The sequence below is a fragment of the Capricornis sumatraensis genome, chromosome 21 (assembly GCF_032405125.1).
Source record: "Capricornis sumatraensis isolate serow.1 chromosome 21, serow.2, whole genome shotgun sequence".
Classification (NCBI taxonomy): domain Eukaryota; kingdom Metazoa; phylum Chordata; class Mammalia; order Artiodactyla; family Bovidae; genus Capricornis; species Capricornis sumatraensis.
Window position 1 is genome coordinate 44,674,909 of NC_091089.1, and position 70,998 is coordinate 44,745,906.

A 70,998-nucleotide genomic window follows, 5' to 3' on the forward strand; every position below is an offset into this window, starting at 1 on the left:
TTTACAGCACACTCGTTTGTTTCACGTTCCTGTCCCCGACTACCCTGGCGATCCGTTAAGGACTGGTCAGCAACTCTGCTGTTGGCATTTTTTTCTCCTTCAGCTCAGTTTACTACAGGCTATCTTAAATGCTGCAGATGGAATTCTCTGCCAACATGTCAACGTGACAACTGTTTTGCTTTGGGCTCATCGTTATCAATCAAAACTGAGGATGAGACAGAGCAACAAACACTGTAGATTCTGACTTTTATTTCCAGTTTGATAACGCTTGCCTCATCAGGTCCCCAACGACGCGTCCTCGACAGAGGTGTGTTTCTTCAAGGGCTTTTGCATCCCAGAAGAGAATTCGGGAAGCCGGAGAGCTTGGACTGGAGAACCACAGCTGTACCGACGGAGGGATGGATAGAATTAGGGAGGGAGCATACTAACAGATCCTGGCATGCTTTCCTCTGGGAAGCTTCTATACTTCTAACCGAGGAACCTCGGGGCAGTCTCCAAAAGTTGTTTTTCTTTTTTCAGGGCATATGAGACATCCTTTGGGAACCAAAATGAGTGCTGGCACGCGTCACCCCAGCCTCCAACCGACCCTTCTTCCCGCCCGCGCTCAGCCGCTACTACAATTCCCAGCAAGCACCACGCAGGGCCGCAGGGGGACCGGTCCGACTGGAGACCCCGCCCCGCGCGTAGCATGCTGGGAGTTGTAGTCCACGGACCGGTTCGCTCCTACTTCTGCTATTTGTCATTCCCGCTTGGGAGATGGCGATGGGCTACCATAGCGGGTTTTCCAGTCTAGTCTCGTAACTGCAGCTAAACGTGACAGAGGATTGCGCCCTCCCGCTCTGCGGTGCGCGCCGCGTCAAGTGCCAGGGAGCTGAGCTCCGCCCCGTCCACGCCCGCTCCCTTGACAGCTGGGCTAGGCTCAGAGCGCGGCGGGCCAGGGACGCGCAGGCGCAGGAGCCGGTCGCGCCTGGCGGCGTGGAGGGCGGGCCGGGCGCGAGAAATCGCGGCCGCCGGGGCGCGCACGTAGGCACGCAGAGGCGTCACGTGGGGCGCCGAAGATCGCAGTGCGCGTGGCCGCGGCGGCTGGTGTGGGGTTGAGTCAGTTGTGAGACCCGGGGCTGCGGACCGGCGAGCGGCCCAGCTAGTCGCCGACAGAGCGGCGGGTGTCGGGTTCGGGAGCCGAGCGCTGGCCCTGCGTCGAGCCGGGCCGACCCGCGCCGCCGCCGCCGCCGCCGCCCCCCGCCCGCAGCCAGCGACCCGCCGCGGGCGCGCCCCCGCTCTGCGCTGTCTCCGATGGCGTCCGCCTCCGGGACCATGGCGAAGCACGAGCAGATCCTGGTCCTCGACCCGCCCACAGACCTCAAATTCAAAGGTGGGCAGGGGCGGCCTGCGGGAGCGGCGGGCTGGGGGTGGCGGCCGCGCCCGGTGGGCCCCCTCCCCCGCCGCCCGCGCCCGGCCCGGCCCGGCCCCGCCCGCGCGGGCGCGCGCGCCCCTCCCGCATCCCGCCGCCATCTTGCGGCCCGCGGGCGCCTCGCTGCGGCGGCGGCCTCGTCCTTGGCCCGCGGGGCCGGGGCGGGGTCCGGGCGTGGGCGGCTGGCCGGGGACTCGGGGCAGGCTGGGCGGTCGTCGGTCTGGCGCGGGCGCGGGCCGGGCTTTGCGTCAGCGGGCCGGAGGCGGCTGGACGTCCTCCGCGCCGGGCGCCACCTGCGCGGGGCGTCACCTGCGCGGGGACCCGGGGGCCGCGGGAGCGACTCGGGCAGTTCTGCTGGGGATGCTGCGGGCGCGGGGAGCTTGCGGAGCCCGTGACGTCCTTCATTCCCGGGGCCCCAAGAGCACAGGGGCTTGGGACTGTGAGGCCGCTCCAGTGCTTTAGAGAATCAAACCGAAAGAAATGGAGTGCGAAAGAAAACACCTTGGTTTCCGTAGGACACGTTTTAAATAGTTTTAGGAGCTTTAAGATGTTGTATTTTGCCGCTGTGAGAGTAGTGTTGTATAAAGCCTGTATTTTGCAAGGTCTTCAGTTCATTTGCGAGTTTCTTTGAATGGAAATGTCAGTGAGCCGCGTGTTAGGTGAGAATTCGGTTTTTTAGACGACTCCACGAAATACTTAGAGAGGCTACTTAAGTGCATTTTATTGTAGCAAGTTTATGGGCCTAACGTGAGTTTACAAAGTTTTCGCTGAAAGGGGGAAATAAAAGACTTAGGGGAATCATGAATACCAAAGTTCAGGTAATACCTAACTCTAGCTGTTATCTGAGAATGGAAGAATTTAATGTAAACCTTTATGGTAGGTAGTTCTTCTGAGAATTTAAGTGTTTTGCACTTATTTTGGGGGAGGCTGATTTTACAGAGGAAGTTTTCTCCTTGTTAATCCGTGTGTGTTGCCATTAGGGACTTGGACGCCGTTAAAAACTAGTTTTAGGTCAAGAAGTATTTATAAGTCGGGCAGTTTCTTCTTAGAGAAGTCAGTATGAAGTCATACTTCAGTATGTTTCAATGACATGCTTCCTGGCTCAGTCGTCTCTGTCTGCTGATTCCATGGACTGTAGCCCGCCAGGCTCGTCTGTCCATGGGATTCTCGAGGCAGGAATACTGCCGTGGGTTGTCATTTCCTTCTCCAGGGGATCTTCCCCACCCAGGAATCGAAATCTCCGTTTCTTAAGTCTCCTGAATTGCGGGTGAACTTTTTACCGGCGAAATCTTCCTTGAATTCTTTACCGTTTCAGTAGTAAGAGGCTAATAATAGCAAAGAGGCAAGTTAAAGGAACAACCAAAACCCCGACCCAAAGACTTGCCAGATGCTTATTTTAGGTATTGAAGAATTACTAGCTATGATTACAGAACGGATTCTTGTGTTATGGATGAAAGTAATTCACAAGGCCTATTAAAGTTTGGACATTAGTTGACTTTTTTAAAAAAGGATTTCATGGAAAAGTTTATAGGGACACATAGTCAGCTGGGCCATTTACTTAGCAAACACTATTGAAAGCTTTGTACCATCTCTATATTTGATGAAGAGTATTCAACAATGAATAATTTATTCAGCAAACATCAGCTTATATTTGGGGATTCAGTGCTAAGCAAGGTGGAGAAAAGACCCACAGTTAGTTTGTAGTTTAAGGAGTAAAACATGTTTTTTCTTAGTGCTTGACTCCCAGACGGAAGAGGCACTCACATGTGGTAACAGAGGCAAAACAAGTATGAGGAAAGAAGCCCCTTCTTCCTTCCTCCCCACTTGTTTTCGGAGGAGTTGCTCAGTGGTAAAGTCCTGTATGGCTCTGTGACCCCCATGGGCTGTACTGTAACACATCGGGCTCCACCGTCCTGCACTGTCTCCCGGAATTTGCTCATTGTTGGGTGATGCTATTTAACCATCTCATCCTCTGCCACCCCCTTCTTTTTGCCTTCAGTTTTTCCCAACATCAGGATCTTTTCCAATGAGTTGGCTCTTCGCATCAGGTGGCCAAAGTATTGGAGCTTCAGCATCAACATCAGTCCTTCCAGTGGCTATTCAGGGTTGATTTTCTTTATGATTGACCGTTTGATCTGCTTGAAGTCCAAGGGACTCTGAAGAGTCTTATCCAACATCTTTATTGGTTTGCTTTCAAATGGGGAAGTGGGAGGGCAGGTCATGGGAATGGTTTGCTCCTTTCCTGACGTGAGAAAAGGTTGGCTTGTGCTTAGGCACCCACGGTGTGCTGTGTGCCTCTGTAAGAGTAGGGGATGGGAAGGATTGGGATAGCAGAGGGTAGGATGAATTGGGAGGCTACATTTGGTGCCATTTGATTCCTTCCTTCTTAAAAGTTATTCTTTTAGTCAGAGGTAAATAAGTTATTGATGGAAACCTCTCTGTATTCCAAAGACCAGTTCAGCATTAAGTGAGGAGACTCATTTGGAATCAGCAATTCTCTTCATGCTGATTTGATGATGGTGTGAAAAAAATCTTTAAACTCTACTTTAAATCATCTGTAGTTTTTAGTTAAGTGGAAGTCTGTTAAAGGATATTTTTACAAAATGTCATCTTCTGGTAGATTTATTTGAATTATTTTAACTTTACATTTGATTAAGATAGTTTCTCCAAGAATGAGTCATTTAATCATTCTGAGATTGTATGGTGCATTTTTCTGTTACATGCATAATAAAGTCATCTTGCTATGAATTATTGGCACTTTGCACTATTTTGGAGAAGCAAATAACTGTTTAATACATTTCCTACATTAATATTTTATTCTAGTTTGTTTTATACAATTGTTTATATGAAAGTACTTTTATAATGTCATGAACTCTGAAGTAGTTTTTTGTTGCATTAGTAAAGAAAAAGATGTAGATATTTTAAAATTCTGTTTTTTGAGCTTTGGCAGTAATTTGACCTAGAATTCAGGTGTGAAATTTGGTATTACATGTGAGACTTTTTTGGGGTGGCGGTCTTTAAAGTGTTTATTTACTCTTGTAAAAATTTTTCCTTTGTATTATACAACATTTTATTTTTCCAGCCTGTTCATTTTGGAGGAAAGTTTGGAGAAGAAAGTTTAGAAAGTGCTGAAATAACTTGTGAATATATTCTTTCTGGCCATGATCAGAGAAAGGAAAATAGACGAAAATCATTGTGTTGAAGGTGGCCCATAGTAATAGCATCAGTAAAGAAAACTAAGCGCTCTGAGCGACCAGGGACCAGTGATGTTCAGACAAAGCATCTTTGGATAGCAGCACATCAGGAAAAAGAGATCCAAGAGAGGATGGAGACTGCGACTCCTCCTGGTGGGTACGTGGCACAGTTGTAGGTGTTTCAGCTCACTCACATTTCACAGCGGCTACATCAGACCCCTGGCGTGATTCCCCACACCCTGGACATGGATGTCATATCTTCCTTAGCAGTTTTCAGGGAGCTCTCGACTGCCCTCTGGGTGAGAGTGTAACTCTTAGTGTGGCATACACGCCCTCTGGGATGTGCTGTCCCCTCTTGTAACACCTGTTCGTCGGCACACGTCCACACTTCCCTGAGAAGGCAGAGCCCTTCTCATGTCCAAGCTTGTTGGTTCTGCTGGTTTTGCTAGTTAAGGTAGAGATGCTCATGACTCAGACCCTGTTCCAACAGGTATTTTCTCTGTCACATTTTCAACCACTGGCTTCTTCCTTTAAACATACGAACACATACACCTAAGTCTTTCCTTTTAAAAACAAGCAAACCAGCAAAATATTGTACTTCCTTGACAGCCAGCTCCCCATGCTCTCGCGTCTCCTGGGCTTTGTTTCCTTTGCGCTCAGGCTTCTTGGAAAAGCAGTTGGAGTGCCGGGTCTCTTCTGATGGCCCCTGTGGTGGCCACGGTGCTCTCTCTCTCCCTGGCCCTGCCTTTGGCCCTTGCCAGGGTTGACAGCTCACTTTTTAGTAACGCGATTCTTCTGACTCCTGTGACACAGTTGTTCTCCCGCCTTCGTCTTGCCTGCATCATTTGTGACCTCCTTTTTCTTAAATGCTCATGTTTTTGAGATTCTGATTTGGTTTCAATTTTATCTCACTCTGAACTTCCCTTGTTCAGTCTTCCTTGTTTTGAGGGCTTCTCTGTCTCCTTCATGCTCTTTTCACACATTGCTACACACCCAAATCTGTGTTGAGTTCAGAGTTAAAATCAGCTTTGGGGGATTCCTAGTGGTACAGTGGTTAAGACTCTGTGCTTTGACTGCAGGGGGCATGGGTTTGATCCCAGGTTGGGAAATTCCTCATGTTGCCAGTGGAGGCGGGGATCCGCTTTGGAGTACATACTGATTGGGTGCATGCATGCTAAGTTGGTTCAGTCATGTCCGACTCTTTGTGACCCCATGGACTGTGGCCCACCGCACTCCTGTCCATGGAATTCTCCAGGCAAGAACGCTGGAGTGGGTCCCCCTGTCCCCTTCAGGGGGACCTCCCCACCCAGGGGTCGAGCCTATGCCTCTTTTCTGTCTCCCTCATTGGCAGGTGGGTTCTGTACCACATACTTATTACTTCTTGACTGTCCTGGATTTGAATGTTGCTCAGGTGGCTCCCTTGGAGAAGTCAGTGGCACCTCACTCCAGTACTCTTGCCTGGAAAATCCCATGGACGGAGGAGCCTGGAAGGCTGCAGTCCATGGGGTCGCTAAGAGTGGGATGCGACTTAACAACTTCACCTTCACATATTGGAGAAGGAAATGGCAGTCCACTCCAGTGTTCTTGCCTGGAGAATCCCAGGGACGGGGGAGCCTGGTGGGCTGCCGTCTCTGGGGTTGCACAGAGTTGGACACGACTGAAGCGACTTAGTAGCAGCAGCAGCAGCAGGTGGCTCCCTGGTAGCTCACCTGGTAAAGAAACTACCTGCAACGCAGGAGACTCTGGTTCGATTCCTGGTTTGGCACGGTCCCCTGGAGAAGGGATAGGCTACCCACTCCAGTGTTCTTGCTTGGAGAATCCCCATGGATAGAGGAACTTGGCGGGCAATGGCCCATGAGGTCGCAAAGAGTCAGACACGACTGAGTGACTAAGCACAGCACAAGTGGTGGCTCAGTGGTAAAGAATCCGCCTTCAGTGAGGGGGACCTGGGTTCGATCCCTGGGTTGCAGGCCCCCTGGAAAAGGAAATGGCAACCGCTCTAGTATTCTTGCCTGGGAAATCCATGGACAGAGGAGCCTGGAGGGCTGCAGTCCATGGGGTCACAATGAATAGGACTCGACTCAGACATGCACAGACATCTCAAACTCTGCGTATCCTGAACTGTGCTTTTTATGTGCACGCCTGCTCCTCTTCCTATGTTATTAATTTCTTTTTTGTGGCATCTTGATTACTTATTCCAGAAATGCTATGCACATCTAATGATTAAAATCTGTATTTTTGCATTCAAAAGATAACTTTTGAATCTCTCCTGTTAAATGCAGCTCAGTTTCTCAATTCATTCAGCTGTATAAGAGTTGAGTTTCTACTATATGTGATACACGTTGGATAAGTGTTGGAACTACAGTTTTGAGTAAAAGAATCTTTATTTTTAAGAGGTGATTGTCATGGGAGCAGTAGAAGCTAATCAGATCATCAGAAGACAAATTAGCTTTGAAGTCTGTGGTGCTGTGAGAACGTGGAATAGGGGTCTTTGATGTGGTCAAGGAAGGCTGCCACAGGTTGACTAAGATTCCAAGAGTGAGTGGAAGTTACCTGGGTGAAGAGAAAAGGAGCACTCTCCTGGAGCGGCAGGTGCAAGCGTTCTGAGGCAGGAGGGTGTGGTGTTCGACGTGTTAAATAACCTCTGCTGTGTTTACAAGGCTGCGGGGTCAGTACCCCAGTCGCTGGGTCAGCCAGGGTGCATGGGTGTTGGCTCAGTAGCTCTGTTTTTACCCTGACCCACTGTTGGTCTTCAGTGGGGAGAAGGCAGAGGTGTGGACGTAGTGGGCTGACACCACGTTGGTGTTGACGGGAGTGTTGTAATCTGGTCATAGTGTGGACTTGTGCTGGAGGGAGCTAGAGATGACCCAGGCTGTGGCTGCCGTCCACGCAGGTGCTGACTGCTGGAGGGGCAGTGGTGGGGATGGTGAGAAGTTTGACGGGGTCTGTTGGGTGTGTGCACGGGGGGAGAGTGTCCGGACAGCGCTGCGATCTCTGGCTGCACAGCTGGAGAGGGCAGCTGGCAGATGCTGGCCGAATTCAGGGGTGTTGGAGAGCACCTGCGGGAAGGTCCTGACCTCATCAGATAGGGTAGCTGCCTTTAGGTCCTCCAGCTGGACTTACGGAGGGAACCCAGGGGCATTTGGGGGTCCATGAGCCTGACTTGGGAGGGATCTGGACTTGGCTTGTTTCTTTGCTTCAGGTGATTCTCTTTCCTCTACCGGTCAGCAGGCTGGTCTCCTTTCTTCTTGTGTCCCACTTCCTCCAGCCTGTCGTCCTCACGGATGCTGAAAGAACTGCCCTTTGAAAAGTGCACACCTGATCCCATTGCTTCCCTGGTTGAAGAACCTGCAGCATCTTCCTGTTATGCACTTACTGGAGCCCAGATCCAGCCTGCCTCTTCAGTTCACCTCTGCTGTAGCTTTGCTTGCATGCAGCGGTTTCACCAGATGCTGTCAGTGCTGCGGACCTCTGCATGCTCTTTTCCGAATGTCGTCCCCTCCTGTCCGGAGGGCTGTCTCCCCTGCAGGAGCCCTACCTCCAGTGTCGTCTCTGGCTCTCCAGGCCCTGGGCCACTGCTGTTTTCTTGACCCTGTCCTCATTGCTGCTCACTGGCAATTACCGCACTCACCACATGGCACAGTACTGATGTTTACATACTTTTCTCTCACAAGCTGTTTGTGAAGCGCTTGAGGATATGCCCATTTATTTTTATATCCGTGATAACAAGATCTGGCCTGGGGTGATTGCCCAGTCAGTGTTGATGGCATTAATAAGACTCAGACCATCCCTCTGTCCTGTAATTGTCGTCGTTTTAGCCTTGCATCTTTCAGCAGATGCTTCATCTGCCTTTGCAGGTAGTGTTTTCAGAGCTTTGTAGTTCCAGAAAAGGGTATTTTGTTAAGAGCTGACTACTGTGCTTCACTTTTTTCATTTGTGAAGTGAGAAGCAGGGGTGGGTGATTTCTCGGTGGTGGTCTGACTGTAAAGGTTTGTGAATGCATAGGATGGTTGCGTGCAAAACGGAAACACAATTCTTGTATGAAATGGAAGAACGTAAGAATTGGGAGACCTTGATGAGGTTCTTCTGAGTTTGGTATTTTGTGATTGTTAGTATTGGTAATTTTGTTGTTGTTTTCTGTATTGTAATAGTTACCTGTTACTTTTCCTTTCAATAAAGTTTTCCTTAACCATGTGAGGCAAGTCTGTTAGCAAGGACCCCTTTATCATTGCTTTCAGAGGTGCTTGCTAACTCTTTTTCTTGTTGCTTCTGTTATTTTTACTGACCCTGCAGTGAACTCCTGTCTTTTAGAGGATATAGTAGTTAATATAGCATGGATCTTGCTTTCCATAATAAAAAATTGGCTTAAAAGAAAATAATATTTGCCAGTTTATTAAACTTTACAGACCACAAAATGTAATACTGTGTGAGCACTAAAGATACTTCTTGATTAAGAAAAATTAAAGGTAAAGGGAGGGTTAGTTATTTTTGCAAATGCTTGTTTACTGGGTTTATTATGCTTAAAGTATGACTCAGATTACTCTAAAATTCCTTATGAAAACTTGCAAAACATTCATAAAAAACTTTCTATATACTTAATGAACCTCTGTACTCTTTAGTAGCTTCATATAATCTTAAGTTTAATGATTATTAGTATTTTACTGTTTTGGAGAGAGTAGGATTACTGCAGTATTATAAACAAATTCTGGCTATCATAACATCTCAAGCCTGAATATTTGAGCTTACATTTCTAATAAAAAAAGAGGCTTTTTCTTTACATAATCATGACACCATTGTCACTTAATAAAACCAAAAGTAATTCTTCAGTAATCTGATGTCTGGTCTGTTGAAATCTCCCCATAGTGCTAATTTTTGGTTGCTGGGTGTCAGGTTGTCCTAATCTTTGGCAGTGCCTTGTCCACCTGCTTTTTATCACACCATTCACTTGTTGAAAAGACCCCGTCGTTGTCCAGTGGAGTGTCCCAGACTTGTGGTATTTCTGGTATGTATTTCCTGTAAGTTTGGAGTTGGATTTAAGGGCTTGAAGATTCAGGTTTCAGTATTTTTTTGGTGCAGATACTTCATAGATGGAATTGTATCACATCAGGTGATGATGGCTGCTTGTCCCCCTTCTAGTGATGCCGAGTTGATTGGTGATGACAACCTTATCCCGCCCTTGAGAAGTTGCATAAATATGAGTGCATTTATGGTAATATGTGTGAGGAAAAAGATCAGAAAGAAAAGGACGTTAGCAGTCCTCAGATCTACTTTAGGATGCTTTTGTTTTTACTTTTCTGTGTTTTTCAAGATTTCTGCATAAACATTCAGTGCTTTTCATAGTAAGAGAAAAAATTATTTTGTTATTAGACTTGATACTTTGAGAGATTATATCCAAAGTTTCAGTTGTCCTACAATGAGGTGACTATGTAAGGTCAATGGAAAACAAATCTGTAACCATCCAGTAACAGTTAAAATTAAGGCATATGAAGACAAGTAGAAAACCATGTTTGTTTGAAAGTGAATCTATTTTATAAATTATAGCTATCCTGTGACAGCTGACAAATTGAGCTCCTACTGCCAGCATCAGTTGGTGGTCCCTGGTGAGAAGCATGGTAGATTGTTGAGGGTGTTTATTTCTCAGAGAATCGGCCCTACCCGCAGACTGTATTTAAGAGCAGTGTGGACGCTCACAGGAGCCCTCCCTCTATGTCCAGACTACTGAACTCATTGGTCTTGTGGTGGGCATCTCCCCCAGGCTGGACCGTGTATGTATGGATGGCTGACAGTCAATATTTTGATGTCTCCTCTTTAAACTTCAGACTTTTGAGGTCACAGAGGCTAGGAGACAGTGGCTGGAGAGGGCCCTGTGCATGCAGAAGAAGCTAGCTGAGAGGAAGGGGAGAGCAGATGACACAGAGCTTGTGGATCCAGGTGGCAGTTTCTCTTGGAAGTAGCCTTTTGTGAGGCCAGCTGTACTTCATTTCCTGTGCCATAGATTGAGTGCATCTTTAGAATCAACTCTTGATATGATTGTATTCTTCCTAGTAAAACTCCTTGCTTAAATAAAATTAGACTACAAAACTTCTGAGAATATGTTCAACTTGATGACTGTGACATGTTTCACTTTACAAAAATAATCTCCACCAACGTCTTAAATTTTTATAGCTGCCATCTTTGATGCTGTGTTGTTAATATGCTATAGTTTGCTTAGCTGCTTTTCTCTGGCATTTGGGATGTTCACTGTGGTAGAGTTACTGCCAACATTTGGTACTGTTTTCAAAATTCATGTTTAAATTAATGAGATGTTTAGTTATTTGTATTTCAACTTTTAAAGGATATGATTGAATTCAGTTGCCATTTAAAAAAATAGATATGTTAAAGAATTGTTAATATGAGAGGACTTTAAAGTACTAGTTTGCAGTATAATTCGACAAGTTTCTTATGGGCTACATTTTGACAGCCTTTTATTTTGTAGTTCTATGTTTCATATATATGTATTTATACACATATATTTGTTTTGGTGCTTGGACAGTCTGACATAAATTGGAGTGACTGGTACACCTTTGAAGGTATAGAGTACCTTTGCGTCACAGTGTGTGTTTTCTGTTTGTTTTTCTCCATAAACAGATTTTACTTTTATAGCTTATAGGGGAAGATGAATTCCTTGGTTTTGTTTTCTGAGTACGGTTCATACTGCCAAACATCTCAATAACCACATCTTCCAAAGATAGCTTTTTTTGTATCATCTCAGTACCCCCACCCTGACTTTAAAAATAAAAGCTTTTATGAATAAGCTAATATGAATTCATGTTTAAAAATCCCTTCTGATTGTAAAATCAGTGCTTAATGTCAAAAGTTGAGAAAGTATAGAACAGTATAAAGCAAATTCTCAATCCTACCACATAATAACACCTGTTGCTGCTGCTGCTAAGTCGCTTCAGTTGTGTCCGACTCTGTGCGACCCCATAGACTGCAGCCCACCAGGCTTCCCCGTCCCTGGGATTCTCCAGGCAAGAACACTGGAGTGGGTTGCCATTTCCTTCTCCAGTATGTGAAGTCGCTCAGTCGCATCCCACTCTTAGCGACCCCATGGACTGCAGCCTTCCAGGCTCCTCCGTCCATGGGATTTTCCAGGCAAGAGTACTGGAGTGGGGTGCCATTGCCTTCTCCATAAAATTTATAGTATTGTGATAATTTTTTTAATAACTGTTTTGCTTCTAGTCTAACAAGAGCTTTAGATTTATAAGTGGTGCTAAAAAAACATTTATTTCAAGTTCTCCCCAAAGTATCCATTTCTCTTTTATTCTTTCCCATCCTGCCTACCTAGGTTTTAAAAAGTAGTCTAAACTCTTAAGATATGAAGCACTTATTTCTGTTTTAATGAAGGTGTTCACTTAAGCAGCCTCCACATTTAATATTTAATTGCAAGCATTAAATTTTATGTGTGGGTACATATGATTTTTCTTTATAATGTTGCACAGTGGAAGAACATAAAATTTATATAAAAATGTTACAAGTCAGATTGTTTTATTTCTTTGTGAAGACAGTGCAGTTGTGTATTCTCCCCCATTCGTTTTCAGTACGGTGTCACAAAGATTGTTTAGGTCAGAGTGAGCAGTCTCTGTGTCAGAAGGTTAGAAAGAGTACTCCTAAAATGTTTAGTAGCTTTATGCTGAATGTCAGTAAGGCTGTGATCATCTGAGATTGGATTATCTGCCTTGCTTCCCTGGAGTAGTAGGTGTTTTCTGATTAAGGCAGTAAAGTTGTTCCTAAATGTCATGTAGTTTTAGGACTGAGAGGAGTTTAGGAATTGGAGCTGGTTTTGTCTGCTGAGCTGGAGTAGGGGGTTAGGCTGTGCTAGAGAAGTGACAGGATTTGCTCAAGGGCACTCCCCCCATCCCCCGCCGCCCCACCTCCCACAGGGAGGATGAGAGTCAGTGCTTTGACTTCATGGTGCCCATGCTTCTTCACTGGCAGGTGATGGGTGAGTGCTTGACTGTGTGCTCAGAACACTGCTACGTTAACTGACAGCGCTGCCAGCTAAAGAAAGGACATGGTTCCTGCCTGCTGGTCACTTGTAACCCTGACTCCAAGCCCCTAGAAATGACCACACACTATTACCTTAAAGTGGATTTTGGAGATTTTTCATGATGAATTCTGAAGTTTTTTTTGCTGATTATGTAATATGTATAAACAAGGGCTGTGACGCAGTTTAAGAAATCAAAGACTTTCTTAAGTAGTTCAGTTGAGTCACGCAGTCATGTCTGACTCTTTGCAACCCTGTGGACTGCAGCACTCCAGGCTTCCCTGTCCATCACCAACTCCTGGAGTTTACTCAGACTCCTGTTCATTGAGTCGGTGATGCCATCCAACCACCTCATCCTCTGTCGTCCCCTTCTGCTCCTCAGGGTCTTTTCCAGTGAGTCGGTTCTTCCCATCAGGTGGCCCAAAGTACTGGAGTTTCAGCTTCAACATCAGTCCTTCCAGTGAACACCCAGGACTGATCTCCTTTAGGATGGACTGGTTGGATCTCCTTGCAGTCCAAGGGACTCTCTGAAGAGTCTACTCCAACACCACAGTTCAAAAGCATCAATTCTTCGGCGCTCAGCTTTCTTTATAGTCCAACTCTCATATCCATACATGACTGCTGGAAAAACTGTAGCTTTGCCTAGACAGAACTTTGTTGGCAAAGTAATGTCTCTGCTTTTAAATATGCTATTTAGGTTGGTCATAGCTTTTCTTCAAGGAGCAAGGGTCTTTTGATTTCATGGCTGCAGTCACCATCTGCAGTGATTTTGGAGCCCAAGAAAATAAAGTCTCTCACTGTTTCTACTGTTACCCCATCTATTTGCCATGAAGTGATGGGACCGGATGCCATGATCTTAGTTTTCTGAGTGTTGAGTTTTAAGCCAACTTTTTCATTCTCTTCTTTCACTTTCATCAAGAGGCTCTTTAGCGCTTCACTTTCTGCCGTAAGGGTGGTGTGTTTAAATAAAACAGTGAAATTTGGCTTTTGTATTAATCTCGCGTCCATATTTTGTAATAATGAAACCTTATGAAAAGATATGCCTTAGTATCTTAATAACTACAAACCATCTTGAATTGATTCATTTTGTTTCCTGAAGTGGTCCTCTGTTTGTTTTTACACTAATGCTTGTATGATGACATTCATTCAGTACCTGCTGTGCCAGGGATTGTCCTAGCAGCTGAGGGCAAGCTGCACATGAGACCGGTCTTCACAGAGCTCGCATTCTCTCTGGTCTGAGATTTCAGTATGTTTTCGGGAAAATGGAGTAAAGGTAAATATAGTTAGGTAGCTTAATGTTTTAGGGCATTCTTTGGTGTAAAAGAGAAAAACTGTTTTCTTGGTGTTTGAAACTTATTTCTGGAAATGTTTTTCCTGTGGAACAAAGGGAAATACAGTAACCATTAAAAATCTTTTTCCTGTATTACTGATTTGACTTCAGTTTCATGCCTTAATGCTGCAGAAGTCAACCTAGAATGGCTTATGAATTAGGAAATAAATACAGCCAGGTAGTTCACATAGACTATGTAGAGAATTTATGAGAATTCAGGCCCTGGAGACAGACCTGCTTTGACTTCCCACTTTCACGGTTCTGTGCTTGTCTGACCTTGGACAAGTGTTCTCATGTCTGAGTCACAGTTGTCTCATCTGTAAAATGAGAATAATAAGTAATAAAAGTATCAGCCTTGTGGCTTGTTATTAGGGTTAGATGACATAATTCATGCAGAGTTCTTGATACTTGGTGAATGTCCAGTAAAGGCTAGACTGTGAAAGCTGCTGTGATCACTTCAGGACGTTGAGTCTGCTTCAGTGTTCTGGGTGCTGTGGAAGGCATGGGACTCCTGGGTTTAGAGACCAGGGTGTGTGATGGTCAGGGCACTACAGGCAGCATCTTCATAGCTGTGTTGGTTTCCTTTGCCCCTTCATTCCGTGGGGTGACACAGGGCTTCAGTGTAGGCAGGTGCTGCCCATGTGGTGGATTTGTCATAGCTGAGAAACTTTGAGCCTAGGGTGCTGAATCTTTCATGATGGGCTGCACAGAAACCTGCCTGACCTTTTTCCAGAGGAAGACCTGAGCTTTATCACCCTGGATAGTAGAGAAGCCTGCTCTCTCCGGGAGGAGGTACTGTCTTCCGGGGCTGTTGACTCTGCTGTAGATCCTTGGAAAGACCGACTGTGTGAAAGCCCCCAGGGCCTGCACTGGCCAAGCTGTAGAAATGCCAGGACCCATGGAGACGGGTCTGCCAGCAGGCCTCCGAGTCCCTGGTCTAAAGGACGCCACAGCCTTCGCGGGGCACCGTTCATGCACACAGCCGTTTATTCTGGAGCCGCATCCCAGAGACCTTTTCTGTTTCTGTAATGCTCCATGCTGTGTTCAGGACCACGTATCCTGAAATAACGTTTGAGTCTCTTCTCAGCAAACAGATACTATTGAACTCAAGTTGGTATACATGATGAGGTGTTCAGTTTTCAGAACCTTGGAATGTAGGAAGATAAGATGGATGGACGCAGACAGCTAGGTAGGTTGCTAGGTCTTATGCAGGTGTCAGTTGTGGAGTCTAGGTGAGGCATATACAGTTCCTATTCACAGTTGAGTTATTTTGATTTCTCTGAAATTCTTCCAAAGGCTGGGAGAAAAGGCAACTAGTCTCTCCGCGCGGCCCCTCCCCCCCCATCAGTTTTCTTTGTAACTAAACAAAGCCTGGTATCTAAAGAAAACTTTTAACAGCAATTTACATAAAAATATGGACAGATGATAACCATTTTAAAGATTTGTTTGGTTAGAGTGGTTCTACTTTTAGCTGTTTTTAGCTTAATTGGGTTCCTTTTAAGATAGGATGGTTTGGAGAACTATTTAAAAGAAAATCATTGCTCTGTATTTTAGATAGCCAGTGTTTCGTGCCTGGAATACATTTTTAGGTAAAGGAGTCAGGCCAGTCTCCCTAAGGACGGCCTTCCAGGTGGGTGGCCCTAAGCTTTTCCTACATTTCTGAAGTCTGAGGGTGCAAGTTTTTCCAGGCTTTTAAACACTGAGCCCACATTGAAGTATGTTACATTTCTGTCAGTTTGGGGCTGAGGCTAGGGTGCCGGTTTACAGGGAATGGTAACTGGTTAGAGTTAGGGTGGAGTACCTGGTGACCCCAAGTGACCTGGCTGCTTGAGAGGAGAGGAGGGCAGCCTGTGTGATGAAAAGGTAGACTTTTAATAAAATTCATTTTTGTTTTGTTTCTTTTCGGTAAAAGAGTTTAAATGTAATCTGTATTGTGTGGAATTTTGTTTTATGTGAACTATTTTTACGTGTAAACAGTGAAATTTCATCTCTCAAGTAGGGAATACCAGATGGTATCTGTGATTGGTGATTAGTTTACTACCAAGTAATCTTAAATGGACTGTTGTAGTAATTGTGTTTCTAAATGTTAAACTAAGCATTTATGTTGGACACATGGCTGGATTTCTCTCAATTACAGGGATTGTTTTAGAAATCCTCAAAACATGAGTTTATTTCCTATGTAGTTTGCTTCAAATGTTTCACTTTTTCATCAGAAGTGGTTTTCACAGGTTTTTTCAGTTTTTTTTAAGGTTATACCAAGAGTCATCTTTTCTTAAACAACAACAACAACAAACCTTTACTGTTTTTCATAAAAGAAAAACCATGTGCAGTTGATAGAATTATCAGAGTCAATAGCCCTGTAGTCACAGCCCAGGCTCAGAAATGGAACTTGGCTTCAGCAGAGCCCTCCTCCTTTCACTGCACAGCTAACTCCTCTTGTTTAAGGTGACCATTTACATGTTTTTCTAAACAGTTTAAACACCTAAGCATTGCATGAGATATTAGTAAAGCTGGAGAGTATTGATAGAATGCAGTAGTTTTTAACCTTATTTGACACAATATCCCATTTTAACATTTTATATTTTGTAGTGTCCAGTTTTGCATTCTGAGATGAAATTCATGTATGAATTACCCACCAATGTACATAGTTTAAAATCTTAATATATGCCCTAACTATAACATACAGGAGAAGAAACTGGATTTGTAATAAAATAGGCATTTCGATGTGTAAGTGTTGGGCATGACTGTATTGGAACTAGTAGAATATCTATCCTATATAGACTATACTAGCTGTAGTGTATCTGTAATAGGTAGATAGATAGTATATCTACATAGACTGTACTGGAAGACTAGTGAAGTAGCCGGATGCCTGTGACCTCCTTCAACAAGTGAGCTTCGGTTTAAGGGAAGTGAGGCAAGAGTTGCCTGGTGGAGGCTGACTGCTTTTCTCTGACGTCTTGAAATCAGGGTGAGAGCATCCTTATGCAGTGGGTGCGCTCACATGACTGTCACGCACACACGTGTGCTGACTGTCCCAGACGTGTTGCAGGATTCACATGTCCTGAGTGGCATTGCTGTTGGTAGAATAATCTTCTGTATTGGTGAACTCAGGTTTTAGATTTTTGGAGAAAGAGAACAGAGTTTTTGCAATAGATGTATTTTTGGAAATACGTAAGATGGATGGACACAGATGCAGTGTGGCTGTCTGGAGGGGTGTGGGAAGGTTTGGTGGGCCCTTGACTGCACGGGTCTGCCTGGGCGCCGCAGGACACTGCTGTCCTGTTCCTCCCCCCAGCAGCAGCTCCTCCAGACCTCACGTCAGACAGAACACCCACATTTAATTTTGTGAGATTCTCAGAGTTTCTGTGACCTGTGAAGTGTAACATATCTCTGCCTGACGCTGCTTCCAGCTGTAAATCTGGTTCTTATGCTTGTGGTCATTAGTACTTGGTTATTTTGCATTTTAACCCGGAAAATGGCTTTGGACTCTGAACTGTCTGTTGGAAGCAACCCTTATTGAGAAACCTGGGAGGGACACAGTGGTGCAGAAAACCTCAAATTGATTTGTTAGGTGGGTTTATTACAGGTAATTTTACATTTTACTGAGAAGGTTAACCTATTCAGTTAAGAATTTGGTTTTAGTGAAATTTTTTTCTTTTGACATATTATTTTCATCTTTAGAGTTTGCATTTTCATGTCTAGAAAGATCACAATTGGTTAATTTAAGATTTATATTCCTTGATGTGCAATCTAAAATGTGAGTACTGTTTCAGAATTCATATGTTGATGAAAATTGACACATGGTCATTTAAAAAATCAGTTTAAAAAACCAGGTATTTTACCTTATTTTGAATGGTTGGCACTTTCCTCTAAAATTGGGGAGATTTTAGAAATTGAATTTAAAATGACAAGGTTACATAATTATGTTATGAAAATACAGGATTGTTCTAAATTAAGATTCATAAAATTTTAGCTATTTTACTAAGAAACTTCTGAGAAACTTTTAAAAATTATACTTAGCGCTAATGTTAAAATCCTAGTTGAAATAATAACATAAAAATTGACATGTTCTCAGTTACTTGTAGTAACTTGTGGATTTTGAGAATGTTAGGAAATGGGATCTGTCTCTCTAAGATTCATAGTTTTGCCAGTGGATTCACTTGGCAGAATGCACTGCTGGGGGCTTTCCCCTTGCTCCCTGGGTGGGGGTGTGGGGATGGGGTGTCAGCTGCTTGTCAAACGTGCAGGCAGCAGCAGTGCTGGGAGGAGCAGCAAGGATGAGAGGTAATATGCAAATGCAGTGGGGGACTCGACTGTGAAATTGAAGCGGGCTGCCCAAGAAGTTGTAGCTCTTGTGTGTATTGTATATATTTAAAGAAAAGCCCACTTGTTGATTTAAATACCTATTTCATGTTAAAGTTTTTTCTGTAACTGCTTTTCTGCCTTTGTGTTTTCTTCTAATGTTCTCTTATTTCTAGCTCCTCCCTCTCATCCCAGTTCCAAATCTTTGTTAGAAAATATAACTCAAAAACTTTTAAGCACAGATTAGAATTAATTTTTCTCCTTGGATTTGAAGTAAGTGCTTTTCCCTGGCCTTTGATTTGAAGTAAGTGCTTTTCCCTGGCCTTTGATTTGAAGTCTCTCTTTTCCTCTCCTCTTATCAGTTTGGCCTGCTTTCCACCGCCCTCCGCACTGTCCATTCGCCTGTGTGTGTGGTTCCCCTTCAAGCCTTTGTCTTAGATAATTTCCCACTACTCAGCAAAATGGGAGACTTTTGTTTGGCAGAGTTGGGGAATTTTCTCAGTCTGGGATCCTTACTAGAAACATTTTAAAGCATACTAGAAACATTTTAAAGTTCTAAAAGACGTGTTTATTCTGGTTTATTTAATTTCAGCCTTGAAATTTGATTTCAGACTTCTAAAGGTTTTGTTTTTTTTTCTCGTTTAGAGACCACTTAAAATTGCTTTTGGGTTAGTGAGAAGTGTGTGGTTGTTGCTTCTCATGGGGACATGTTTTTTAAGTTTTATCTTCTGTCTCCAATTAACCAGTATTCAGTTTATTGTCTAAATCTGCGTACAGTGTCTTTAGGCTTTTCTTGAACCGAGAACTGTACTGTTTTTCCGCACCCCGCTCTCCCGCTTTTTTAAAAACAAAAAATGGTTTTAGATTTACTTAATTCAGGCAGGACTGCATCGCCGTTTGGTTTCTTTGTTTTGCAGTTTTATGTTTGGGTATTGAACCAAAGTTTAAAAAAACCTTTGTATGTAGAACATTTGACACAGTTATCTTAGTAAACCTGTGATGAACATGAGTGAAAGAAGGAGCGAGTGAGGGGGTCAAAGCTGATGGAGGTGGGGCGGGACCACTTGGTCTGGGCCTGCTGGCTTTAGGTGGAGAGACTTTGCCCTCAGCTTGGTCAGGTAAGCCTGAAGACGGGCTCTGGTTTGCAGAGCACTGGGGGACTGATCTTTTCAGTAATGTGGTAAGCATGTACTGGTAGAATACAGTTTGGGGCTTATTTCGTAAGTTGTGAAACTTTCAGAACACATTTTACTTGATGGAAACAAGAAAAGTTCAAGTAGGGATTTTATGGGTTGGTTAATAACGAAGGAGAGAGCACAGCCCCTTTGTGAGTCCCCACCTGTACACGGACTTCAGTACATACTCTACATAAAGTCGAGGTTATGTTTGTCCAGTTTTGAATTCTGTTTTTATGTGGGTGTGAATCCAATTACATTTTCCCCCGTTTTTGTTTTTTAAATCTTACAGGCCCCTTCACAGATGTAGTCACTACAAACCTTAAGTTGCGAAATCCTTCAGATCGAAAGGTGTGTTTCAAAGTGAAGACGACAGCGCCTCGTCGGTACTGTGTGCGGCCCAACAGTGGGATCATTGACCCCGGGTTGACTGTGACCGTTTCAGGTAGCAAATGTTCATGCTGTCCTCCCTGTGTGCAGACTGCTGTAGAAACTGTCTGCCCCTTCTGGTGGGGTGGAGTGGGGGTGTGTTTGGGGGTGGGGTGGGCTGAAAGCCCTATGCAGTCTAAAATGTTATGCTGTTCTTTATTTCTGCAGCTTACTACCACCACATCCTCCGCCCTTATTATTTGGTCTTTGAAATTTTGTATCATTTTTGGCTTTGCTCATTCTCTCCCATAGATCACTAGCTGTTAGGCTTTACATGCAGCTTCATGCATTGGAGAAGGAAATGGCAGCCCACTCCAGTGTTCTTGCCTGGAGAATCCCAGGGATGGCGGAGCCTGGTGGGCTGCTGTCTGTGGGGTCACACAGAGTCGGACACGACTGAAGCCACTTAGCAGCAGCAGCAGCATGGAGGGATTATTCTCAGTCTTTTGCTTAAGAATGTACAGTGTATATCTTTGGGCAGTAACTTTCAATAGTTGGTGAGGCTTCTGTCTTTACTGTGAATGCCGTGTCTGTTTTGATCCCCTTCTGTGTTTACTTGAAGTCCGCGTGCGCTTGGCTCCTTCCTCACACGGATTACTTGCTCCTGCCGTGCAGCACAGTCAGTGCCCCAGACTGTTCCTTCTTCCCTCATGACACTGGCTCACAGTGGAGGCAGGAAGGTAGTCGAGGGTACAGTTTACCTAATGGCAGCGCCTCTCAGGCCCCACACCAAGACCAGGTACTCCCGTTTTCTGGCCGTGGTTCTCACCTTTGTGAAGGCCTGTTGTAGCAGCACGGGCTTCTCCAGATTAGAGTCTCTGCGGATACAGCCCAGACGTGTGTGTTAAAGCACACAGAGTATGCCTGGGTAATCCTGACAGGTATTATTACTAAGATAGTAAATAATTCTGTGTCAGTGTTCCAGTTTTCAGGCCCACAGAGCCGGCTGGGGGCTGGCTCCTTGAGACGTTTCACGGTGGAACCTGACGTGCGGCAGTTGAGGCCAGACTGCAGTTAGGGTTTGTGGGGCACTGAATCCTCCCTCCGTCACCAGCCCTGGATGCAGAGCCTGGAGGCCCTGCAAAAGGAGTTTTATGGTGTGGCGGCCGGGCAGGCTTGCTGTTGTGTTTGTCCGAGCTGTCAGTTCTTGGGAAGGGTGGCGGGCAGTGAGAAGAGTGAGCAGTGGGCACGTGTGTTCTGGAAGTTGCTCTCTAAGGCCACAAGCCTGCAGCCCAATTGGAAGAAGATAAAATAATTTCTATCCACATGGTTAAAAATGGATTTTGGCACAAGGAGCTGTACCCCTAGGATTCCATGGAACTATTCAGAGTGACTTTCTTGGAGTGTTATAATTCACTGAGCTTTTCCGGTATTAGTGTTTTTTAAGAATGTGTATATACTTCTCAAAGCACTTTCTCCCACATAAGCCCCCCTTGTATTGAGCGTCTGAGTTAACTAAGACCTCCAGACACACTGGTTCCTGTGTCCACATGCATCCTTGACGCCTTTCCTCCACTTGGAGCTTGGCACTCCAGCTTAGTGCAGCACCTCAGTGGGTGAGGGGTTCTCTAATCACACTTTCTCCAGCAGCCCTCCTTGATTGTCTGCATATTCACTCTAGCATGTACTAGATTAAGATTGTCTTTCTCTTGTTATGAGGTCTATCAGCAAGTCAAAGTCACATCTTTGTTTGAAGTTTTCTTTTTATTCAGTTTCTAGTGAATATCCTGGGGTGGTTGTTCAGTGAAAGGTATTCCCGGAGATACATTGTGCGTTATCTGGATAAACACATATTTATCCTGTGCGTTTTCTTTTCTTTTTCCACAATTTTTCTGATTTACGTTTTTATGGCTGCTGGTTCTTTGTTGCTGTGTGGGTATTCTCTAGTTGTGGTGCACAAACTTCTCATTGCAGTGGCTTCTCTTGTGCAGATCACAGGCTTTAGGTACTTGGGCTTAGTAGTTGTGTTTCCTGGGCTCCAGAGCACAGGCTCAGTAGTTGTGGCGCAAGGGCGTATTAGTTGCCCTGTGGCTTGTGGAATCTTCCCGGATCAAGGATTGAACCCACGTCTCCTGCATTGGCAGGCAGATTCTTTGCCACTGAACCACCAGGGACTCCCCCTGTCTTGTGCATTTTCTACTGCTGTATATTTGGCTGTTAAAATTTTTTTTTTTACCATGATGGGAGTTAAGGATCTCTCAGACCTACCTTATAAAGAAGACGTTCTTATATAATTGCTATTTCTTGCATTTGCTTAATTTCATCTGAGTTTTTGAAAATGTTGACATCTGTCTTAGAAATAATCTAAATATTAGCAGGGAAGTTAACTCCACAGTATTGTGTACATATTTTGTGGAATTGCTGATTCATTCTTTATAATCTCTTATTAGATTTATATTGCATAATTTAAACCATACAGAGCCTCTAAAAAACCTCTTGTAAGCCATTGAAAACCATAAATGCTTGGTAAAAATTTTTAAATATGATTAGTAGGACAGTGGAAAAAGTTCAGAAATCATGAGGCTGTATGGTCTCCTTCTACACTTTGTTGTCTTAGACTCATTTAAACACACTGATAAACTCTTGAATAGGTGTTTATTTAAAATCTATTTTAGGAAAAGCTAGTTATATTGAAGCACTAATAAACGGTAGTGAGTTTTAAGTTACCTAGAATTTCTCCTATAAATATTCTAGTTGTCTGATTTTAAGACCTGTTATCACTAAATACTGTGAAAACTAAATTTATAAGTGGTTTTAAATACAAATTTATTAGATTTTGAGTTTATAGGCATTGTAATAGTTAATGTTAGCAAAGTTTTGAAAATTTTCCAAACTTAAGTTTAGAGAGGGCACTTATAGATACTTATTTTTTAAAATAGCCATTTGTTTATTTTGTGGGTTAAGATGTAGCAACTTAAAAACGTAGACAAGGTAAAAATAATTGAAAATCATAAAATTGATTCTGAATCAACTTCAATAATCCAGTGTTACTTGCAACTTTGCTGGTTTTCTTTAAATTTTCAAATTAGAGAGTGAGTGCTGGGAATGGTCAAAAGTCAGTGATATGTCCTTTCTTCTTCAGTAATGCTGCAGCCTTTTGACTACGACCCCAATGAGAAGAGTAAACACAAGTTTATGGTACAGACCATCTTTGCTCCACCAAACATTTCAGACATGGAAGCTGTGGTGAGTAGAAAAATTGAACAGAAATCTTTTGGGGGAATGTTGTTTAAACTTGGGTTTTGTTTAGCTCTTCATTGAGAAACCTACTTTTTAATATTAAAAAAATATGTACATCTCTTTACTATGGATAATCCTAACTCATGTCAAGAATGAAGGAATTTTGAAGTCATATTTGTTAGAGACGGATTAGAAGTCCATTGCTAACAGTGAAGCCCGGTCATCTCTAGGGATGTCAGGTTTTAATGGTGATGACAGTAGCTCTTATAAGGTTCTGTAGAAAGTTCTGTGGCACCTGGAAACCCCCCAACCCCTGCCTCCAGGCAGCTACTCTAACCCTTTAGTCCCTCGAGAGGAAACCTAGTTGTCGCAACTGTATTTCCTCTGTCTCATTGTTTGGTTTCCTTTGTTTTTAGTGGAAAGAAGCAAAACCCGATGAATTAATGGATTCTAAATTGAGATGTGTATTTGAAATGCCTAATGAAAATGATAAATTGGTAAGTAGGAAAATTTAAGAAACTTGGAAGCTGCTCAGCTCTTACACTGAGACTTAACTTCTGCTGCTGGTTTCGGCCTTGGTGGGTGTGTGATGCAGGATACAGCTGTTCCAGATTCGGTGCTCAGGCTTTTTCTAAAAACATGGTGTGGACGTGCTCTTTTTGTGTTACAACATTTTGTTTGTTCAAGAGGAAAAGTACTTTTAGATACTTTTGATTAAAAGTATGATTAAAAAAGAAATAGTTAAAAAAGCTGCATGATGGAGAAGAACCATCTCTTCCTACCAAAATCTTACCACTTAAACCACTTCAAGTTCTTTGTTAGAATAAGATGTGTGTATACATAAACATAATTAAGTTACAGACATAAACTGCCTTTTAGCAGCTATATACCTGCAGTCTGCGGGTAAGATTTTAATTTACATGGACATTTAATTTGCATTTATTCCAGATTTGGCTAATCCCAGGTATTTTGTTCACTATTGTTTGTCAAAATAACTCTGATTTTATCCCTTAGTAAATGATTTTTATGTTGCATTTTGGTTAGTGTGAGGCAAATACAATTTGAGAGAGAGTTTGAAAAATAGCCTTAGAGAAAGGGTTGTGGCCGCTTTCTCTGTTCCTTTTGTGAAATTCAAATTTAAATTTTTTCTGTGGTTTTTAGGAGGACTTGAGGGGTCTTTAGATTTGTGTGCATGTGATTTACCATAAATATGAACACATAGCATGGTTTGGCACAATTGGGTTATAATCTGAATGACTGTTGTCTTTGCTCTGGAAGCTGTTTCCCCTGTTGAAAAGTAAACTTGCAAGTTAAATACATGGGCTCGATTATTGTGTTTCTCTTTGAGGATAAGCTGAAATAAAAAAGTGCCTGAGTGGCAATTAGGTGTTGACCAAATCATTTATTGTGTTTTTAATGCCTTTTTAAGGGGGTTTTGAAATATTTGCCAAAGATAGAGAACGTGAACACATGTTCTTACTGGAGAGCGAGGTTCTGATGGTGTAGTAGCACTGATGAAGTTTTGACACTTTCTGCATAGAGTTCACTTTCTTTTTTGCTGAGGCTGCCAGGAGGCTAAGAGCTTGTGTAGTTCTTACCGGAACCAAGAAAGCACAGTAGCACATTGTCTGGGTTGACTTGTTTTATTTCTAGTTTTATTGAGCTGTAGTTGACATGCTGTATAAGTTTAAGGTGTCAGCATAAAGACTAGTCTTCCATACATTGTGAAATGATTACTGCAGTAAGTTTAGTTAACACCCATTGTCTCATACAGCTACCAAAAAAACACTGTTTTCCCCTGTGATCAGAACTCTTAGGATCTGCTCTCTTAATAGGTGTTGAGTGTACCGCACAGCAGTGTTAACTGTAGTCACCATGCTGTATGTTACATCCCCAGTTCTTGTTTATCTTGTTTATCTGGAAGTGTGTACCTTCTGACCACCTTCATCCAGTCGCTCCTCCCCATACCCGACTCTTCTAGCCACAGACCTGATCTCTGTTTCTGAGAGTTTGGGACTTTGTTGTTGTTTTAAGATTCCATGTATAAGTGAGCTCATCATACAGTATTTGTCTTTCTCTCACTTCGCTTGGTGTAATGCCCCTAAGGTTCATCCATGTTGTCACAAATGGCCGGGTTTCCTTTTTAATGGCTGGGTGACATTCCATTGTATACATGCATTCCAGTCCTTGCATGTACACCACAGCTGCTTCACCTGTTCTCTTGGTGGACACTTAGGTTGTCCCCATGTCTTGTCTGTCGTAGATGATGCTACTGTGTGAATATGGAGCTGCAGATATTTCTTCCACACGGGCTGTCCTTCCCTTCAGATGTGTTCCAAGAAGTAGAGTTCATTGGAATAGGGTTAACTTATTTTAAAAACACATTTGGGTATTTTCTCACTTTTATGAGTTTTATGGTTTTTACAATTGTTTAATAAGCACAGAGCTGTCTTTCAGCTGGGCTTCTCTTATGCTCTGGATTGGAGACCATTTGAGATTATAGTCTGAAAAGGGCCGGGACCCAAGTAGTATTGGAAACCAAACCAGAGATTGAGGGAAATGACATGACTATGATAGATGGGCCCAGCCATCTTCCACCTTACACAGGGAAGGAAGTAGCAGGTGCCCCAGACAGAGGTGTGGCCCAGATTATCCAGCAGAGTGGCTTTGGATCTGCGAAAGGCTTGAGCAGATGCTGCGTGGTGAGCTCAGGACCCTGTACCATGGAGCTAATGCCAAAGTAGTTTGGTCCTAAAAGTTTTTCAGAGTAGGTTGTTAGTAACCTGGAGTGTGTTCAGCAATTTCAAAGTTCTTCAGAGAGTAGCTGATCCTGAGCTTGATATACTGGCTGCAGAAGGATATGCGCTGATTGAACTACTTGGACTTGTAGTATAGTTTTTACTGACCAATTAAATTATAGGGAATACTTGCTAAAGGTAATGATTTTTTAAAAGCGATTGATTATGAAAAACTTGAAATACCTAGAAAAATGAACAGTAAGTTAACCCCTGTGAACCAGCTTTATAAATAATGACCAGTTTGATTTTATCTCATCTCCATCACTTCCCATCTCATTTACTGTTTGAAGTCACATCTCAGACATAATTTCAATCCGTTATTGTTTCAGTATATATTGTTCAAAGCTAAGGATGTTAAGAAAAGTAGAAGAGTGAAGACAACACTGTCATTAGTCTTTGAAAGTTTAATGTATCATTAACATCACACTGCCAAGCAGAGTCACATGTGTCATCTGGACATTTGTAGTTTGTTTGATTTGAAATCAAACATACTGCTCTTGGATGATATGTTTCTTAAGACTCTTAAACTGTAGATTCCCTTGTTTTCCTCTTGAAAATTGTTTAGTAAATCAGGTTTGTCCTGTAGAGCTTCCTGTAGCTTGGGTTTTGTTGGTTGCATCCTTCAGGTGTCATTTAACTTTTCTGCTGTTTTTGGTATTTCCCATAATCGAATCTAGAGACTGGATTAAATTGAGGCTTATTTTTTGCTGGTGAGGGAGAGGGCAGGACTGCTATATAGATGATTATCTGTTCTTTCAGGGAGGCACATAGTGTCTTTTTTGTTTTGAAGCTAGCAGCTGTTGGTGTGTAGACAGTGGTTCCCAGCCAGGGGACATTTGTCTGTGTCTGGAGGCATTTTTGGTTTGTCACAGCCATTGGGGTTGGGGGGAGGTGTCTACAGACAGCTAGTGGATAGAGGCCAGGGACGCTGCTCGCAGAACCATTCCCAGAGCAGATTCTCTAGCCCTAAATGTCAGTAAAGTCAAAAGTGAGAAAGCATGGTTTAGGCCCATTAATTCACTGAAGGTTGCGTAGTGGTGATTCTGCCATTCCTGCTTCATTGTGTTAGAAGTATGTGGCGCTCGTTTGATACTTGCTGATACTGTCAGGGCTGAGTTCTCAGTCTTTCTCTTGGTTAGAAGCACGCACTCACTGTGTCCTGGGGGCGGTACCCGGTAGCTTTGCACCTCCTTCCTTTTCTCCTCTTTGCTGTCTTCTGTGGACTCACAGACTTAAACTCATTTGTGTTTCAGCCCCTCAGAGGTACCATGATGGTACCAGGTGTTCTGTAAAATACTCTTTTGGAAACTGTTGCTGCTTAAACTCATTCTTGTGGTGCTGCTAACCTGCAGGTTCTACAAAAAACCCCTGTGACACAGGGGTCACTGAAGTGGGCGCAGCCTGCCCCAGAACTGCCGTCTGAATTGTTGAGTAGTGACTTCCTGTTGAGTCGTCAGCTTTCCGTTGTGTCAGAATCTTTATAGAAAATGTGAAGCATCAAAGTAACCAAACCTGGAGTGTTTATAATATAAAAAATACAAAGTTTTTGTGTATTTGTTATAATGGATAAGGATGAAACCTTATATATACGTATGGATACACACATGCGGGTGTAAAAATACATTTGAAACACCTCTTTTCTAATACTTTATTCATGTAGTGATAAGACCCTGTTGGTAAGACCCTAATGGAATCTTGCCACTTCCAGTTCAGTGTTAACTACAGACAGTGTTAATGAAACTGCTCTAAGATCATAGTGTCTTTGACATACTGCTTTCTTTCTAACATCCATAGGTACAGTTATGAAATTACTTAATACCCCATTTCTGTATATGTGTCTTCACTTTAGTGAGAACTTTGTTTATTAGGGAATTAGGGCATCGTTGAGTCGTGTTTTGCACAGATAAAGTTTGTCAGTTTACTACAGATAAATTGGTTAGGTGCCATATGAAGCTGAATGCTGCCTACACAAACTGATTAAAGAGGACACTCCCTTTTTCAAGGAAAACGTACTTCTAAACAGTTAGTAGCATGTATTTTTAGAAGTAAAGTGTGAAACATTTTTTAGTATATAGTTACTATTATTGTGTAGTAAATTCCTGTGGTGACATGGTTTGACCTCTCATTTGTTTAGTTTGTTCGTTTATATCTTTTTAAAAGTGTGTTAATTTCAGTAAAATTCAATTTAGTTTTGACCAAGTTGCTGGTGACAGCCTGTGGTTTAATACACAGCTCCGTCCAGATGGCACTCGCACTGTGTTCAGCTGAAGAGAAGCCCGTGCCAGTTAGCGGTCCCTTCCACATTCACTCTGAAGAGTTGCCCATCTGAATTTAGGACCTTTAGTAATCATTTGGAAAGCTTTAGTTAATATCCAAAGCTGATAGATGGTGCAGTAGCTGTCATAGTTGTTTTACTTTGGTCTCAGGGTTGGTGTAGGCAGCAAGTCTCAGCGTTGTGATGTTGACTCAGTGTTTCTTAACGTTTGGTACCCCATCCCCTTCTCACCCCTGCCCACAGCCCCTCACCCACCTCCCTGAGCCACCACGAAGAAGTAGACAGTCAGTGAAGTGTATTAGGAAGGCGCCCAGTGTGACCTGTGTCTGTTTAGGTGTGCTGTTATTTCTTGGTGTTTACTGTTCCTAAAGACAGTTGGAAGAGAATGTGTTATTATATTGTTGATTTCCTTAGGGATTTTAGAACCTTGATGCCAAATATATAACTAAGAAAATGAAGGTTTTGGTTATCTTGTAGGAAAGGTGCTAGTATAGTGGTTGAGTCCATTTTTTTTTTTGTTTGTTTATCGTTTAAGGAAGTCATTTTTGTGATGAAACAGTCATAATGTATTTGAACCATCATTAGAATATGGGCTTCTTTTTGGGAAATAGGTCTCTGATTTGGATCGTACATAGAATGGCCTGGGAGTCGAAGAAACCTTTCATTTTAGAATGAAAAGAGGTCCTGTTACTAACACTTTCTGGGCAGCTCTGCTTTTAGGTACTGAGACTTGTGGCCCCCAGTCCTCTGGGCTCTGAGCATGTTGTTGGTGCGTTTTAGTAAGTTCATGGCAAGCACAGTTCTCTGAGTTATTAACTCTTGTTAGTTACGATTATCTCTGTATTATGAAATCTGACGTCCAGTTAGTGTTCGTGGTTTTTTTAGAATGAGTGTGGTTTCAAATTAACTTGTTAGTAATGGTATTTGATCACTTACTCAACTCTGTTGAAATAAAATTTTTTTTTGTTTTTTTTAGGCCACCAACTCTACTTGACATTTTCCAAATTCTAAAAAAGTATTACATTTCATTTATAAGCCCTCCATTTAACATCTGTTAATGACATTTGCTTTATGATACAATGTTATTTTCAAGGAAAAAATACTTATCGTAATGAAGAGTGAAGGGCAGTCAAGAAAGGGAACCTTAGGGGCCTTTGTATAAAGATTTTCTATGATTACGTGTGCATTATTTTCTGTTGAGATAAAGAACAGATTGACGACAGTGCATTATCAGATAAGATGCAGAGGTCTTATCATAGTTATGTTTAGTGACCTGGATATCAGTAAGTATTATTTGATCTGCTACAGCCTTTTTATACGGTATTATCTTTAAGTGTGTTAAAGGAATTTGAGAAGATAGAGAACTGTGGAGATACAGTGGTGTACTAGAATGTTCTGTGTGTCTGTGTCTTGATCCTGGGAGGTAGGTAGGGGGGTGTGTGTGCATGTTTGTGTTGGTGGGAGGGGTGTCTGTGCTGAATGCAGAAGTGTATAAATTATTGTAATTTTTGAACCCTTGAAAAAATTCATTTAATTTAAACATTATTCAAGTTGAGTGTTTTCCAAGGGAAGAAAATGGAAGTGCTTGTTCTTCAGGTATTGACAAGTATTCATTAGTAACAAAAATTAGGAGCCATGCAGGTAGAAGGTCCTCATTCTAGGACAACATGAGGCTGGCCTAAGGTTAATAAGGTTTATACATTTAGTTTAGTGAACGTAATGCAAGATGGTTGTAGCTAATTCATAGAAAAAAAAACTTCAAAAAGGTAGTTTTTGCTCTAACATAACTATTATTTATTACTATTTCTTATGTGTGACACGTCTTTATAGAATAAGTTGAGTGTTGAGAGCCTAATGATCTCTGTGTTAGTCATCTCCAGTCCCTCGCAGGAGTGGTCAGAGCTCGGTGTGAATCTGAGACTGTGTTTCCCCCGCACCTCAGGGTCTCGCTCCTCCAGGGCCCGCCGTGGCCGTCGCTCCGCTGAGCAGCATCAACAGCACAGGCACAGCATCTACCACTTATAGTGCGAAGAATGAGCCCAGGGGCTTCAGTGTGTTCAAACAGGAGAAGCAGAAGGTTTGTTTCAGGGAGCTGACAGATAGACGGGTCTGCCAGTGTCACTGATCACGGTGACATAGTCACTGAGCACGTGCGAGGTATTTATTGTGAGTGTTTTATGTGCAGTAACTAGAACTGAAAATTTCAGCTGTTTAAAATGACAGCAGAACCACAGTCACTTAAAAACCATGCATACAAATTCTTCGGTTTAAACAGCAAACACAGCACTCAATAACATCCCAGTCGTGAGCAGAACAGTGTAAATGGGAGCATTATTATGAAATGGGCGGCTTTTTCACTGTCACTGAGAGGTTTGGGGAGCATCTTCTGGGAAAAATCTGACGGGGGCAGCAGGTGTCAGTCAAGGGGGAGGAGCTGGTGGATGTCACTCTCCAGGCAGGTGTTTATGTTTATACATAAGAAAGATCAATGAGATTTCTGCCTTACATCTTCTGTCCCATGCAGCTGACAGTCACTGTCTTTAACTGTCTGTGCCCCCTGGGGAGAATGGTAGCAGGAGCCCTACAGATCTGAGGTCACATTTGAGTTTATTAGTGTCTCTGTGTGTGTGCCTGTGTGTATGCTTGTGTGCACCTAACATCCATTGAGTCACTGTCAATGACCTTGACCTCCTGGGGGTGTCCTGGATGCTGTAGGCTGCCTCTCTTTCACACCTCCTGTTCCTGGGGAGCTCTAGCTTTCAGAGAACATGGACACTAAGGCTTCAAAAACCTACTCCTTTCTCTAAAGCCCTGATACTTCTACCAGTTTTGTGATTTTAGTTTAGACTGCAGATGTATTGATACTTTGGTCACTTTATATTCAGATACCGCCTCCTCTCAGCTGAGGTCTTATTTGAGCCTCCTGCGGTTCTCTGGGCTTTGCCCTTTACCCTCTGCACATGCCCTGGACCCCTCACTCCCCCAAGAGCCACGAGTGTTGCCCCGGTGTGTGTTCTTTCCCTCCTCTGTCCATCCCAGGGCTTCAGTGCAGAAACCAAATTTGCCTTTTATCTCACCTTTCCTTTTCTGGCAGCCCCTAAGCCCTTGCTTTTTCTAATTATCCCTAAAGGGAATAATTCAGAGTATTGGAACTGAAATTCTAAAGGAGGCTTTCTAAAAAGTACAGCAGTAAACTCATCTCCTAGGTGGAGGGGCTTGCTGCTGATAGGCTGAATCATGTGGAGCAGGGTAGCGTGGCCTTGACTGCCAAGTCTCTTCCGAGTTGCCGTGTTAGATGTGCGAAGCGTCACTGCTCCTTGACTGCTCGGTGTCACAGCTTGTTGAATGCCTCCAGTTGGTGTCCATGGCTCTTAGAAGAACCTGTCTCCTCTTTGGGGAGCGTCTGAAGCGACTTTGGAGGAGAGACCATGCAGTGGAGCCTGTAGTTAGGTCCCAGCAGCCTTGGGGTCTCCAGCTTGTCCCGCACCAGTGATGCCCCTACTCAACCCTTCTTTAGCCACCCTGAGTTAGGTTCTGTATGCTTCCACTATAAAGTAGTTGATCAGTAAATTGGATTTCCTTGCCCTTGCTGTGTGTGCCAACTGGTTTGCAGGGACCTGAATGCTTGTGAGCACAGGGTGTGTATGCACTCACTTAGTGTGAGTATCTCATGACCTGTTGGGCTCACTTCTGACAAGTGTTAGGGTTCACTATTATCCTGTGCATCCTAGTCTTAACGTGTATGCACCACAGATTGGTCATGACATTTCTTTTCCTTTTCCTTATAAAGGCAATATAACTACATTAAGGAAAATTTTCAATTAAAAGATCTCATTCTGTCACTGTGAGATGCTGTTAGTTGATGTGGTATTTAAAATCCCAGAGTGGGAGCTTCCCATCAGATGTTAATAAGACTGAAATGTTTAAGTAACTTAGGTAAGGCACAGAATAGTATTTAGTGACATCATGTCGTTTAGAATGACACTTAACAGATGTACATATAAATGAATAAAGAAAGATTTAAAAGTTACATGTATGCCGAGTTTATAAAACATGCATATGAAAGAATATTGGAAGATAATATGGGAACAATAGTTATGTTGAATTAATGAGAGAATGGGAGGTAATTTCCTCTCTCATATTCTCAATTTTCTGGAATTTCAAAAATTTGTCCAAAAATAAAAAGCCATTTGGGAAGAATTTGATGAGTCCTCGTGCTAGTTTTGTCTTTGCTTGGTTGACCTTTTGTATCTCCTCTTAATTTCTTAGTCAGTTTTCTGGCACGAGGGTGATACTCTTTCCCCAAACCGGGAGTGTGCCGAGTTGTGGTATTGTGGACTGTTTGTCTTCATGAAGGAAAGAAGGCCGTGTGCCATCCTGGTTCCCAGACGCTGGGCTGCTTCTAGGTGGAAAGTGAGAAGTCACTTGGGAAGCCATGCTGAAGTGAACTCTAGTGACTGTGAAGGAAAGGAAGAGAGAAGCTATTGGTGGAGGGTACCAGCATCTGAAACAGGATTTTTAGCAGACCTGAGGGGCTTGGCTGGGAAGGAAGAGAGGGGAGAAGGAGGCTCGCACGGAAGCAGAGAGGATCATGAAGCAAGCTTCTTGTACCCGGCCCGGCGGGGATGCTTCGGAGAGAGATGGGGATCTGCGTGTTGACTGGGACCTCAGTATAATCAGTGGTGTTCATTGTTACATGGATCTAGACATAGCAATCAGAGCACAACCCCTTCATAGGAAGTACGTCTTGTCCCCATTTGCACTCAGTGTGAATTCCAGAACTGGGATGCTGTGGCAGGTGTTGAGTGTAATTAAATCCTCTGATGAGTACTGTGGAACCTGCCATAAAGTTGATTTTGAAAATGTTTTTGGTAGAATTTTATATCTGAAGCAGTTTATACCTTGCTATCTGAAAAGTTAAATTTTTAGCAAGTAAAATTTTAATTGAAGACAAGACTGGCTGTGCTAGTCCTGTTGGGGTGCTTGAAGGTGGAGAGGAGGTTCGGGTGGACAGGTGTCCAGTTGAGGCTCAGGGCACCTGGGGGCCCGCTGGGTCACATGGGTCAATGCTGGCCGGACTTAAGACATGGGGCTTGTAATTTAAAGTGCCAGAGCACCACGTTGGCTCTGTACTGAATTTCATGACTGACAGCAGGGAGTGTTACTTCATAAACGGGGGGGGGGGGGTCACTCACGTTTGAGCGCAGTTGTCAGGCGGACTCTCGCTGTCTGCTTTTTCCCCATGACATGTGTTTGTGCTCATTATCTCCCCTTCAGGCTCCAGGTCCTCCAGTGACTTTTTCTGTGAACAGAACTTGGGTTCTCTCTCATGCATTTCTCTTAGGTGGTCTGATTTCATTTGAGTGGTTTCGACCGTGTCCCCCTGCCCTCCGGCACCTTGCTTGGGCTGCAGAATCAGCACTGACCGTGAACTTTGTGTGTGGATCCGGGCAGGCATCCCTCAGTGTCCTTGTTGAGTGACCACTGGCTGGGGTGCTGGGTTTAGGGGTGAACGCACAGACGAGTGACTCTTGCTCTCCCAGACTTTGAGGTGTTGTAGGGAAGAATCTTGGAGGATGATGTGAGCTGCATGCTCACTGCTCTGGGGTGGGAGGTGGACGCAGAGCAGGGAACCACGTGTTCGGACCTTGGTGACCACTCATGCTCACTGTTGTCCTGTAGAGCTGGTCACCAGGGACCAGATGTTGGACATTTTAAAAACTTTAATAATGAAATTGAAACCTGTCAGAACTTTCTGTGTAAATAATTTCTTGGACAGGGATGTGGAGTTTTAAGTTTTGTTTAAAACTATTAAGGAGAGTTGTCAGTTGACGAACTCCCCGCCTGCTATCTTTGTGATGCAGAACGACATGGAACCCAGCAAAGCCGTTCCGCTGAACGCTGCGAAGCAGGACGGGCCAGCGCCAAAGCCGCACAGTGTCTCCCTCAGTGACACCGAGACGAGGAAGCTCATGGAGGAGTGCAAGCGGCTGCAGGGGGAGATGATGAAGCTGTCTGAAGAGAACCGGCTCCTGAGGGTGAGTGCCCGCCCGGCCCCACTCTGCAGCGGCCTCGGCGCCCCTCTCACCCTTGGCCTGGGCGCTGGGGGCTGGCGTGGCCTGGCCACTTCCTCACTCGCTGGTGCAGCCTCCGCGCCCGGGCTTGGCATTGTCGGCTGCAGCGGCAGTGCAGTCCCTGCGAGGGCCCCCCGTTGTCCAGGGCGGGCTACCAATGTGTGCTTAGTCAGAATTAAGATGTGCTGTGAGTCACATAGTGCAAGAAAAATCCCTGTTTTGTATTGTTACATTGAAATAATATTGAATTCTATTAGATTCAGTAAAAGATACGTTATTAAAGCTAATTTTATCAAGTTTGGTACCTTTTTAATGGGCTTAGAAAATTTTAAATTTCGTGCATAGCTCCCATTGAAGGCCCCTGTGAGGTGGCTTGACCTGTGCTGAGATGGTTTTTCTGGCTGTTTCTTCCTCTACCAAGCCCCTCTCCAAGGCCCCTGCCCCAAGCACCTACCTGGAGGGTGGAGAGATGCTCTCTGTTTCACAACCACACACAGCTCCATGCAATTGTAAGGGGGCTGCTGTTTGCCCTTTTCCTTTACCTGCCAAGACCTCAGTTCTGTGTTTGGTGGACGGTGTGCTCTCTGGATGCTGAGCCCAGGTGTTCAGAGAGCTGAGGCCTGAATGCCAGGAACTACCAGGCTGACCAGGCTGGGAGACAGGTGATGGAATTGACTGATGTTCTCTAAGAGATGCTGTTTGAAGAAGCATCCTACTTTTTAAAAGATAAAAGAACACTGAAGACCGCTGGTGCACTGACTTGACCTCTGGCCCTTTAACATCTCACATCGAGGCTGGCATTGCGGCAGCCTTCCTGGGCAGGATCTCCCCACTGCCCTTCACCTCCCCACCCCCGCTTCCTCATCCAGCCTGTTCGAGTGTGCTGTGAACTCTTACCCCATGTCCGGGCCACACTCCAGACCCAGGGAGGCAGAGTCATCTGGAGTGCCTTTTAAAGTTCTCTCTGGGACCGAGAGTCATTGTGGTGTCCACATAGGACTAACCAGAACAAGAGCCCCTCCGAGCAGCCGGTCACGCGGGCAGACAGCGTGGCGCCCAGTGCATGTGGTGTTACTGGTGAACGCACCGGCGGTGCAGTGCGAGAAGTGAGACCGGCCTGTGCTGAGGAGGTGAAGCGGTGCCCCCGCTCTGGTCACGGTGGCAGGCCAGGTGGAGCCGGCTGCCTCGGCGCACAGGTCATTCTGCAGCTGGTGAAGTGTCGTAACAGCCTCCTGCTTTGAGTGACTGCTGTCATGTTACTGAGAACCTTGTCCCCTAAAGTCCCAGACTGACTGTCAGAAACTACTGTGTGAGACGGCATCAGTCAGGATGGAGCGGCTGCTCTGGTCTGGAAGTGGAGATCACCTTACAGAAAAGTGGTCTCCAGTCCAGGTGCAGAGCCTTGGGGGCGGGGTCCTGCGAGCAGCTCTCCCCCTCTGTTGTGTCCCGCCTGTCTCACAAAACAGGGTCCTGTGTCTCCTCCGTGGTCCAGGCCGGGTGCCAGCCCTTTACTCACACCCTCCCTCTCCCCCAGTCCCACAGGGTCCCAGCTCTTCCTGTGTGGGGCTTGCTTGCCACGTGTCTGTAAGCTGGACTCTGACTAGCACTGACCTGTTTCTGGTCGTCTGTGGCTGAAGGGCCCATTGTGAGGACACTGTGGGCCCCCCAGGTCACCTGCATATGGCGCTGTTGTCTGCCTGTGGATTTGTAGCTTGTGGTCTGATGCACATTTGTTTTTGAAACCTCTTTTTGTGCCTGTGTTTTTTCCTAGGATGAAGGCTTACGGCTCAGGAAGGTAGCACATTCGGATAAACCTGGATCCACCTCAGCTGTGTCCTTCAGAGAGAACGTCACCAGTCCTCTTCCTTCACTTCTTGTTGTCATTGCAGCCATTTTCATTGGATTCTTTCTAGGGAAATTCATCTTGTAGAGTGGAGCATGCAGAGTGCTATTTCTTTTTTTCCTCTTGACCAGAAAAGATTCGTTTACCTGCCATCTCACTGGTAGTGTGGCCCACGGTGACCATGTGGCCCACGGTGGCCATGCTTTGTGTGTACAGCGTCATGTAGGCCTCGCCCGTAACGGTCTCACGGTTAGAAAGAAACGCGTAAGAGCAGAGTGCTGGGCTCCGGACAGCGCCACCGCCACCAGACCGTCCCTAGCAGGCGTCATTGCACATTCAGTCCTTTATGAAATTCATAAATAAAGAATTGTTCTTTCTTTGTGGTTTTAATAAGAGTTCAAGAATTGTTCAGAGTCTTGTAAATGTTATTTTAATAATCCCTTTAAATTTTATCTGTTGCTGTTACCTCTTGAAATATGATTTATTTAGATTGCTAATCCCACTCATTCAGGAAATGCCAAGAGGTATTCTATGGGGAAATGGTGCCTCGTACAGTGTAAATTTTCTCCTTCACCTTTGCTAATATCATGGCAGAATTTTTCTTATCCCTTGTGAGGCAGTTGTTGACTGAGTTTTTCATCCTTCCAATCCTGTCCCATGGTATTTAACACAAAAATAATAAAACTGTTAACAGATTCTTGCTCGATAGCTTGTCGTGTCTGTCGTGTCCTGAGGCGGGTGTCAGGGAGCACGCTGTGTGGTGATCTGGGTTATGAAATGCATGACTTACCTCACGGAAACCCCTGCAGGTGTCATGGTGTTTGTGGTTCAAAGGCCTCATTCCTTTAAGGAAAGGAATTGATAAGATTTCAGGACATTTTTGGTATTTTGGAAGGTCATAATCCTCTTGTCTTCAAGATAATACAAAATAAGCAAATACCATGAAAATTTAAAAAAAGTGCTGTAATGTCAGTCAGTTTACGTGTCTGCCTTGTGGCGTGATTCTGTTTAATTTATCCTGTTCTTAGGTTCTTTGAGTATCTATCTTCTCAAGAAAGACTAATTTTCCTTGGTTCTAATCACTGCTTTTTGACCAGCCTAGTGATTTTGTAGCATCTCAGAATAATACTTAAACGTACCCCCCGCAGCTTGCCCCAGCCCCGGTCCAATTTGACATGTGAGGTAACTTCCATTATGGAATTTTGGTATTACCGAGTAAGCCTGGGGAATTCCTTTGTGAAAAATGACCGTCTTTGCAGGTCTCTTTGTCAACCACGTGAAGTGAGTTTTTGGTGTAACTGCGTGGCAGGGTCTGGTGTACTTCCCTGCACTTAAGTCTCACTTAGTTACTAATGTGTTGGCATAGAAAATCATGAAACTAGAAAAAATAGATTCACTTTTTCTACTGAGTACAATCTAATCCAAGCAAATGTTGATTTTTGAAAATAGGTGTTGGTTTTGTAAAAGAAGCACTGATACTTGAAAGGGAAGTTGGACTTGGGGCCTGGCGTGCAGTGAAGGATGTTGGCCCCGCATCTGTGTGCATTTCATGAAGGAGAGAAACAGTCTGAAGTATTTGGTTGCATTTTCATTTCATATGTGTTTTGGGCTTGCCAGATCCATGTGCTGTATGGTGTCTTCTAGAAAACCCCTTGCCTGTGTGCACGAGTTACGAGAACATACGCATGTCTCTGGAGCCACCCGCCTGCCCGGGGCCCAGGGTGGGCGCTCCTTCTACTTGGAACCTGGGAACACATGCCAGCAGCAGCCTTGCCATCCCACCCCGTCAGTGCAGAAGCAGGCACTCCCTGGCCTAAATCTCTCCCTGTGATCAGTGTTACTGGTGATGAGCATCAGGCCGGCAGTTTCAGAGCTGTCAGTTTTCAAGCTAAATTTAGCAGAATCCCATTTGATGGGAATCCTGTGTAGTTAGGGTTCATTTTGTTCAGCCCCTTTGTTTTCTGGTTGAGGGTTCCGAGGCCTTTTGGGGGGCTGAGAACTTCCCTCGTGTCTCATGGGAGGTGGAGGCGGGGCCAGACCAGGAAGCCTGCTCTCCGGACTCCAGCTTCCTGTCTGTTTCTGATAACTTTGACATGACAGGAATAGTGGACATTAATACGCTGTTTAATAACTGTGAAACTTCCTGGCCTAAGATGAAACCACAGGCCGCCATGGGATAGTCTCACCTACATATCTGGCTTTAGTGTTTAGGCTAGGATTACCCCCTCCCAACTGGTAAGAAGTAAATGCATTTTCTGGTAGGCATTGCACAGACTGCGTGATGCAGTGGTTGGTCTTCGCTGGGAACCATCTGCAACAGAAAAGTCCACGTGGGCTGCTCCTCCGCTTTACATTCCAGGAAGCGCTCTGACTGTATGGGAGGCGCCTCATTGCCGTGTGAAGTGTGATTTGGTTGCTTTATGACAGTTACTTGAGAAGGGTCCCACTGTATTAATTGGTAATATAGAGGTTAAACTGTCTTTAACCCTTACATGTTTAGAAATCTTTACTTTGCCTGCCTGCTTACTTGGAATGTAAGCGTGAGGGGAACGCACTGCTGACATCACCGAAGCCACAGCCACGTAACTAAGGCCTTAATGTTCCTACGTGATGCTAAGTGCACCGCCTTCCTACGTTCTTTCTGTAACTAACGTACGTAATTTTGCCCATTCTTGTATTTACAAGAGACAGATTTAAGAGTTACATTCTGAGTGTGTCGTGTGTCACCTTAAATGATATTTGGAAAACAGTATGTATCAAAGTTGGAAATTCTCGTCAGGGAAAAGTAATATTCTTAATTTCTCTTTCTGTTATCTTAGCTCAGAAGTTTCCCTGAAACGGATGTTGTCTGCCATGGGATTTAGTTCTGGGTTGTAATCATCGAAAATATACCACTTTGAAAACAAGTTTTACCCATAAGGTAAAAAATACAGTTCCTTACAGAGTTTATCCCTGAATTGTGATCTGCCACTTTAAAAGCATTCAAGCACTAGTTTTCCCAGAGCTTTGCACATTGCTTTCGGTGATTCTGGTATGTGCATAAATTTTAAAACATTGACCTTTATGAGAATTAGGGGACGATCAAGGTTTTACCATGTGGAAAAACAACAAGGTAAATAAGTGATCTCCATATGCTACCTTTCAAAGGAAGATAAACTATTGTGTGAATAAATAAACTGTTCAAAAATGTGGTAAAGTGTCATATTCCTTTCTAAAAAACAGCAACGGGATTTGGTCTCCACGGAGTAGGGCCATGCTGTGCTCATGCTGCGTCAGGGAGTGATGGCCTGTCACTGACTGGGACTCGAGTCTGCTCTCAGGTGGTCTTCTCAGTGACCTTGACCTGGAGGTCAAGGGCTTTTGGGTAGGAGATGGGGACAGCTGCACTCCAGTCCCTCCCAGGGAGCTGAGCTTCTGGAGAGCTCTGGGCAGCCGTGGCCTCTTGGGAACTCCCAGCCTGTGGGGTGGGTGCAGATAAGTGAGAACATCGCCCTTGAAGGGAGAGTGGTTTTCCTGCATTTCTGATTGTAGAAGTCATGAGGTGCATTTTAGGCAATTTGGAAAATATATTAAAAAAATAATGCTGAGTTCTGCCATCCAATATCAGTTTCTGCGAATATTTCCCTACAGTAGTATTGATCAAGCACAACCATAAATTGCATACAACTTTTCATCTTTTTTTTAACTTAATCTACTTTCTCAGGTTTACTGAAAACCAAGTGACTAAAAAAATGCTTTTTGTGATCCTAAAGTGTCTTTATGATCACATTCTTGACTATAAGGTTTTGAGCGTTATAATTACAGTGTAAAGGTCGACTGGCCAGGTAAATTCCCTTTCTAATTATTCATATGTTCCCTATTACCACATTGCTCTCCTTTTAAAACTGATTTTCTTGTTTTCCAGTTGTTTGGTGTGTATTAATAACACCTACCTTTGAAAAGGTGTAGGAAACTATGAAGATAGCTATTCATTATGTTAGTTTTCAGTGGTGGGTGACCAGACCCATGCATTAGCAGGTGTGATGCACTTCAGAAAGTGTCCTGACACTTGACTGGTACCTGCGGAGATACCCCTTAATTGGTGGAGAATGGAGACCTGGCATGGTCTTTTATTTTTAAGCTCCAGTCATTTTAATCTGCAGCCAGAAAACTGCTTTAGAGGCTTTAAAATGCCAAAGCAAGGTACAAAACCGGTTTTAAGTAAGACTGAAGTCTTAACAATATAGGTAACCTGCATTTTCAGAATTCTTAGTATGTTAACCTTTATTAAGTTTCAGGCATCACCTTTAGGGATTGCTACTGCATGAGCTGTCTTTGTGAAGTTAGGTTGGTTTAGAACACCAGTAAATTTTTTTAGCTTGCAAAAGGATCAAAATCGTCTGTCCAAAAATGAATGATTTGACTAATGTTTTGAAGTGCAGCTTTAATAAGCGCTTTGCTAGCAGACACCCGAAGTGATACCCACCTGAGAATCGTGTTTCACCCGTCAAGTTTCTCAAAGCATGGAGTGGTTTTCAAGATCTTCATCACAGTGTGCCAGGTGTTATTAGGTCAGCTTGTAGTCCTCAGCCCCGTCCCGGGATACAGGTACTGTTCTTAGCACCTTTGTTGGGGAGGGCCAGACAGGCTTAGGGAAGTGAAGGATGCTCAGGCTTAGGGGCTCTAGGTAACAGGTCAGGCCTTGGGTCCTGATGATGTGGTCCTAGAGCCCAGGCTCTGGCCCACTGAGGTCCACCTCGTGGAGGGGGTGCCTCGTGTCCTGTCCTAGTCAGAGCTGTCTCTCGTGTGGTCCTGTGGTGCCTGTGGCTGACTGCACAAACAATGCAGCCCTCCCTTTGTGCCCAAGGATGGATGGGTTCCAAGATTCCCCCAGGAAACCGTGACCCAGGGGTGTCCGACAGTCAGTTGTATGAAATGACTGAGTCCTGTCAGCTCTTTTGTATCCGTGATGCGCAGCCCACACATGCAGAGGGCAGACTGGAACCTTGGAACCTTGTGGTCCTGAATTTTCTAAGACCTTTTTTGTTGCCTTTATTTCCCGTAGAATTGAAAAGAAATAGCTGGCCACTAGCAATCTCAGCTCTTAAAGCCAGGATGAGCATAGCCAAACACGTTTATCAATGTCACATAAACAGGAGACGGTGGGACTCAGAAACTGGCTTATGTGTGACCTTCATAGCTGGAGGAACAGAGTGTGACCTCAGCCTTTAATCTACAGGGTCCTTAAATATTTAATGATTAAACCAAGTGTATGGATTTTGATCATTCATAGTCTAAAACTGTGATGCTGTATATAATCCTGGAGAAGGAAATGGCAACCCACTCCAGTATTCTTGCCTAGAGAACCCCATGGACAGAGGAGCCTGATAGGCTACAGACCATGGTGTCGCAGAGTTGGACATAACTGAGCGAGTTCACTTCCACTTTATAATCCTACAAAGAACAAAAGAGATCAAGTGATGTACACGCTTAAGGAATTTGAGGAAAAATGTAGATTTGGGAGGGGAAAGAAAGGACAACTGAGTTACAAAAAAAGTTATGAAGAATTGCAGGTACTTGTCTACTGGACATTTCTAGCGGTAAGAATTCCTCATTTTAGTGGATTCCTTGTTTTAAAAAGTAGAGGTTTGTCAGGAGTTACACGAAGAATTTAATGTAGTTTTGGGGGCAAACTTGCTTTTTCATCGTGTGCTGTTTTAATCCTGTGTATCCTTAAATGTGCAGTTTGTAGATAAATATACAAGGGTGTGTAGCAAGCTACTTTGATTTAAATTTAGGGAAATACTTGATTTGAAAAATCCAACTTTAACTTTTGAGAAGCAAAGGGAAGCTTTGTTGCAAAGTATTTCTTTGAATGCCCTTCTGTACTTTGCCATCAATTAAGTTTTGTGAAATAAATAAAAAGAATTTCTTGTAAAAGTTTAATGATCGTTTAATTTATCAAATTGAATTCTCATCTTCTCAAGGGAAAAATGCTCTTAGACCCTGAGCACCCCACCACCCCCATGGAATTTGTTAATTGGGGAATTTCCTTACACATTTTAAGAAATTAGTTTCTTACCAAGATCCTACATTCTACAATGAGGAAATGGCTTAAGAATCTTAATTTTTAATTGGATAAAGTGTACCTTTGTCAGACAAGTGGTGGGTGGAATTTTAGGGAGGTAAGTACATCTGAATATGTGCTTAGGTTCTTGACAGTGAACTTTATAAAGTGCTCAAAATTTGTGTGTGTGTCCTTGTAGTGTTTGCACGGAGAGACCATAGGAGGGACATGCTGTTCCAAGTTTTTAACAATGTAACATTGCTGTATCTGTTTGAGGCGGTAAAGGTACAAATGTTTCCAAGAAGTAGGTTTCAAGCTATGTAAATAAACATTTCTTTCCATCCGATACTTAGATCCCTTAACTCTAAAAAAGTACCTTGCAGAGAGAGGCCTGGTTAGATTGCACCACTGACTCAATGGACATGACTTTGAGCAAACTGGGAGGTAGCCAAGGACGGAAGCCTGGCACGCTGCAGTCCGCGGGGTCAGAGTCAGGCACGCCTGAGTGAGTGAGCAGCAGCAGAGGCCAGTGTCCGTGTGCCTGTGTCCCCACCCCAGGGTCGCGGGGCTGGGATGGGCGTGCCTGCAGGATGGGGTCGCCTTTCCCCTGGGCCTTTGTTGTGTTCACTGTGAACTCTTCCTCAGCTTTGGCATTTCATTTTCCCATGATTTCCTTTGATTTTTTGGCTTCTTTTAAAAATAAATCATCTACAGCAGAAACTAGCACGTTAGTGGTAAAGCAACTGTACTCCAACAGAAAGGAAAAGAGCAAAGGAGCTCATCAGAGAAGGACTGACGCCCCCTCTGTGCCCTCTCCTGAAGACACGTCCCTCAGGCAGACCGCTGGCCCGCGGAGTCCAGGGATCCTCCCCATCCTTGCATCCAGATGTCACTCCTCTAGGACGTCACCATTAGCACGTAGTGTATTTGCCTGTTACAATCTGTGACATAAATGCCATCCTTTACTCAGCGTGCTGTGTCGAGTTCTCCCTCCCCTAGAAGTTCTCGGAGGCGTGCACACGTCCGGGAATCTCCCTTGGCATGTCTCGCACGAGTTCCAGGACCTGACACACTACGTCCTCCTCTTTCCTGCCAGCTTGCACTCATCACAGGGATGTTTTGCTGCCAAGGCTGGCACTGAAATTGTCACAGCAAGACCCCGAAGGTCCTGGCCCTTCTGCTAAAGCCGCGTCTCTCATGGTTTCATTGTAGGAGGGAGATAGGAAGGTGGGCAAACACTGTCTTACAAGCCGCCTGTGTGATGTGTATACACAGCCGCACAGAACCTGAGCTGTAAGGACTGAGTCTATGGGGAGGGAGGTGAGAACGCAGGTCTGCAGGTGGGACCCTCGTGTGGCCACACCGCCTTGCTGTCTGCTTAACGCACGTGCTGTGGACTGTGTGTTTGTACGTGTGTTGGATGGAGGTGGTTTTTCTTGCATGTTTTGAAAATGGAGGAATGTAAACACTGGGGCTTCTCACTTTGGGGAAACGCAAGGCGTGGACTTGGTTCCCACATGTGATTCACTTCTGTTTGAAGGCTCTGTCTGCCTTCTGGGTTGGTGGGACGAGTCCTGGACTCACCTGGCCTGGTGAGCCAGCTCAGGTCCTCATCTCGTGGGACTGGCGGCGGCCACTCCCCTAAGCTGGGCACTGGCGGGTGTGGGCTGAGGTATGATGACACCAGGTTGGGATTGAGTTCTGGGTGGTGGGATCCAGGGGAATCGTATTCTTAGGGGACAAAAGATCCCTGAAGACACTTGACCTTTGTCAACAGGTGGTTGGGCCCAGACGGTCCAAAGTGTCATCAGCTGAAACACCCTTAAAGTCTGAGGATAATGGAAGCCACTTCTAGGAGGAACCGTTGTAGGTCAGAGCTTCCATAACTCCTCTCTGGAGCACCTTTTAACAGAGGAGAACTGGGAGGACTGGCCTTTCCAGGCTACTGTGTTGAGCCGAGTCCTGGTCCTAGGCGTGGGTCTCCATGGGCCCCACCATCTTGGAGACGAAGGTGGATGAAGCTGCAAAATTGGCTTTTGTTGTTTAGTCACTAAGTCGTGTCCAACTCTTTGTGACCCCAGGCGGTGTAGCCCGTTGTCCACGGGATTTCCCAGGCAAGAAGACTGCAGTGGGTTGCCGTTTCCACCTCCAGATCTTCCTGACCCAGGGATTGAACCCAGGTCTCCTGCATTGGCAGGTGGGTTCTTGATCGCTGAGTCACCCGGGAGGCCCCCATATTGGCTGAATGATGTTCAGTTCAATACAAATGAGAGCACGCTTTGGTCTCAGTCTCTCAGTACTGGATGTATTAAGTAATTTTCTGCTTTTGAAAATCTTGGCGTCAAGACAATATTCCACACTTATTACACACTGCATTAGTGGCTAGAAGCTTGTGGCCATGATATGGTTTTAGAGTTTAAGCATTTTGCAACCCAGGCTCTTTACGGCTGGCCTTTCAACCAGTTAACTCAGATGACTAGCTATATATATGGTGTTTAGTGTTACAGTTTCGAGTATGAAGCATGAGCTGCTTGGGAAGGAAGCATGTCAAGGGTTTACTAGCCTGGGACCTGGGCTGACATGGCGTGGGTTATGTTCTGAGTTTGGTCACATCCCTGGTTATGACCTGGGGTGTTTTTTCTCTGTGCCCCATTTTTTCTGCTTGTAAGAGGGCGTCCTACCCACGCCTGCTTCACTGAGCATGAAGGGGGTGGGAAAGCAGAGCCTGGTGCCAAGCATACGCTCAGCAGATGGAAGCAGGTGTTGTCCACATACAAACAAGGCAGAAAGTGGGCCATTGTCTGATTATTTGGGTCAAGAATTAAAGTGCAATACCCAGAGAGGGGACTGGCTTGACATTTTGAAGTCGTGAACCAGATCTTCTGAATGCAGTGCCTGGTCGAATGCAAACACCTTTAACTGACCCTGGCTTTGGAGAAGAGATGAGCCTGGGTTCAGGTTTCAGCTCTGCCCTTGCACATGGTGCGACCTCCACAAGGCCCCCTTGGCAGCCACACGCCTGCTGGTCACATTTCCCATTCAATCCAGGGGGTGTGGTAAGGACTGAAGGGTACTTTAAAGAACCCAGCATAGTTTGGGGTACATAATAAGCATATTAAAATTGGCGTTTGTACTCTGTCCTTTGATCATGTATCAGAAAGATACAATAAGTATTTAGAAGTTTCTGACAGCTGTGTAATGGAAGTGAGGACCTTGAGTTAGAAAATGTAAAAACACCTTAACATTTAGAGAAGGGGGTTGTTCTTACTGTGTTACACATGATGCATTTTGGTTTTTTATTTCCATTTTTTTTCTGAATATGAAGGTGACACTGGCTTTAGAAGCTTAGAAATTATAGAGATGCATATAGTAGAAAAGAAGTCTGATACTTCTCCCCAGAGATAGTTTATCAGCAGCTTCTTGAATGCTGAGCTAAGTATCAAGTACGTTAGAGTTAGTATAATATTTGATGTAAATATACATTCATTACTGAAGTCCAATACTTTGGCCACCTAATGTGAAGAACCAACTCATTGGAAAAGACCCTGATGCCTGGAAAGATCGAAGGCAGGAGGAGAAGGGGAGGACAGAGGATGAGATGGTTGTATGGCATCACCGACTCTGGACGTGGGTTTGAGGAAACTCTAGGAGATAGTGAAGGACAGGGGAGCGTGATGTCCGTGGAGCCCCTGGGGTTGCAGAGTCAGACACAACTGAGCGACTGAACAACACAAGTCTAGTTCTGTGTGGTTGTACTGGGCTGCAGCGGGGTCATCCTGGGGAAAGTTTGGGGTCCTGCTGAGCGCACCCCCAAAGCCCTTTGGCTGAGAGGCAGCAACGCATCCTCTTCCTGTCCACAGCTCGTTAGCTATTGTGCTAAACCACTTGGTCTTAGGAAATGCTCCTTAAAATCTCAGCCTCAATATTGTAACCGCTGTGACATGTTTGAAATGAGAATCACCAGAATTCATTGGTTTCAAGTAACACCTGTGCTCGTAGCTTCTTTAAGGTTTTCTAAAACTAGGTCACTAACTAGTAGGTTTCCTAACCTCCAGAGCCTTGCCATTCGGCTTTGGCCGAGAGGCTCGACTGGGTTTTAAAGCAAACAGGGATATTGGAAGTGTAGTGTGACCTCCACGGGGTACCTGGGGGGATACTCATTGAGTTCCAGGTGTCAGTGGAGTTGGGCTTTGTTCCAGGGTATAGGTGGGGCTAACGGCTTTCTAAGAAGATTTGGACATTTGGTTAAATTAGGCACCTTCAACCTCGTGTCCCTCAGACCCTTCCATTTTTTTTAAAGTTAAATGATAACCACCTTTTCATTTTTAAAAATAGTAAACCAAAGGCTATGTGTGTGTTTGTGTGTGTGTGTGTGGGTGTGTGTGTGTGTTCAGTCACTAAATTGTGTCCATGTCCGACTCTTTGAGACCCCATGGACTGCAGCACACCAGGCTTCCCTGTCCTTCATCATCTTCCAGAGTTTGCTCAGATTGATGTCCATTGAGTCAGCGATGCCATCCAACCGTCTCATCCTCTGTCACCCTCTTCTCCTTTTGCCTTCAATCTTTACCAGCATATTGGTCTTTCCCAAAGGCTGGCAAGCTCACAAATGAATTGTTGTCAAACTTAATTCTGCCACCAGGCGGCAGTGCAGTCTCAAGTCTTGAGGGGGACGGGCCACCCCAGTGAGCTGGTTTATCATCTCAAACAAATCAGACTTTTATGTTTATTATGCAAAGTGTCATTACCAAATGAAGGAAGTGTTTGTCTTGATTCTAAGGAAAGATATGAAACTTCTCCCCTCTCCTTCAGAAGATAACAGATAGCTGATGTAAAGTTTCTTTTTCCATTATAAAATTGGGATAATTATAGCAATAATGTGGGTAAACGCTAGTGATGTCTTTAATGAAAAGATGCTATAGAATAATACCTTTAATTTCATTACTGACTTTCAATGTAAGCTTTAATTTTTTATAATATCTGATAATTGCATAAGGCATTATGTGCTTTTCTATCTGATTCTTGATGAGCAGCTTTTTAAGTTAACAGTTGAAGTGGTTGAATTCTGGGTTCCATGTGCACACCCTGCCCATCTGGCTAATGTGTAAGAGGCCTGTGTACTGACTTTCAGGTTGAACCTTGGCAAGGGAAGAGGAAAGCTTCAACATGGGCTTGAAAACAACAGAAATTTAAAAAGTAAATCTAAGCAGAGACATCACTTTGCTGACAAAGGTCTGTATAGTCAAAGCTATGGTTTTTCCAGTAGTCATGTAGAATGTGACAGCTGGACCATAAAGGAGGCTGAGTGCTTAAGAACTGATGCTTTTGAACTGTGGTGCTGGAGAGACTCTTGAGAGTCCCTTGGACTACAAGATCAAACCAGTCAATCCTAAAGGAAATCAACCCTGAATATTCATTGGAAAGATTGGTGCTGAAGCTCTAATGCTTTGTCACCTGATGGAAAGAACCGACTCATTGGAAAAGACTCTGATTCTAGGAAAGATTGAAGGTAGGAGGAGAAGGGGGTGACAGAGGATGAGATGGTTGGATGGCATCACTGACTCAGTAGACATGAGTTTGAATAAGCTCTGAGATGGTGAAGGACAGGGAAGCCTGTGCTGTGGTCCATGGGTTTGCAAGGAGTCAGGTACAATTGAAAGTGACTTAGCTTGCACACACATCTTCAGAGCAGAGTGTTTCCTGACAGTCTCGGTCTATGACAGTGATGCTCCTGGCTAGAGATGCCTGTGGTGCTCACCTCGATCACCCCACTTGCAGCAGCCCCTACAGACATCTCCCTGACCAGGGTCCAAGGCTGTGGCTGGATCAGGCCTTGTGGGTCTTATGACTGCAGAACGCACCTCAGCAACAAGCACCAGGAAACTTTGGAAATAAGAGGAGTTATGACTTACCAGTCCTGGAGGACATGCGGCACACCCGGACCACACACCGAGGTCAAGGTTGAGGGAGGGAAGGAGTGAGGACCTGGGGGTCGGCCTTTATTAGGGTCCCGGGTGGGGTGCTCTGTGTTTTGTAGGATCACTCTTTATTGGCAAATTGAAAGCATAAGGGTAGGAACTGGGGTGCAGGCAGAGAAGAGTGGGTCAGTTATCTGGGTCACCCAGGGCCTTCTGAAAGGGGACCTTCCTGAGTGGCTGGCTCCTTGCCGAGTTGTATACCTATTGTCTTTGAAGAGGGTGCCTCCACAGTCACAAGCTGATGGTCAGGAACTTACTGTCCCGGGGGTGGAGCTGGCCTTGGAGCCTGGATCCTGACCTCATCTGTGCAAACCCTCCACCTGGCAAGTGCGCAGAGGGGACGATGCCTCTGGGTGAGGAGCTCTGGTCCCATGGCCAGTCTGGAAGTGAATGGCAGTGTCTCCCCTGTGATGAAGGGGGCATCTTCCCCTCTGCCTGGCACAGTGCACCAGGATGAAGGGAAGGATTGGCCTGCTCCACAAGCAGCTCCTTCTGAAGCTGCCAGCCTTGAAGGGAAAGGAGAGGGCGGGGGCCACTGGGACCGTCTGCTTCTCGTTAGGCTGTGCAGAGAGTGAGGCGTGGGTGGAGTTCATTATCACCAGTATATGGTTTATCCTAAGGATGAATAAATACACTTCCTCGACCTACCTCAACGGAAAGAAATGATGCCTCAGGACACTTATCAATTAAAAAAGATCTGATTTTAACTTTTGGGGAACAGTTTTAGATTTATTCCTTTGCATACCATTTCTAATGATGTTCTTTGACTTCTAAGAAGACATTTTTGATTGACCGTAAAGAATAAAACAATCTTTGTGGTGTCCAAACCATGTTCCACAAACTCAGCCTGGAAGCATCTGTAAAAAGGAAACAAACAAACCAAAAGATGCCACACAGACTTTCAGAGACTTTAAGAAAATGTTGACTGCAAAGCAGGCATTCCATTGAGTTTTGACATAGTTTGGATGGTGTATTTCCTGTGAAACTGATTTAGCTGTGAAGGCCCACCTGCCTTTTCTCCACATCACTCCCTTCCTTCTGCCATTGTTTGGGGTGGCATTTGCCAGGTAAAAACATTGACACTGCTTGTTGGGGGGATGATCACGTGATATGAGCAGTCAGAAGTAAGTGGGAGACTGCTGGAACATTTCATTTTCTTATTTTTGCTTATGTCATTTTTTCCTTGATACTGTTTTCCAGATTGAAACATGAATTTGGTTGGCTTTGGGACCAAAATGGTCGTCTTGGGACCATGAAGTAAAGACTGAGGATCGTAGACCTTTTCTCCTGCCAGCCTTCCCACCCCTCACAATTGACCAAAGGTGTCCATTCTACTTCCAAAACCAGGCAGAGAGGAACTGGGAAACCAGACCCTGGCAGGGTCTGCTACTTCCCAATAGCTTCTGCTGTGTTTGAATGGTGTTCCTGAGCGCTGATGTGTCCTAGACTGCCCTTGCTACAGCCTGTCTTTTAAATAATTTATCTGAAAATGTCATCATTTCATCTATATCCTGGGACGAAATTTCTGCTGGGTATACCATCTAGGTTTGCAGTTATTTTCTTTCAGTCCTTTAAAAATATGCTTCCATTGTCATTGGCTCCCACTGGTCCTGTAAGATCAGTCTACTTATCGCTCCTTTAAAGGAATTTTGTTTCAGGTTGTTTGGGACTCTCTGTGCTTCCTGGACCTGCATGTCTCTTTTCTTCAGTAGGTTAGGAATGTTTTCAGCTATTATTTCTTCCACTAGGCTTTCTTTCCCTTCATCTTTCTCTTATCCCTCTGGGACCCTTATATGGCAGTGTTTGTAAGCCTGATGTCTCTTAAACTATCTTCTGTTTTTTCTTTTTTGCTGGTTCTGATGGGAGTGATTTCTACCAGACTGTCTTCCAGATCCCCAGTCTATTCTTCTGTATCATCTAATTTGCTCCTGGTTTCCTCTAATATATTTTTAAATTTTTAGTTATAGTATTCTTCAGCTCTGATTCAGTTCTTTTTAATATTTTATCTCTTTGTTGAAGTTCTCAATGTGTTCCTCCATTCTTCTGAGTTCAGTGAGTAATTTTATTACTGTTACTTTTTAATATTTATTTTTATTTATTTGGCGGCATTGGATCTTAATCACAGCTTGTGGAATTTAGTTACCTGACCGGGGACTGAAGCCTGGCTCCCCACATTGGGAGCATGGAGTCCCAGCCTCTGAACCACCAGGGAAGTCCTTACTCTTGACCCTTTACCTGGAAGATTGCTTATCTCTGTTTTGTTTAGTTCTTTTCCTGAAGTTTTTTCCTTGTTCTTTTGTTTGGGACATACTGCCTTGTCTCCTCATTGTGCCTAACTGTCCAAAACATATGGACACTTGGCTTTTGCAAAAGCTCCTTGTGATTTTAATGAATACTGAGATTGAGATTTTCCCAGCATAAAATATGATAATTGCTAAGTCACTTCAGTCATGTCCGACTCTGTGTGACCCTATAGACGGCAGCCCACCAGGCTCCCCCATCCCTGAGATTCTCCAGGCAAGAACACTGGAGTGGGTTGCCATAAAAGGGAAAGCAACAGCCTAATCTCACACATGGATATAGCTGCAAAAATAAAACATTAATATATAAAAGTCAACTGTCATAAAAATTTCACTAAATAGACTTTATTGCAGCAACACATGAATGGGTCCCCCACAGAAAATTTATGAGCATAATTTATTACTTTGCATTTCCTATGGAGAAAACCCACAAGAATCTATCAATACATGTTGAAAATTTAACCATCAAATAAAACCTTTTTAATATGAATGGAAAGAAATTACTGAGATGTAATAAAATCTGTTTGGTAGATATTATACTTCCTACCAATACCTGGTTTCTGCCTGCTTCCAGCCATCCTGGTCGATCGCCCTGAAGCTCTCTGGGTGGAGTCGTGGTGCAGGTGGGGAGGCAAGAACCCTGTGTGTTCTTCCTTACTCGGTGATCCAGGAAGCTTTGTGTTGTGGTGGCAGAGTCATGGGATCGAGACGTTGTGTTTTTCCATGGGGAACAGCATGCCTGGGGTTTATCCAGACCCAGTGTGTGAATCCACTGAGATTTTGGAGTTGTTTGTTACCACAGAGAAGATAACCTCTTTTGACCAGAGGTTTTGGGAAAAGTTTTCCTGCAAAGGGCCCAGATAGTAAATATTTCAGATATTACAGGACACGTGGTCTCTGTCACAACTTCTCAACACATCCGTTGTAGCAAAGAGCCACCATAGATAATATGTAGTTGAGGAAGCATGCCCTGTTCCAGTAAAACTTAATTTATGAAAGTAGGCAGTGGTTGAAACATAACACATACAGCATTTCTTTCTGGGTCTGACTTACTTAATCAACAGAAGACCCTCCTGGTCCATCCGTGTTGCTGCAAATGGCAATGTTTCTGTCTTCTCTATGGCTGAGTAGTGGTCCATTGTGTGTGTGTGTGTTTGTATTCACACGTCCAGTTATCGGTTGATGGACACTGAGGTTATTTCCACGTATTGGCTATTGTCAGTAATGCTGCTGTGAACGTTGGAGTGCAGGTACCCTTTCTAGTTAGTATTTTCATTTTCTTTGAATACAAACCCAGGAGTGGAATTGTAGGGTCATATGGTAGTTCTGTTTTTAATTTTTTGAGGAAACTCCATACTGTTTTCCACAGAGGCTGCATCAATTTACTTTCCCACCACCGCTGTATCAGGGTTCCCTTTTCACCACACCCTCGCCAGCATTTATTACTGTCTCTTTGGTGGTAGTCTCCTGATAGGTATGAGGTGATATCTCATTGTGGTTTTGATTTTCATTTCACAAGCCTGTTGACCATTTTTGTGTGCCTTCTTTGGGGAAATGTCTATTCCTCTGCTCATTTGAAAACTGAATTGTTTGCTCTTTTCATCAACTCAATGGACAAAAGTTTGAGCAAACTCTGGGAGCCGGTGAAGGACAGGGAAGCTGGCATGCTGTAGTCCATGGGGTTACAGAGAGTCAGATACGGCTGAGTGACTGACCAACAATGTGAAAATATATATGAATATATAAGATACATATGTACATGCACGTATATTTGGCCATGCCTCGTGGCCTGTGGATCTCGGTTCCCTGACCTGGGTTGAGCCTGGACTGCAGCAGTAAGAGCTCTGAATCCTGGCCACTCGACCGCCAGGGAGCTCCCTGTGTGTTCGCTTTCCAGTTGTTTGAGGTTTTAAATATTTTTTGGATATTAACCCCTTATCATATATATGATGTGCAGACATTTTCTCTTATTCCATAGGTGGCCTTTTCATTTTGTTGGTGGCTTTCTTTGCTGTGCAGAAGCTTTTCAGTTTGACCCCACGTGATCATTTTTGTGTGTTTTAGGTGAGCACAGAGGCTCTTGCAGTCAGTTGATTAACAGGGGAGCTGGGCAGTTGGGTGTGCAGACTGCCCTCTGTGCACATCCCGTTAGGTGAGGGCACAGTGCATGAACGTAGGAGCTTGGACGTCATGAGCGACAGGAACGAAATAAGGAAGCTTGTTCTTCTGGCTCCGCCACGGCTGCTGGAGGAGGTGGGCCGGGAGGCTGTGGCCGACGCCAGCCTGCTGACCTCGAGGGCCAGGCTGCTGCTGGCATTGCCTAACCACGATGCTCGATGAACCTGCCTCCTATAGAATCTGCAGGTGCTCCCCAGATGATTTTGTGAAAAAACTAATTAGGTTGTTTAGTACAAAAGCTGCACATGTCGGGAGTTTGTGAAGCTTCTGAGGTCCCAGAGAATCAGGCTTCCTGGTGTCATTATTGAACACCATCAGTTTTCATTTTTTCCTGAGGGGCACTGGTGCTGAATTGAAATCCATCAATCACCTCAACTCATCGAGATGTGCAGAGCTTGGACTGTGGGCTCCACACCAGGCTTAGAGCCTAGACGACAGGAGCTATGTGTGACACAGTCCTGACCTCCGAGGAGTTGAGAGCCCGTGCTTTAAGGAAGAAGTCCAAGTTTCTTAACTTATGTGGGCTTTCACGTCCTGGCCCCGCCTCCTTCTGCCCCCTCTTCTCTGGGGCAGATTTTTACTTTTTCAGTAAATAAAACGTGGGGCGGTCTGAATCTCCCTGTGTCCACGGAATTGGGCCCACGGCATGTTGAGTGACCGTGTCCTTGTGCTGCCTGGGGGTCTTGGGGACGTCACTGTGCTCCTGGAGAGCTGGTGGCAAGCTCCTTATGGCTGGCAAGACCTCCAGGGTCGTCCCGGTTTTCTTGTCATCTTCACCTCTCAACTGAGAAAGCAGGAGGGGAGGAGGGGGTGGAGGCTTCAATATTTGAAAGCACCAAACCCAACAGAATTTATGTGGACATTGTAATTATTACTAGGCTGAATTAATGAACTCTGTCCTCTCCTTTTTTGGCTGGAAGAACATAAAAATCCCAGTGAAAGGAAACAGATGTCTTTGCTCTGAGCATTTCCAAAGGAAACTGCAGTTAAAAACTGAGACGCCACAGAAAGGCCTGCTGAATAACGGAGATGCTCCGGTAGTGTTTCTGCTCCCCAGCTGCATGTGAGCGGAGTGGGTGCCTCTGGCCGGCACAGCCCCCCCATCAGAGCAGCCACACCAACAACGTCGTGGACACGTTTGGGGAAAAGCTTGAGCCATGTTTCTTGCTGCACTTGGTTTTCCTTTCAACCAAAAGCGGAGTCAAAGAAGTCAGTCCCCAGGAGAACTCGTGGGCTGGTAACGAAGTGTGATTTATGGGCCAGGAGGAGCAAAGACCGCCCGCGGGGAGGGTGATCCTCTGTGCTCAATCTCTAGGCCCGGGGGTAGCTGGCGAGCGCTCGGGGTCAGCCCTCAGTGGACGAGACCCCACATTCCCAGCGGGAAGGGCCTTCGCCCAGGGTCGCTGCTGTTAGGGAATTCGAGGCCGGCCCTCCTGCTGGACTCTGTCCAGGGTGTGACCCTGGCTGGTGGCTTGGGTGCACTGGGGAAGCCCCCTTTCTCCATGCAGGCTGGAAGGATGAATTTCTTCTCTCCCCAAGCAGGGAGGTTGGTGCACATTGTCCCTCTTAGAGTCTGCTTTCCTGCAAAACATCAGAGTGCAGAGTTCTGTCCAGGTTTTCAAAGAGGCCCAGGACTCATCTTGTGTCTCCCCATCTTTGCCTTCTTCATCCTCTCTTCTCTTCCTTTCCTTCTACCAGTGCTGTTCAGAGACTGAGGCTCAAGGAAAACAAGAGGGAAGCTTGGCACATCCCACTACTGTGGTGGGGACCCCAGAGGTGGCACTGGTGCTTGTTGTTGGCGGAGTCTAGTCAGGGCACCCAACCCTGGGTGCCAGGTAGCTGGCATGGTGGGCCAGGTGGGAGAGCACTGTTTTGCTTGGCTCTCTGGCAGCCCCTCTGGGACCAGGAGGCCTCAACTTTGCTGGGCCCCTCTGCTGGCCCCGGCCCCCGGCTGTGTTTCGTGGGCTGAAGAGAGAGAAGGACCCCATGGCTCTCGACATCAGAACATTTGCTTTAATAGATGCCTTCGTCCCCTGAGGCCACTGGACCCCGCAGGGCTTGAATGAATCACCGACTAAAATGGATAGGGCATCAATTGTCGAGAGGAGATACGGGCTGGGCTTCAGGTCCGCGCTACCATTCTTGCTCTCATGTTGGATCTTGTTTGTTGGATGTTCTCAGGCAACTTTCGCAGGATGTGGGTGGGTGTGCCCTAATTTTGATTTGTGGTTTAGCTGTCTACTTCTAAATTAAAATGCCTGGCAAACAAAAGGCCTGGCTCTTGGGTCCAGGAAGTGAATTGTAGAAGCTTGGGGAGGGGTGATGGGAGCCAGTGGGCACAGGCTGAGACGGGCTGAGATGGGCTGGGACGGGCTGCAAGCTGGTTGAGGATGAAGTTAATCCTCAGTCCTGGAGGATCGTGTCTGCCGGGAATCTGAGCTGTCACTGTGTTAGTGGAAATGCACTGTTGAAGGCACAAGGGCTCATCCCACTCAGGCTTTGCGCCTCTCTCCACATCAGGGGCACATCTGATGGGGAGCTTTGCCAAGAGGAGAACTGGGGCCTCGTGGGCCCGCAACCATGCTGTATGAGAAATGAGGGAAGGGACACACACCTCGGCTAAGAGAACTGACGAGCCTCTGGACAGTGTAGGTGCTGCTCCCGTGAGTCTGGGCCAGCACACGCTGTGGGGGAGGGGGGCTCAGCATGAAGGGACCCCCCTAGTCGAGCCCCTCGGGGGCAAGGACCCCATGATGGGGAGATTGTGTACCTACCTGTGGTGCGAGGGTCCCAAAAAAGTTGAAATAAGTGACTTTAAAGTCTTCTCCAGCTGGGAGATTTTTATGATTTTCAAATGGACAAATTTGTATTTTTCATGAGTTTGAGTGAAATCCGGTAAGTGTGTCAGGAGGAGTCAAGCTCCCGGGTGATCCGTAAGAGCCGCTGGGAACAACTGGAGTGGGATTTGGCTCCGTCTGTGCCCAGAGCCCACATCCCGTGTGACCTGGATTCTCCCTGTGGTTTGATGCCTTGGAGGTGTGCCTGCCTCAGCGACCCTGTCCATGCCCCTGTCCACGTCGAGCGTGTCCCTGGGAGCGGATGGTTAATTGTCCATGACATTTGCTGGTCATCAAGAAGCTGGTAGGGAGCATGGAACACAGGATTCGTTTCCCTCCTCTGACGCTGCCGTGCAAACCCATGCGTGTTCCAGGAGAGGCTGAGCCAGCCCTCTGTCTGGGCTGACAGCGAGGAGATAGGTCCAGGCCGCCTCCAAGGAACCCAACACATGGGAGAAAACTGACAGCCCCGTCATTCTGAGTTTCCCATCTGGGGCCAGAATGCAGGCTATTCAAACACTGAAGGCAAGTCCTCCTGCTTTTGCTTCTTGCAAGAGGAACAGAGGGTCAGTGCCAGTCACCCTGGTGGGGCTCAGGGCAACCAGTTAGAAACGTCTCTGAAGGCCGTGTGTTAAGGCCATGTTTCTAAAGGCCCCCAGAGAAGAAGGGGTGACAGGAAAACTATAGATCACCCCCCGACCCTGCCTTCCCCCACCTGCTTAAAACAGGTCTCCAGGCTGCTTGGAGGGAAAGAGTGTCAGACACCCAGGGGCCTCCTCACACCACCCTGCTGCTGTTCCGAGGATCATGGCACTCACACTCCCGAAGCTGGATGTCAGCTGCCTCACTGGGTCCCACCGGGCTCTTGGTGGGCACTGGGACGCCCAAAGGACACTGTTCTGGTCTGAGGATGAAGACGACACATGAGCCTGCTTGGTGCTTACCTTTCTTATCGTTCACCATCCACTTGGGGTGGGCAGGACCTTCTAGAAAGGCTCTGCGACTCTGGCTGGTGTGGACGAGCTGCCAACTAAGGGACAACAGGTGTCTGAAGACCCTCAGCAGGGGTCACTCTCCAGGCTGACATTTGAGACCAGGGTTCCCAGCTGGGTCACAGTCCAGGGGCATGGGTGGCCGGTGAGGGAGACACAGACGTGAAAACAGGGGCATGACCCAAGTGAGCTGAGGGCAGTGTGTGTGCTGTGTGTGCCTGAATGTGCACATGTGTGTGATGGGGCAGACAAGGAGGGGCTGAGGGAGAGATAACTGATGAACTTGGGGAGAAGTTGAGCTGGACTTATTCTGACCACATGAGGCCCTAGAGCAGTCATGTTATAAATCATTTTGTTATGAGGAATTCACTTCCTGAGCTTCGTACAACTTCCCAAGCCTGGCCTGTGCATGAGAACAGAACCTAGAAATCCGAGAAAATGATGGTTTGTGCAAATGTGGTTTGAGACCACAGCGGGTGATCCTGCCAGCTTGGGGGAGTGGGGGCTGGATGGGCTTTGGCTCTTGCTCCCAGAGCCTCCAAGGCAGAACTGCCAAGCGTACTGGTGACCATAGGGCCTTGAACACTGGACTGAAAAGGGAATTAAAAGGAATTGGGGCCTGGGGATGTTCCCTGGGTTGGAGCATCAGTATGGCCTCTGTTCCTCAAAACTGGGGTGTCCAAAGCCTGCCCAGTGCTCTCTCTGGTCCCATCTGCAAGCACATCCATGATTCTGACATCCGTGGGCACACACTGTGTGCTCGGAAATCGTGACTGATTTAACTCGTGAAAAACGAAATCCTCGAACAAACAAATTGCTCTGGTCCTGAGTCAACGAGAAAGGTTCTTTCTTGAGCAGTGTCTTTTCCCTTCTGCCCCTTAGCTGCTCTACGGCTGCTCTGTGTCGTCCGGAGCTTTCTTTGGGCAGGTTCTGTGATGTCTCAGCCGCTGGAGGGCGCAGCTCAGAGCCTCCCGCACATCCTGCCCAGGTTACAGTAAAGTTGACCTGGGTGGATACCTAAGCGACCGTCTGGTAAGGTGTAGCAGGCAAATGGAGGGAGAGGCTCTGAAAATCTTCTGAGTGAGGTTCTGAGATGTGTCATCGCATCTAAGGCACTACAGTGATCACACTGTGGAGATTAAAATGAGTTTCACCAGCACCATACGAGTGGGTCCGCTAACCCCGAAGGTCTGAGGGCCTGGGGTCCCCTTTGTGCTGCTCTGCAGCTCAGACCACACCCGCCTGCCCCCTGGGCACTGCTCTCGGATGGCGGGGTGCACCCAGGGTTCTCACTTCCCCCCCACCAACAGCAGGATGGCAGGTGCAGAGCAGACCCTTCCTGGGCGAATGATGACTGCCCCCCCGGGGCAGGCAAACCCTTACTGCCACATGACCCCGTGTGCAGTGCCCTCCCCGAGGTTTCCCCGGATGGAGGCTGCACAAGGGCCATCTCCAGGGCCAGGCTGCAGCTTCCAGTGTCACCATAGTCACTCCATAGTCACCATAGCTCTTCCTCCCAAACTCTGCAGGGAGGCCTTGGTTTCCATGGACAACCCTTTAGGAATTGTGGCACGTGGGCGCAGTAGTTACGGCTCCCGGGTTCCGGAGCACAGACTCAGTAGTTGCACCTTGAGGGCTTAGTTACTTCACAGTATGTGGGATCTTTCTGAACCAGGGATCAAACCTGCATCTCTTGCATTGGCAGGTGGATTCTTAACCACTGAGGCACCAGGGAGGTCCATACATAGTATCTTGCACACTGTTGCTGCTGCTAAACTGCTTCAGTCATGTCCAACTCTGTGCGACCCCATAGACAGCAGCCTACCAGGCTCCCCTGTCCCTGGGATTCTCCAGGCAAGAACACTGGAGTGGGTTGCCATTTCCTTCTCCAATGCGTGAAAGTGAAAACTGAAAGTGAAGTCACTCAGTCGTGTCTGACTCTTAGCGACCCCATGGATTGTGGCCCACCAGGCTCCTCTGTCCATGGGATTCTCCAGGCAAGAATACTGGAGTGGGTTGCCATTTCCTTGGTGGATGGATCTTGCCATTTCCAAGATCCAGGGGATCTTTCTCACCCAGGAATCAAATCCTGGTTTCCTGCACTGCAAGCAGATTTTTTACCGACTGGAGCTACCTGGGAAGCCCCACTCTCAAGGCAAGCCCTTTAAGAGAACAAACAGGGTTCTGGGCTCATGTATTATGGCTGGAAAGAGCCACAATAGGAAACCAAGGAAACGGCAGGCTGGATGGTTTGCATCAAAACCGCTGGGCATTTTACAAAGCATCTCAACAGAGCTAATTATAACCCCAGCATCATTCTGCCCATTCCTGGTCTTCAGAAGGCAAAGCAGGCACTGACATCATGTGCTCCCTTGTTTGTTTAGCTGGTTTCTGAGGGACGGAGGATTTATCCCGCTTAATCTGTGATCCACAAACCCAGCCTGTGATGCCTGCTTGCAGTGGGCAGTGCTGGTGCTACTGGCCAGGTGCTTGGGGCCCATGGAAAACACATCTGCTGGGCACCATGCACATTGTTCTCTCTGGGCATTGGGTTACCTTGGCATGATGGATTCTAAACTCCATGAGACCAATGCAGTGGGAATTTCCCAGCCTCTAGGACTTGTGTTCCCAGCCTGTTCTCTCTGTGACTTTGAATCCACGTGGTGAAGATGCCAAACCCCCTCCAGAGCTTTATGGCCAGCAAAACGCTCTCACACCCGGTGGTCTATTTGTCCTCAGGGCAATCTGTGGGGTGGCCAGGACAGTGTGATCAAATGCAGGGTGATTAAGTGTTCTTTGGTAGCAAGCAACACAAACCAGTTTTGGCTAACGTCAGCCAAAAAAAAAAAAAGAATTTATTGGGAGGCTATAGAGGGGTTTTATTTATAAACTTTCTTACTCCACAGATTATTTTGCATCCATTTATAAACATGGGACAATGCAGAAGAAAAAGCAGTTAAGGGAGTTAGAGTGAATGAAAAATAGAGGATGGAGTTTGGGCTCCTGAAGCCAGGAAAGGGTCCACATCTGTCCCCTTGATGGGAGAGTCTGAGGCAGCAGCCCTCGGTGGGCATGGGCAACGGGAGGGTGGGACTGTGTTCTGGGCTCTGCTGGCAAGGCTGTTGTCCAGCTCTCTGCAGTTTTTTCAGAAAAGAGAAATATCCCAGCTCTATGCTTATTGCCTCGAGCCACCTCCTTTTCTCTGTCTACTCCCCCGTCCTGGCTGAGAGCAGCCTCGCCGTGGCTTCAGCATCTTTCCTGAGCTCCGGCCTCCAGTTTCAGACTCCTCGCTAGATGCTCCCACCTCCAGGCCCTACACACGCTCATCCTTATTACGTCCACAACAGAAGAGGATAGTGTTTCTCCATCTGTATTTTTCTAGCTGGCACAGAAGTGCATGACATTTCCCATCTGGGATGCCTCAGGCCCTTTCTCTTCTGTCTGGGGAATGACTATTGACCTTTTAAGTCCTGTTCAAAGGTCACCATCTCCAAGGCTTCTGCCAAGTCCTCAGGATAGAGTGGTTGCCGCCTCCTCGGTGTCCTGGCATCTGGCCCCTGGTGGTCATGGGCTATTGCCACCCTCTGTGTGTCTTGTTCTAGGCTCGCTTTGACCAACGTGTACACCGGGATCAGCACAGCTTTGTCTGTGGGAATTCCTCCATAAATGCTCCCTGATGAAGACGGCTGGGGTAGCTGAGGTGAACTCTTTCCTGATTGCCAGGAAGACAGTCCGGGTCACTGCATGCGAAGATGCGAGCGCTCAGTCCAGCGATGAAGAGAGACCCTGGAACTTCTCACCTGGTAGGTCAGGGCCTCTGCAGGAGAAAGACGCAAAGAACTCTTGCAGAGGTGACAGTAATGAAAGCATATACAGTTTTTGGTTTCTGATCTCTGGGAAGAGCTACAGAAAACAGATTATGCTATGAAACAGCAGTCAGAAGCATTCGCCCGGCTGTGAAGCCAGAAGCTTTTGCCTGGCTGTGATAAAAAGTTTGCCTGCTGCTGACTTAATGCAAGACTGTCTTCACCTCTAAAACATCCCAGAAATACTTGAAAGTGGCTGTGTTCTGGGAGATTCCTCCAGGCAACATCTCCTTGAGCCTGGGAGACACTAGGGCTTAATTAAGTCTGGCATCAATAGATAAGTCTGTCAAGGAAAAACTGAGAACTTGATGTGGATGATTAGATGTTTCTTTGAAGCTTGCCCCTCTTATGATAATGAGCTATAGTTAGTTACATGCTTGCATCTCAAGAGGATGTGGCCAACGATGAAACAAGTCCCTGAAATAAAAGTATCTAAAGGCCGAATCATCTTGAAAATATCAACTATGACTTAAAATATTTAAGATGTCTCACAATGTTTATGATGTATTTTAGACTTTGGGATGGGCAAAGGCGCCAAGATGAGCAAATAAAGCCATTAAGACTTTTGCAGTGTGGAATGAAAAGATGGGAAAGGGTGATATTATATAGTTGATGCAATCATAAGATGCTTCAATCGGCCTAATGCTCAACCTAGAGACCAGAAGGGAAGTTCAGGGCTGATCAGATGTTTCAATGTACTGAGCGAAGTAACGTTTTGTAGAACGTGAATCTCTATAAATACACAGAAGACTAGCTCAGCCAGGAACTGAGCTGTGGGACGCTGGGGTAGGCAGTCCTGTCCCTCTGCGTCACTACTCCTCCTCTGTGGCCAGTGAGCCTTTCCAGTCACTCCTCTGTCGCAGAACCTCAGTGCAGAGAGGCAGATGGGTTTGCTGACCGGCTTGATTTCCTGTCTCAGATCATGGACCCACAGCACACGCTCCTCTGTTCACTAGCGAGCTCCCTGGTGCGCAGGATTTCCCTTTCTCAGCTCTGAAAGCTCAATCCCAGCACGGTTCCTGGCAGACACAGAGCTCAACAGACATTTTCCGGACTGGATATACATTTATTCAAGCACGACGCAATTTTCACCTTCTCTCCTCATTTATTCTTTCAGAGACCACACCTGCAGGTCTGGTTTGCAGCTAGAATAGGAAAGGATATGGGTTTCCATGGAATGAAGACGTGTCAGAGTGAGCAGGCAGGTGGCAGAGAATAAGGGAAAACAGACAAGGACCTGAGAAGCTCTATAAGGTAAACCAGCTGAACAGAACACTCAAAGATGAGAGGTGTGGTTAATGCAGAAACTGCTGAGCAACGTGAGAGTGCAAGCCTACAAGGAGCTGACACTGGCACTTGGACTGTGTCTGTGTTCGTCCACGGGGACTGTAAACACATGATCTTATTAAGAATCTTCCATTTCTAGCCTATTATTTTCTCCCTTGATTGTCACATTTTCTCTCTGCCTGGTGTCCCAACTCCTGGGTACCGGCATCTAGGGCATCTGCAGCTCCTAGCTGGGATGTTTATGGGGTGTCCGACGCCTAGGCACCAAGAGCTCTTCCTGTCTCTGGGGTTAGATACTCAAAGACAGAAAGCCGAGCGCCAAGACCTGTGCACGTGACTGAGTTAGAGCATTCAAGAGCCTTGTGCCTGGACCTTGTTACCTTAGCTCCCCACAGAAAAGCAGTCGCTGAATTAAGATTTAATGCCACATCTTCAGTTTTCACAGAGGGCAGCTGACACAGAAATGCATGTTTGAAGAACAAACCGGGGTCTTTCAGAGAAGCAAAGAGGAGGACTTGATTGCATTACCCAAAGTACACGAAGGTTTACTTAAGAACTTGAAGAGCAGAGAAAGCTCTGCTCCCGAGATGAATCTTCTGTTCACCTAACAGTGACAAGTAGATCCTGCATTGTCACAGGGGACTCAGGACTGTGTCCCCAGTGGCTGCATCCCCACGCCCCAGTACCTGGTGCTGTCTGTCTGTTTGCTCTTCAATCAGACTTTGACTCTAATTTTACTATTGGTTTTTCTGTTGTATATTGTGTATACATCCAGGAAGATCCCCTGGAGAAGGAAATGGCAACCCTCTCCAGTATTCTTGCCTGGAGAATTCCACGGACAGGGGAGCCTGGCGGGCTATAGTCCCTGGGATCGCAAAGAGTCGGACACGACTAAACAACATGTATTAATGACTAAACAACAAGCAACATATGGTGGTTAATTTTCCAAGTTGTCTCAGATGTTCACGGCTATGTGTGCATGTGTTCTTTTTCCTACTTCCTTACCCACCTGCCTTCCTACTTATCCACCTGCCAATCTGCTTACTTACTATCTACCTTCTTACTCACCTACTCACTATCTTCCTAACCATATGGTGCCCCAGAGGTGCTCAGCTGAACTCAAGGAAGAACACGATGAGATTGTGCCGTGCTGTGCTCGTTTCATTCGTGTGTGGCTCTTTGCGATCGTACAGACTGTAGCCCATCAGGCTCTGTCCATGGGATTCTCCAGGCAAGAATACGGGAGTGGGTTGCCATGGCCTCCTCCAGGCGATCTTCCCAACCCAGGAATCGAACCCACGTCTCTTACGTCTCCTGCATTGGCCGGCAGATTCTTTACCACCAGCACCACCTGGGAAGCCCTATCCACCTCGGCACCTCCAGGTAATTCCAACGTGTCTCCCTGGGGGTGGGGGTGGGACTGCTGATCTGTTTGTCTTCCAGTCCAGAAAGATAATATGACGGGATGCATGGCAGAGGCCTTTGGAAACAAATGTGGGTGTTCTCGCTCTTATCTAGAGGGAAATGCCAGCTCCACAGTGTAATCAGCTTAGAATACAAATCAGATAGTCACAGGCATGCCTGAGCCCTTCTACAAGATTGAGACAAATCAAGGTCAAAGAGAATGAGTAACAGACGTTTGGGAGATGCTGGGGCCCCAAAAGTGCTTTTCATCTCTGACTCAGAAAAAATTATCAGCTGGGATGAGAGAAGTGGCCACTCCCAAGGAAGCTAGCGCCCTTGTCCTAAGGTGACCGCTTGAGCAGGAGCCCCAGGAGCAGCCGCCTCCAGCCGGGGGTTCTGAACTCGCTTGGCTTCCCTTGTCAGGACAGGCCTGTCACGTGTCACTGCATGACCGTGCTGCTGGGGGACAGACACGGAGCCAGGCATTTCAGGGAGTGAGTCCTGTTAAGGTGGGGATGCTGACGTGGGGAGAGGGCTACCAGATTTAGAAACAAAGAAACAAACTCCCCAAACCAATAAAGACAAACAAAACTCCCCCAGACCAAATGCCCAGATACATTGATTTCAGATGAATGATGAAAAGTTTTTAGGATAAGTATATCCTGTGAAACATTTGAGATGTGCTTATACCAAAGCACTGTTGGTTGTGAACCTGAGCTCCACTCCTGTGGGTGTCCTCATCCCATCTGGTGGCCCTGTTTGGTGGGGAGCAGGGCAGACTCGGTCTGTGAAGGAGCCCCACACTGCCAGGCACATCTCTCGCCACACCCTGGCAGGCAGGACCGTGTGCATCTCTGTCTTCCTCACGGAGCGCAGTTCCCGGCGGGGCCTGCCCACCGTGGGAGGGCAGCACCAGTCCCGGCCTCCTGCTCTCCTTCATGGGGAGCTTCCTGGGGAGAAGCAATCAAAGGACCGAGCCTTCGCCGCATGGTGTGTGGTTGTGGGCTTGGCCTGTGGTCTATCCAGGCACGGCTGACCACCTAAAGGGATGCAGACAGCTCAGGGGCAAGTGGGGCCCTGCACTCCAGGGCTCTGCTGTCAGCCGCCTGGGGGCAGCAGAGGGCAGCGGACACCTGGCCTCTGAGTGAGGGGTGGGGTGCCCCCAGGCCTCTGAGTGAGGGATGGGGTCCCTCCACCCCGAACCCGTGGATGCCTGGATGGTTCCAGGCAGCAGGGCAGGCCTGTGAGCCTCTGAAGGACTCAGAGAGCTGGGGGTCTAGTGGACAAATGCAGAGCCCTGGGCCCACGATGGGGGCATCTCTGCTTTGACCTGACCCCCTTGGCGCAGAGGAGCCGGAAAGTGCTACCCAGTGTCCCAGGGGGGGCCTCTGGGGAACCTGGATGGTGTGTGTGAGGGGGGTAGGGGTGGCCCCATGCAGGGGAAGGAGAGGGGGCAGAGGGGAGAGGGCGGCCCTGGACTCGGCAGGTTTGTAGGGTTAAATCCTGAACTTTGATAACTTTAGGAAATGATGCATTTTATGGACAAGTTAGGGGATATGCATAAGCAAAGGAAGACGGAAGGAAAGTCCATCCAGGCCCTTTTCTCCGTCATGACCACAGCTGTGGCTGGAATCACTAGTCTCAGACTTCCTCTGTGAACTCAACTTGTTTTATTTTTACAAAACTTTAGTCACTCCACCCGTGCTGTTAAGATCCCCGTTTTATCCTCAGTACTACAGGATGGGCGTTTTCCATGGAAGTACTCATCCTAAGATAACTTTCATGGTTATACCCAGTTGCACGGCCACTGTGCTGATTTGTGTCACCCCTGCCGCCATACCCTGCCTTCTCTGGTGTTTAGATGGACCGGGTTTCCTGGGGACTGGGTTTCCTGGAGACCAGGTAGGGGCTTTTTCTGGAGGGGCCGGCAGAGAAGGAGGTCTGGACGCCACGTGGCCACCGTAGGGAGAGAGGATCCTACAGCCAGACCTGGGGCCATGGTCAGCTTCCACTCAGCGTCCGTGCCTTTAGCTCTGCGGGGCTTGTTCACCTGACCGTGCCCTACAAGCTTAAGGTATGAGTTCACATTCCCACTCAGAGGAACATCTGATGGGGACTCAGGAGGGGAAAGCTGTGTGTGTGCTGGCCGGGCGGGAGGATGCAGACCTGGAGGAAGAGATACGGTTACACGCCCCAGGCCCCACCGCTGGCGTGGGGAGCCTTTGATAATCAGCTCCAGCATCTCTTTCATGTCACTGAGCACAGAATGAGGCTCCATCAAAAAGCCTCCTTCAGAGAAGAAACTGGAACAGGCTGGACGGCGGAGCAGAGCTGGGAGGGGCAGGGCTGGGCGGTCAGCATGGGGTCCCGGGCCTCCATGCGGCTTTGGCAGCTGTGCTGGCTGTCCTGGGGTCTCCTTGGGCCCCCCTCTGCTGCCTCCAGGGCCCGGCGACCCTGGCCTTGGAGTCCCCGGTGCCTGGGAGCTTCTCAGGCTGAGCCTCGGAGCAGCCACAGAGCATCAGCTACACAGCCTCTCTGTTTTTTCTCCCCAATCCTGACTTTTCCTTCACGTTAATCTGCTCCGAGATATGTGTCCGTTTTTGGAGACACTTGGGCGTCCAACAAAAACAGGCGGAAGAATAGCCCTCTGTCTGCCCGCCTTTAGGAATCCTGAAGGCCTGTGGTGACTCACGGGGCTCTTGGCTGGAGCCTCCCAGGGCCCAGGGCCCCCAGGGTCCATTCAGTGCCCAGGGACATGGTTTGACTCTCAGGTCACCCATGGGAACCTTGAGCCTCTCCCTGCCAGTCACCTCCTGACCTGCAGTGTCACCAGCGTTTGTGACAACTTCAGTGAGTTCTCCTTTCCCTATAAATGTTTACATTTGACATGATGTAAAGGAGAAGGCAAGGGCAACCCACTGCAGTACTCTTGCCTGGAAAATCCCATGGACGGAGGAGGCTGGTAGGCTGCAGTCCATGGGGTCGCACAGAGTCGGACACGACTGAAGCGACTTAGCAGCAAAGTGAAGAAAGTCCTGCTGAGAATTTCTCACCTGAGATGAACACACGTGATGAATGAGCACATGTAATGGATGAACACACGTGATGTGCTTTAAACACATGATGGGCTTTAAACATGTGGAAGCCAGGAGTGAGCCACCAGGAAGCCTCCAGCCGCTTCCCTGGAAGGCAGTTAAACAGGGTGGACAGTCCTTGTTAAAATTCCTGCCCATGGTTTAGAAATGAGCAGACACTTGGCATGAAGGCTCACAATCGCTAGTAGGGAGGTTCACGGCCCTTTGGCGATGTTTTAGAACGGTAGGTTCTGACTTCCTCCTGACGATGCCACCGCAGCTCCAGCCTCCGTCGTCACTCGCTGGTCTCGTTCACTCTTTCACTTCTCACTGAATGGCGACACCCGGGCAGGAAGCCATCCTAGAAAGGGTGGGAGGGGATGTTGGGCTGGGCCAGGCTATGGACCAGCCGCACCTCCTGTGCCATCTGCCCTGCGTGCTCGGTCAGTCTAGACCCGTGCTTGTCATTGGGAAGGAGGGGCTGACCTTTCTCTCCACTGAAGCTTGAGAGTCAGAGAGAAGCTGCTTGGAAAGCACGTTCGGGGCTGCTGAGGATTTTGTCAGCTATGATCCATACCTTAGAGTCCGGGTTTACAAATCGGACACATATTGAACATGGCCTGGCCTTCAGCTATCATAGGGTCAACTGCTTGACCGAGTGACTAACCTGGACTGCTGTTTCCAAGCCAGCCGTTTCCAACCCAGCCGGCCCCAGCCACCTGACGCCAGGCAGGTTTCTGACCTCGGTTTGTCCCCTCGGGGCCAGTCCTGGTCAACAGCAGCTTTCCTGTTGACCTGGCTCCTCTTTCCCACACTGACCATCAGGTACCAAGCTGGGCACTGGCCCTCCAAGATGGGCACTGGCCCTCGCCCTGGCCCTGCTTCATCTGTGGGTGTTCGTGAGCCTTGAGTGACAGGCCCGTCCTATGTGGGTTGGAAGAAGTCTGCACCCGGGAGTGGAGAGGGGTCTCCCCATTACCTCTTTTTCTTCTTCCTCCTCCTCCCTCCACAGACAGGTCTTTCTCAAGGTTCTGTCCTCATCCTTGTTAATATTAAAAAATATATATATACTTCCCATGTCAATCCTGTGACTGTAACAGTTCCCTTTTATGCATAGTTGTCCTGCAGGAGCTTTAGGATGATCCATGTTTTATTTCACCTTCATACCCCGATGGTGCTTAGCATAGTGCCTAGTACATACATAGTTGGTGCTCAATGAACATCCGTTAAATATGTTAACACATGGTGGGAAAAGATGACATAGAAATGAAGTTTGCCAGGAGTGTGAGCTCCATCTTGCCTGGTGGTTTTCCCTAAAAGGGCTGTGACGCTCCAAGGTATCCAGTTCCTGGCCTGGAAATCATGATTTTTCTCAAGATCCGGGCATGTAAAGGGCTGGGCAGTGAGAACAGGAGTGGGCTGTGCTCATTTATTGAACACTTTATTGAAATCAAATATTCATTGTTTCCCCAACCATGAATGGAACGAATGTCATTAAAAAAAAAAAAAATCCAAGGAGGAGAACAAAATCTCTAATTCTAAACCCTGGTGTATCAGTTTGAAACCAAACCTGTGTGTTTTAAATTAATTGAACTAGAAAAAATAAAAGCATCAAAACATTTTAAATTCAAAATATTTTAATTTTGAACGGTTTAGTTGTTAGGGTCCCTGGAAAAGCACATTCTCTGTGCTGGGTGTAGTCCTCCTTGGTCGAATTCAACAAGTGTTTGTTAAGAGCAGGACATTTACATATAGGTAGCATGTAAATATAGTTCACAAACCCAGGATGCTCAAGGCACTGAAGACGTTTCATTTGGTTTCCTGGAAGCCCAGAGGCTAAGAGATGTTATAAGTGGGAAAGAGATAAGAGAACATGCCTATGAGTGCTAGCAGTGATACCCAGCCTGACTTCCCCTGTTCAGTCTGCTGGGGACTCTGAAAGTCTGCTTGGGACTCTGAAAGTCTGCTTGGGACTCTGAGAGGTTGGGCATCCGCTCTGGCTGTGGACCTGACGAGTCGAGTGGCCGGGGGACAGGCTGTGCCCAGCCTTTGCCGTGCGCCTCTCTGACTTTGCCGGGTGTGTCACCCTGTATGACTGGACCAGGGACCGGTGTCTCTGGCTCCCACGGGAGGACGCCCAGGTCGAGCCCTCCTGGAAACGGACTGGGAGAATGTGCCAGATTCCTCCAGGAAAGCCAAGAAGTCCTAGTTGATTTCATGGTCATTTCCACACCGTTTATCAAAGATTCTCTGCTTCAATGTAAAGCTCCCAAATATGGTATTTTCACGAGCCAGGCTGGAATGTGGCCGAGTGCCTGAACATGTAAATATTTACCAAATAAGCAAATACGTTTGGGGACGTGTTTCCAACGTAGCACCAGTGCAGCAGCTGTGGCCATTAACTCTCAAAGGGAGACCATTTTCTGGATTATTCCCAGCAGGGCCTGAGGAAGTTTATCAACCTACAGATTTTTTAGGGTCCACAGAGCCTGTGGAGGACAGTCTGCGTTTTCCGAAAAAGGTGACGTTTTGTGTGCCAAGAGGCTGTGGTGACTGCTTTCTGAGCTGAGAGTTCTGGCAGAGAGGGATGGGGTGGAGGAGAATCCAGAGGCATCAGTCAGACTGGGGTTCATCTGAGTCTGAGCTTGGGTGCACTCTGTGACTTCCTGAAAGCAACTCACCCTCTCTGAGCTCTGTTGCCTTCTCTACAAACAGGGCAAGCAGTCCATGTTCTGCGGGGGTGTTGAGGGTCAGGGGGTGATGAGTATAGATGACTAGTCAGACCATGCACTCATTAGTGCTAGTTTTCCTCTCTTCTGAATTATTGTATTTTTTTTTAACTTTAGGGTTCTCCCCAGCATCACATTCTGCCCCACGAGGATATTTTTTGTAGCCCTAGAGGCAATGACATTGAATCCACTTGGTCCTCATCTGCGGATACTAAAAACATCAAAATGTTATTCCAGGAGATGGTTTGATGTTCAGAAATCCTGAAGTGGCAGGACTGGGAGGGCGTCTGACAGCTTGAGTTCAAGGCCATGTGAGTCACTGCTGTCCAGGCCCTGTCCACTTAGACAGACCCCGAAGACAACCCATCTGTATAACAATAAAGAATGACATGTGATTGCATTTTTTTTGCTCTCCGGTATGATCACAAATATCTTCTCATTTAATCATCAAAACAGCCCTGTGTGAGCAAGTGTATGTGTCTGTGTGTGTGTGTGTGTCTGTTTGGTGATGACATCGTTATATGACTTCACAGATAGGTAAACTGAGTCTCAGAGGGATCGAGCAACTTATCCAAAGGCAAAAACCCCCATTTTTGCCAAAAGTGAGTTTCAGACTGTGTTTTCTGTCTCCACGCCTGGAGCCTGGAGCCTCCACACCTGCCACAGTCTCGTGGGGCCTGGACAGCAGAGTTTGTTAAGCGTGATCCATTTCTCCCTTGGCTTAATTTTGCTTGATTTTCTCTGGAGACCACCACAGAGGTCTCAGTACTGAGGCAGACCTTGTGGACTCACTGGGCAGTGAAAAAAGTTACCGAGGGTCATGCTCAGAGCAAATTTTGCAGGCTGAGTGATTTGAAAGAAAAGCAACCTGGCAAGAATCAGAGTTCAAAACACAGGGGACTTTTAGAGGTTGTTTTATTTGGGCAGGCATTCCTTAGTTCATTCAGCAATTTTTATCAAGGTCCTGCCACGCAGCAGGCACCATGTGAGGTGCTGGAGGGCCAGTGTTAGCTGTGATGGATAGAGGCCTTTTTAAGGGGTGCAGTGTCAGCCCTTCATCCATTGCTCTAAGCTCATAGGTGGAAAATGGGCTCAGCAATGGGAAATCGAGGGCCAGATGGCTGGTCACTGATGGCCCATCCTTGGCCCTACAACTCTCGACTTCAATCCATTGCCCATGCGGTCACCAACTCAGAGGAGAGCAGGCATCCAACATCCCTCTTCTCTCTCAATCAGCAGGAAGAACATGCACCCTCTTCGTGGAGAGTGGTTCCAAAGCTCTGCTTTATGTCCTATACTTCTGGCCTGGGTGATAGTGTCCATTCGATGGATCCCTTGGGAGGAAAACCGGAATAGCATCCCTGGAGGGGGACCAGTAAGGGCCTGTTGCTGAGCCACGGCCCCCAGACCTGGGTGCCGGGAGAGCAACTCAGGGCTCATGTCCCTGCCTCCCTGTGCTCAGGACCACCAGCCCTGGTCCTGCCTCTGAGGGGAGCACTGCTTCCCACAGGAGGAGGACCAACCCCAGCAGAGCCCAGATTCTTTTCAATGGTGCCTCATAAGCCCAGGAAACAGGCAATCAACCCCAAATACATGGGGGTCTAGTCCTGATGTGTCAGGCCTTGTTCCCCTGAATCAAGACATCCGGTCACTTCGCTTCAGTGGGACAAAGAGTCTTTTATTCTTAAGCCAGGATTTCATGTCTTTAATCTTTTCCAGAAGAAAAGAGTTCTCATTACGTCTGTGTCTTATCACATCTCTGTGTATCGTAAAGATGCTGTTATCGCCTCTGCCTTCTGATTAACTGTCCCTGAGTGATTCTGGCCAACGCTATGAGCTGCGCTCAGAAAACAACAGCTCCAGTATCCCCAGCTGTCAGCAGAGGTCGAACCATGGGCACTGTTGAGGAACCTACCAGAATTTTCACAGGGTCTTCATCACGAACACTGACAGCAACAGTTGTTTGTCCAAACGACAGTGAAGAGAGCCTTCCTGGGCAGACACACTGTGGCACCTGCAGCCAGAGCCCGAGCTGTTCCTGTTGTCCAGTCACTAAGTCGTGGCTGACTTTCTGCGACCTCATGAACTGCAGCATGCCACGCTTCTCTGTCCTTCACTATCTCCTGGAGTTTGCTCAAACTCATGTCCATTGAGTTGGCGATGCCATCCAACCATCTTATCCTCTGTCCCGCACTTCTCCTCCTGCCCTTAATCTTTCCCAGCATCAGAGTCTTTTCCAATGAGTTAGCTTTTTGCATCAAGCGATCAAA

At 46.3% G+C, this 70,998-nt stretch overlaps 1 protein-coding gene across 2 annotated transcripts; it reads left to right on the top strand.

Moving 5' to 3' along the window:
• Window positions 1–1,249: 1,249 nt before the first annotated feature.
• VAPA (VAMP associated protein A) lies at window positions 1,250–39,101 on the top strand. Of its 2 annotated transcripts, XM_068993589.1 has the most exons (7): window positions 1,250–1,372; window positions 19,731–19,883; window positions 22,950–23,053; window positions 23,464–23,544; window positions 30,063–30,197; window positions 33,985–34,158; window positions 35,966–39,101. In XM_068993589.1, exons 1-7 carry the CDS (start codon window positions 1,294–1,296, stop codon window positions 36,122–36,124), a joined length of 885 nt encoding a protein of 294 aa, XP_068849690.1. In that variant the 5' UTR covers window positions 1,250–1,293; the 3' UTR covers window positions 36,125–39,101. The 2 variants fall into 2 exon arrangements, with proteins under 2 accessions (XP_068849690.1, XP_068849691.1); XM_068993590.1 differs by lacking the exon at window positions 30,063–30,197.
• The last annotated feature ends 31,897 nt before the right edge of the window (window positions 39,102–70,998 follow it).

What these genes read in the sequence shown, in the direction of transcription:
- VAPA (XM_068993589.1), top strand. Translation starts at nt 1,294, where the DNA reads ATGGCGTCCGCCTCCGGGACCATGGCGAAGCACGAGCAGATCCTGGTC. An exon ending in CACAGACCTCAAATTCAAAG is followed by an intron (nt 1,373 to 19,730) that starts GTGGGCAGGGGC and finishes TAAATCTTACAG; the next exon opens with GCCCCTTCACAGATGTAGTC. An exon ending in CTAATGAAAATGATAAATTG is followed by an intron (nt 23,545 to 30,062) that starts GTAAGTAGGAAA and finishes CCCGCACCTCAG; the next exon opens with GGTCTCGCTCCTCCAGGGCC.